General features: G+C 42.8%; 3 protein-coding genes across 4 annotated transcripts; all 3 read right to left on the bottom strand.

Moving 5' to 3' along the window:
* Positions 1–18,820: 18,820 nt before the first annotated feature.
* Positions 18,821–31,806, bottom strand: smek1 (SMEK homolog 1, suppressor of mek1 (Dictyostelium)). 2 transcript variants are annotated; one of them, XM_031875501.1, is made up of 15 exons: positions 30,449–31,806; positions 30,153–30,208; positions 29,958–30,056; positions 29,209–29,826; positions 28,176–28,253; positions 27,955–28,071; positions 26,961–27,077; positions 26,747–26,878; positions 25,678–25,780; positions 23,887–24,045; positions 23,618–23,787; positions 23,028–23,170; positions 22,309–22,499; positions 21,396–21,607; positions 18,821–20,021 (listed from the first exon to the last, which is right to left on the bottom strand). In XM_031875501.1, exons 1-15 carry the CDS (start codon positions 30,588–30,590, stop codon positions 19,893–19,895), a joined length of 2,466 nt encoding a protein of 821 aa, XP_031731361.1. In that variant the 5' UTR covers positions 30,591–31,806; the 3' UTR covers positions 18,821–19,892. The 2 variants fall into 2 exon arrangements, with proteins under 2 accessions (XP_031731361.1, XP_031731363.1); XM_031875503.1 differs by having other exon boundaries at positions 23,028–23,167.
* Positions 31,807–31,900: 94 nt separating this feature from the next.
* On the bottom strand, positions 31,901–33,918 carry erh (ERH mRNA splicing and mitosis factor). The gene is made up of 4 exons (XM_031875504.1): positions 33,801–33,918; positions 33,302–33,389; positions 32,678–32,798; positions 31,901–32,588 (listed from the first exon to the last, which is right to left on the bottom strand). The coding sequence occupies exons 1-4, from the start codon at positions 33,840–33,842 to the stop codon at positions 32,486–32,488; spliced, it is 354 nt and encodes a 117-aa protein (XP_031731364.1). The 5' UTR covers positions 33,843–33,918; the 3' UTR covers positions 31,901–32,485.
* Positions 33,919–34,810: 892 nt separating this feature from the next.
* On the bottom strand, positions 34,811–38,942 carry paplnb (papilin b, proteoglycan-like sulfated glycoprotein). The gene is made up of 12 exons (XM_031875471.1): positions 38,886–38,942; positions 38,422–38,531; positions 38,078–38,138; positions 37,870–37,972; positions 37,434–37,564; positions 36,948–37,265; positions 36,594–36,770; positions 36,328–36,478; positions 36,165–36,245; positions 35,734–35,881; positions 35,538–35,616; positions 34,811–35,098 (listed from the first exon to the last, which is right to left on the bottom strand). Exons 1-12 carry the CDS (start codon positions 38,940–38,942, stop codon positions 34,811–34,813), a joined length of 1,704 nt encoding a protein of 567 aa, XP_031731331.1.
* Positions 38,943–54,464: the final 15,522 nt, after the last annotated feature.

The following is a 54,464-nucleotide window of genomic DNA, read 5'->3' as shown; positions in this document are numbered from 1 at the left end:
CACACACACACACACACACACACACACACACACACACACACACACACCGAGTCAACTAGGGCAATGTGTCTGGGCTGTTGTGGGGAAAAAACGCATGGCTGCGCTGCCACCCTGAGGCGACTAGGGGTATAGCTGCAATAAGGGTCATCGAGGGGAGACACAGAGGATGATGAAATACTGGCAGCTTTTCAGTAACGGCTGAGCCCAGCCAGGGCTGGATGGGCGGGGTGAGCCGCTGTGAGCTCATTGCTGCCACTACTAGCTCACGGCCACAGCAGCTATTATGCAAGAGAAAGAAGGGATGGGAGGGAGAAAGGAGAGGGGAGCAATGTGAACAACAGTAGGTTCAGGGAGGATAATGCACTCGGTGAGATGATGTACAGAATGTCATCAGCGGCGGCGCCTTAAATCTCTCCGACACATACACACAGAGAGTTGTTTTTATCGCAGCTCCTTTGTCTCCATTCCTTTCTAGAGACGACATTCCAATGGAGAAGACCAAGCTTTTCCCTTTCTGCCCCGATCAGTAATCATCGCAAAGACGAATGGTGATGTCCTCGGGCACAGCGAGGACCTTTAGCAGATAAATGGCTTTAATTCATCTTGTTGAACATAGCTTCGAGATATGTTAAATGATGAAATATGATGAGTATATCCATAGTTAAATAGATATGCAAATAGTCAACTGCGAGGTAAATTCATTCAAATTTGCATTGTATCGCCGCATTGAGTGGGAGTTCAAAGGGGGACACTTTATCGCATGCAAAAGGGACTCTAAGGAAAAGCACAAGGTGACCCAGAAAGGCTCGCTCACATCATTTATAGGCTGTGCTGAAGTGGCAACATTAACATGTTTCCTCCGTTTGCGGCTTCCCACTCAATATCCATTGTTCAGGAGTGATGAAGATGATGAGAGTGACAGTCAAGGGCGCCCCAACGCCGTTGTCAGTGAGGTGTTACACAACTCTGAGGAAGACGCTGATCGAGGCTGAGCATTACACGCTGAAGGGTTCACGACAGACGGCAGCTCTTTGCTCCTGTTCCTCCGTGTTCTCACTCAGAGTCAGAGACGTTCTTCAAAATTCCAAAAGTGGACATCCAAGTGTTTTCATATCATGAGGAATAAAAAATACGAGGGGATTTCAATCTTGAATATGATGCATGGAAAATGTATTCATCCTGACAGCTCATGCACTCCCGTCTCAATTGCCTTCGTTTGTGCTTACTCTTCATTTCTATCTCACTCCACTTTGCTTCATACCAACCCCTCCCACACACACACCTGCTCTCAGTCTACACTGAATGCTGAGGTGACCTTCAGGATACAGATCTGTCTCTATTTACCTTTCTGTCGGAATGCTAAGAAATAAAACTGATTCTTTCCACCTTTTTGATTTACTTAATATAGAGTCATAGCTTTAAAAACACCAATTAAAAAAATACATTTTGCCCAGAGTGTGGATCTTAGATGGTCCTCTGGAATTTCAGCGTTTGTTTTCAGCTTTCAAATCTTGTTACTTCTCACACAGGTGTGGAGCCGGCTTTGTGTTTGTTTGTGTCAGCACCTTCCCAGAGCCCCGTCCATCCAATCAGCACACAGTCCATCAGGAGCATGGGAAAATCAGTGATGAATATGAGCCTGAAAGCACCATCAATTAGAAGACAATCAAGAACTGTGAGGACAAAAGGGTAAAGACAAAAAAAAAGGAGAAACATTTTCTTTTCACGGGCATCTACGAAGACGGTTTAGATGTGTAAAGTTTCGTGGAATTGAGGCCGACAGGCTCCTTCGAGCCCAGTGGGGTACTTATAATTTGTTGGGGGAGTAAGGGAGGGAGGGAGTTGGAGAACAATGGCATTGTCCCTGTTGCACTAGGAGCCTGGGCCGCCGCCGCCGCTGCCGGGCCTGTCCGCAGATTGTTAGTAGTAATTTGCTTTATGTTGAGTGGAAGCAGGATCAGGGATGAAGTGAGGCGTGTGTTAAATCCTCTGCAGGGATCACATGCCCTTATCAGTCCCCAATCACAACTCCATCAGCAGGGGTTACATAACCCTTGGTGCGCTGTCACGGCGACCACCCAGGGCTGGGTCTGCACCTCTGCCAACTCGGTGAGATTACAAGCAACTGGCATCTTACACGCTGATCTGCCAGAAGCGGCATTAATGCTCGATCGGCACGCAGGACCGATATGTATAGTGCAGGAGCAGACGGGGTCAGACTTCTTCTCGGACGGTTCTCCTGCGATGCTGAAATTACTTATTTGTCTTTCCCGCAGCAGCAGGGACAACAAGGATCGATTATGCCTGGTTTGCGATCAATAGCAGACAAACAAATGTCTCAGCGTGGCGTGAGCAAAGCAAAACCTTAATCCAACATCCAGTTGGGAAGAGCTCACATGGAATACAAAATGAATCACACGTGAGATCAATAATTGACAGTTTGCCCCCTTGTTTCCAGTGAACGGACATCCTCCAGCTTCATTCAGCATGACAGCAGTGATGACAGCAGCGAGGGAAGAAGAGACAGAGAGACTGAGAGATGGGGAGAGCAAGCAAAATAAATATTAGACACAGCTAATGCAGCAGGACAGTAGCTTTGTACTAGTCATTGTGCAGTCCACTGTGTGACTGCTTCCCTCAGGCCTCTGTGCTCTTCGTTGGCGGTAATTTGCTGTTGTCACATTTGGTTTGTATCAAGACTGTTCTACAGGCCACATCATACGAAAAGACGTCTACAGTTTCCCGATGCTTTCCCGTGGCTCCTGGTCAGAGGCCCAGCAGAGGGGCTCAATGGCTGAGGCAGCCCAGGGTGACAGCCCTCCGTTTTGGGGAGGGCGGCTTGGTGGGGTCCTGGAGCCTTCGAAGGTTCTCAGCTGTGAGGGGGCCCGAGGACAAGAGGCGGAGGGCCGGTGGAGAGGAAGCGCATTTTTCGTTGAAGGGTGCATTGTCACCACCCATCATCTCTCATTGCCCCGTTGAGAGTTTAGGGGCTCGACTCACATTCTTCTATTCAATTGCTTTCCTCCCTTCTCCAATATCGCAGGAAAACCTCACAGATGCATGAGAAACTGTGTTGTAGTCCTGAAAATACCAGAGGCACATGGCAACTCACACAGCGGCCACTCATACACTAATGCTCCCATCAACTGCGTCTATTAACTTCATATTTGAGGTAATCGGGGCCTCCCGGGATTTTCTTCTGTCTCTAAACACTTCAGGCTCATCATTGATATCGCAGGCCAGACACATTTAGAGACAGCAGTCCATTCCCCCGTATCCCGTCGGCTTTGATCTTCCATTTTCTCCTCTGCCACGATTGATATTTACATTACATTACCAGTGAAACACACACGCATGGGACACCATATGCACATATACACACACACACACCCCATCACAGAGTGGTACTGACACCTCCCAGTGGGGTCCTAGTGGCGGAAGACATCCTGCACATCAAGACCGCAGGGTCGTTATTAGTGCACTATATGGCGAAGAGCAGGCTCCATCAGTCAACTAACTGCCGTGAGAGACAGGAAGGGGAGAGAGATGTGTGTGTGCCAAGGCATAGAGGGATTAAGAGACCAAGATGGGGGGGGGGGGGGGGGGGGGGGTAGCAGAAGAAGTGTGAGAGTGAAAACAAAAGAAACAAAGACAAAGGCAGAAACTGGGCAACAAAGAAAGGTATGTTTGCAAGACAAAGACACAAAGAGAGTTGGGGATGAGACAGACAGAGAGAGACAGACAAAGGGAGATGAACCACTACCTATGCAGACTACAGCAGAAAAAATCTGTCTGGCCTCCCCTCCCCGAGCAGAGCGAGGCAGGCTATTACAGTAATGAGTGCAACCGCTAGGGTGACGTCATGTATCTATAGCATTACTGCATTCACCGATGTATGGGACAAAGAGGATGAAAAATGAAAGAGAGTGAGGGAGGCGGGGATAAAGAGATGGAGAAAGATTTGAGAGTGGAGGGATGCAGGCAGAGGAAGTGCGGTCAACATGAAGGAGAAATGGAAGGGTTTAAAGACAAAGAAAACAGCAATGGGAAATTAATTTGCGTAGCCCCCTCCATCATTTGATTTGCCTGGCTTTGATACATCTGCAGGTGGAAAAATCTGTTTATTAGATAACAGCCCGCACCCACCTCCCCCTCCTCCCCCTCCTCCCCCTCCTCCCCTCTCTCCCTCATCGCACACCCGCATTCAATTCCCCTCCACAGTCCAGTTCACAAAAACAATAAAACACTTATTGCACACACATGCATGTTGGTGGCTCCTCCACCCGACATGATTAGGATAATGAACCCGGGGACAAAAGGAGACCACCAATTATCTGGTTCTTTAATCCTAATTGGCTGGAGATTACTATCGCTCCCTAATCTGATGCACAATGCTTCCAAACCAGAGCACACAGTTAGAATGAAATCTTGTACTTGTGCTGAAATTATGTGACAATCAAGCTTATCCTGTATTCATATATGGAAAGTAATTGAGGCACGCTTGAGCACATTCCCACAGTTCCATGCATTGACAACTGGGAGCTGCCCCGTATACCCAGTCTTCATTTATTGGTCACTGAGCAACTCTGAGCAGCTGGTGGTTAAGTGCCTTGTTCAAGGGCAACTTCATGGTACACTGCAAAAAAAATCCACCCTCTAAAAGCAAACTAAATATCGGACAATGTAGAGAAAAGTACTGGTTTCAAACAAAAAAACATGCCAATGGAGAAAGAAAAAGCTGCTTGAGACTAAAATAAAAATCAATCCGATAGTAACACTGTCTGACCTTGAGCCTAATCTATAAAAACATATGAGCAGTAAAAATATTCAAGATTAAAGTTTTTTTCACCATGCGACTGTGGTATACAAAGTTTATTGCGTTTTCTCTTCATAGATGTAAAGATTAAGAGTAACAACCGTTCAACTTGTTTTTAGTCAGCTCAGCCTGAAAAACATGGAATATCTTACTATAAAAAACTAATTATTTTTTAAACAACTTCAATTGATCCTTCACCAAGTCCCGCCCCTCAAATGCGGAGTGGCCAATCATAGCGTAGATTCGACTCCAACCAGAGTCCGACAACTGGCTCTGCTCTCTATATGCGATCGTTCTGATTTTCTTAATTTTCAAGCTGGTTTTGTGGATTTGGAGCTAGTCACGTTTAAACGTTGCGTAATAGTGATACTCGATACCCGGAGAGGTTGGAGGGAACTCCGCGTTTCTAAATCTTAACGTTTCAATGTTAAAACCTGTGGAACTAACATTAGCAGAGTACATTAACACATCATTAACTAGTGTTAGCACTTCTATGCTACACTTGCTACTGAAGGTATGCTGAATGTCTACACATGCTACTTTAGCGTTTTAATGATTGTAGCATTGAATAAAGACCTACCCGGCTTTACAGGAACAGGGATGTTCCTTAATTTCACTGTCTCAATCACCAGGTGATGTGGTGGTTCACTTTTACGCTTTGATATGTAAGCTTTAGCTTCCACCTTTATCTTTTTAACCTGTTTTCACTCCTGACCCAGTTGGATAAGAACAAATGAGAATGCTAAAATGAGAAACAATTGCCCTTTTTTAAAACTAGACCCTAGAGCACATCCGTAATCTTTAGGCTACTGCAATGCAACGATATATACTTTTATTTAAGACTTACAGACAAACTGTATATGACTTTTAAAAAAAAACATCCGTCATTTTGCAACAGAGACGTGTCCACCATTAAGATTTATGATGAACGTCCACGTTGGCAGTTGAAACAGAAGCTACTTGGCTAAAGTAGTATATCACTGATGTTTCCAGAGCACAAAGACAGAGAGGCTCTTTATTTTCGGCAGGCATGGCAGGGGGCGACCTGAGTAGCTATGAAACAGGGGGCCTCTTGAGTGCGACCACCCCAAAGACAGCCCGCTGCCGGGGCTGACACTGTGAGAGCCGCACAGGAATTTACCGTGACAGCGGAAACAGCCTCTCCTCAGGTGGACGTTCATAAAGACAGAGCCAGGGCACTCACCCTCTCGCTCACACACACATACACAAACACACACACACATATATGTCCAGACCTTGGCAGTGAACCCTGCCAAAGCTCACCTCCCTGTAACCTTGGTGGTGGTTTTAGGAAAATGTAAGCCTTTCCTCACCTTTTGATCCTCAAAATGTTCTCAGCCTCCCTGCAACCCTGTCAACACAGTGTCAGATTAACACTTGTATTATCATATTTCTCAAAGAGCAAACACGTACACTAATTATTAAGTCTGAAGTCTGCCTTCCTGCAGCTTTCAGCATCTAAACAAGGCATTTCCAGTTGAGTTGAATGTTTATGTATGAGCGCAACTGGTTGGTTCCGAGAAGCTTGGTTTCCCGGGGGCATAATTAGTGGGGGATAAACACTTCCTGTTACAAGAACAAGTATTCCAAAAGAAGGGGTATTGGGGCCATGGTATGGCGAGACACAGCTTTTTACGTCATGATACTGTTACTTTGTTGAGAGTCCAAAAACTGAAACCAAGGGAGCCATTATAGCATCCAGTTGCTGTCGTCGAAGTAAAGACTAAAGGGGTGGAAGCCAGGACAGGCCTGTGCTTGATCAGCAGGGCCCCTTAAGCAGGCGTCCAACCACAGCCAACCTGGTTGTGCATTAGTTACCAACTCGACCTACGGTACCTAAGGGCAGAACCATTCCATTCCGATCCAGATCAATCGGAGAGGTATGCCTGTGAAGAAAGTCTGAACTCTGGTGACCTGGCAGCGCAGGATGAAACAACATGCATCCTGGCTCCTACTTCCAGGTATTTCCGGAGTGCACCGTGGGCCCATTTTACAGTGAACCCCCATATCGGCTTTCAGACTGAAAGTAAGTGAATTTGTGTGCATAAGCACACATGTATGTTGCCCACGTATGTACTATCTGCACATACGCACGTGTGTCGCCAACATGTGTTTCTGATGAGTCAATATAGATCTGCATTTCAAATAAAGGTAATGGAAAGCAGAGCACGAGGGAATGAAAGAGGGGGTGGAGTATGGTATCTATAGGTGGGGGTGTGGGGGACATTCCTGGGGGCTGATGTCTGAGGTAAATTAAAAATATCCCCGGTTACTTGGAGGGGGTCCAGGGCGGCTGACACACACCGCTCAGTCAGGGAGCTCGCTGCTGATCCAGTAAGCGCTCGCTCACAGCCAATTATGCTTCCTGTGATGTGTGTTCAACCCCCCGCCAACCCTGCCTCCCTGCCTTTGCCCCTCTAGCAACGCCAGCCAGAGAAGAAAAAGCCGTCAAAGAGCCGGGATCAAACCTCCAATCAAACACTGGCTGTCACACACCCAGGTGATGATTAATGGCTTGTATTCTCTGACCCAGAGAAAAAAGGAGAACAGAGAGCGAGCTGCAGATGGGAGTTTTCAACTCATTACAAAGCACAGTAACATGTGTGGAGGAGACCAGGCATCCTCCGTGTGTTCATGCAGCGCAGCAACTGGCACTAGTGGGCCATTACAGCGTTGAGAGATGAAAGCTTCGCAGCATTAAGAAAGCGAGACTGTCGAGGCTTTCTGCGCTTCCAGGCAAATTAACAAATTAGATACAAGGGGTATGCTATTCACCTGTGTCTCTCCCTTACTTTCTCACACACAGACACACGCAGTAAGGGTCTCGCCACTGGCGTCCAACCGTGTTCTGCGGTGGAAACCAAACACTGGCCTGTTTTGACTGGATGTGATCCTTGTTTCCGGGCGGAACGCTGCCAGAGGCGGATTGATGGCTCTCACCCAGAGGAGAGGACGTTTACAGGAAAATCCTCCTCCTTTTTTTTTTTTTTTTTTATATTGGACTCCAAACACAGGGTCGCAGTCATGGCTGCGCCGGGGCAAAGTGTTCCCCAAGTGATAATGAAGGGAATGTTGCTGTGCACAGTGCCACGCACACAAACACACGATTGTACTGTATTTCTGGGGGCTGTCACCGGCGTGATGCAGTGTCTAGCCCCTCTAACCGTAACAATCACAACTACATGCTTAACCCTAACCTTTAATCTAACCTGGAGCTGAACCTAATCTTAAAGGACACTTCTGGTTTATTGCAACTTGGGTCTCGTTTAATAGTTTTGGCCACCATATCGAATGATGACGACATGGTGTTCACCAAAGTAATTGCTTGAGCTCGAGTGGTCCGACGATCATGCAGGTTGTAAAGAAGCCAAGAGTTTGGTCATATAGTCTCTAAATTGTAATGGATGTTGATTGTTCCATCCGACTTCTTTTTAGCGGTGTCATTGAATTGCCAGAAATCGGCAATAAACTTGATGCTATCATAAAAATGAATGATGGTATGAACATGATGTGACACAAAGATGTGCAGCGCACACAAACATTTACACATAGACCTGCACACAAACAAGATTTACAGTAGCCTATGTGTTGCAGCATGCTTCCTCAGTAAACCTCTTGTGTACCAGTAATCATCACACACACACACACACACACACACACACACACACACTAGATGAAACCATATGAATAAAAAAAGCTTCCCTGCCACATTCTTCCTCAGCAGCAGGCAGACCAGTTGCTTCTGCAGTGGATCGATAGAAGAGAAAGACGAACACTGAGAGTAAAGTGTCTCAGGAAGAAATAGAGAAAGCCAAGTAGAAGAGAGAAGGAGGGGGAAAGGTTGGGTAGGATGCGGAAAGAGGAGAAAAGTACAGAATAAGGTTAAATGTGTGTGTGTGTGTGCGTGTGTGTGTGTATACAGATACTCATACACGCATCATTTCATGCATATAGATATACACACATTTTGATTAAAAGGGAGGGGCAGAATACAGACGAAAGAGAGTGAAGGAGACATGGAGACAGAGAGGGAGGAAGAGAGAGAGACGGGGAGTGGTGACAGTGATAGAGAGCGAGCGGACTCCTGGGACAGCAGTAGAGGCGAGTCCATCGATCCAGGACAGTGAGCTGGCTCACATTTCACCTCCTCAGCAGTAACACCGGTGCTTTGCCATGGAACTAAGCCCTATATCCCGTCTGGACAGGGTCACCTCCACTCTATATGTACGTGTGTGTGTGTGTGTGTGTGTGTGTGTGTGTGTGTGTGAGAGAGAGAGGGAGAGAGACCGACAGACATAGGAAAAAAGATCTGTGATTTATTTTAGTCTTGAATATTTTATCATATTTTTCTTATCAAAAGAGACGTAGAAATAATTCCACTTGCTTCCATTGTACATCAAATTCTTTTGAAATCTCTTAAAGGATCTTTTTTTTTTTTAGAAATCAACAAACAGGAAGAGGAAAAACAAACCTTAAAACAGCAAAATACTAGAGTAAACTATTTTTTCGATAACCAATGAGCACTATTCACAACTTATATACGATGAGGGTATCCCAGATCACCACATGGCATCCAGACACTTTGTCCAATTTGGATTGCTCAACAAGTCACATGTCGTCCTCATCAGGGGGAACTGATAGCCTGAATGAATTGCATCCATCCGTAAGTGGAGGGCCGTAGAGGGGACGGGGCTCAGCTCTCAAAGCCGTCCACTGTCATCTGAGACGGGCCGAGCCGTGCGACAGACGACCGAGCATGTGGCATCTCGCTGACCCCTGACTCAGGAAAACCTTTCCCCTATCTGCCCCTGCTGTGGCTAACGGATGGCCCAGAACCTCGGCGAACACAGGCCACTGGGGCTCTTTTGTGCAAGTGGTCAATCGCATCAGTAAAGGTCACGCGGGGGTCAGATCTAAAACAGGTGACCTTTGACCCCGCCGTGCAGGCCGTATAGGTTGTGGTATTCGGGACGGTTGTGTAGAAGCATTGATAGAATTGAGACTTATAGAGAGACGACATGAGATTGTTAGCAGTGACGAGATATATGTATGAAAACAGACCACACAAACAAGATCAAACGTATATTAGTATATATTTCTTATGGCTATCATGCTAGCAAACACTAACAAGCAGAAACAGGACAACATGGGCATTCGACTGAAGCCCTTTTTTTCTTTCTACATCTTACATTCAAGTTTAGATTCAGTTGCATTTCAGCCCTAGTTTGGTGCAGCAAGTCCAGGCTCCTTTTTCCAGGCTAGATGTTTGACTTTATTCATCAACCACATGGTTATGTTGGCTCTCTGCCACTAACAACTGGGCAGTTACTTTAATTTTTTTTCCGCATTGGGCTGCTAGGAGTTAGTTTTGGATTCTCACTGTGACCTGCAGTACGAAAAAAAGTATTTTCAAGGGTTTCTGCAGGGTTAAGACTTTTAAAGACATTTTTATTACCATAGAATGCAATTTGTGTCACGGTCATAACGTCCAAAGTATGGGAGACATCGATGAAGACCAGTAAGGATGATGAACGTGCATGGATGCATGGAATTACTGGCATTTATATCACATTTTTGTCAAGTGCTTCTAAGTAATATAATTAATTAAAAAAAAAAGAAAAATCACACATAAAATATTATAACACATAACATTATAACATTACTGTCAACAGCAGGCAAAAAAAAGGATTTAACAAAATATATAATATTTAATTAAGTAAATTAAATGTTTGACTCTTTAATACCTTTGAAGGCCTTTTTTGCGGAAGCTGAAGTCAGTGCTTTAAGACCTGCAGATATCCGGTCTTTCACATGTTTGAGAGATATTTGATAAAAAATATTTTAAATACTGCTTAATTGAGCTTTAATGCAGGTTTACACTCTACTGAATGTATGACTAGTTAAGAAAACTGCATTCAAATGACGAAAAAACTGACATTGCAAGAGGGGTAAACACTATAAACTCTGCCTTTACCAAAAGTGCCAATTATTGAGGCGAGTTGAATATAAGCGATCGTTAGCAAGTTACCCAAATAAACTCTCCACCGAGTCCAAGTGAGAGAAAATCTTCAATTTCCATTGCAAATCTTTTCATATCTTTCCAGGAGCCGCCTGAGGGCCAGCTAAGGACTTCTTTTCTGGATCCGGCCCAAAACCTTTTCAGCACCAGTTGGCTTTATAACCCCCACCTGACAAACATGACCACCCAGCAGGCCAGCGACATTCACAGTGAGCCGTTTCAGCCCATTAGCCAGCATCAGATGCTTATGCCGCGGCACCTTGTGAGCGGCATGACCAGCGGGTCCAGGATTTAACTGAACCCCAACACCACCATCACCACCTCCTCTGCTTCTGCTGCAACAATAAAAGCTTGGTACTGTAACAGGAAGAGAAAATATGGGTCCCAACGGATTCTTCAGCAGAAATCAAGGCTGATGAATTGACAAAAGGGAAACCGTGGCTTACAGCTCACATCCTCTTTATGAGAGAGCATGTGTGTGCGTATGCGTGCATGTGTGTGCGTGTGCGTGTGTGTGTGTGTGTGTGTGACCCTTCAAGAATTTCAAAGACATCATAATAAAAAAAATGTATTTTAATCCTCACAAAGTTTCTCAGACAGCACTGTGGACAGTTTCATAGAGTTCACTCCACAGCCTCAACTTCTGAACTTACTCTGATCCAAGGTCAGAGTTAAAAACCACAGAGGACCCGTCACACAAAAACGGATCCCAAAACTCACAGTTGGCTTCAGAGCTCGGGGGACACATCCAACTCAATGCTAAACTAACATCGCGCTGGTCTCAGGTCGGAAATTAAACACAAGGGAAAAGAGGGGCTGCGGGTATGATTTCGGCGCTTTTCACTGGAAATTTATTTTTGTTCAGAGCCGTACGACTCGTGTGCAATCAAAACATCCACGTACATAACTGCAAATGCACACTCTCAAACCTAAACAAATACGCATTAGTGATTAGCAAGAAAAATCCTCTGACCCGTACAATCCATGAATGTTTATTTACACTTTCTTTCCCCTCGGCAGCAAACAAAAGACCTTTCACTACGATATGTACGCGATGTACATCAGATCCCTCCCTGTAGCCTCCACAACATTTCTACTGTTCTCTTAATAAGTGGAATATCTTTTAAAGAACATGTTGTTGCTCTCTGTGACCATCTGGCTGGTCAAATGGGTAGTAGCCTCAAAAGGTCAAGGCAGTTATGGTGCATCGTGACCCTGTCAATATCACTGCTGCACTTATCTGTAATGGAAGACAACTTGTGTAGCCGATAGTCAGGCTGGGAGGGAGGGGGGAGGGGGGGGGGGGGGGGGAATGCATTTGTCGCTGCACGTGGGAGCGGTGACTGTGTTCGAATGACTGAAGTGTGACATGCGAGGATCAGAGCCCAGGACTGTGCCCTTGGAATACTTGAAAGACTAGTAAGTGTGTCGCCTGGCTCTGGGAACTATTACCCCCCCCCCCCCCCCCATCCACCACGAGTCCTTGACACACGGACTATGTAACACAATGTATGCAGGAGTAATGGAGCCTATAAAAAGCCTTGTTGGAATGAAAGCGGGGCTATCCTCCCCGTAGCAAGCTGCGATAGCGTAGCCCTTCCTGCGCTGGAGCCAGATAGTAATGAAACGCTGGTGTCAGACAGGAGACAGAGGGAAAGAATCAGGCCTGTGGAACAGAGCTAATAATAGAAGCTGAAACTGTGTTATTCCCACCACTGGCTGAGGAACCATCATCATACTTCTACACACTCATACAGAGGCTCACACACACACACACACACACACACACACACACACACACAGGCTTGGCACATAGTTTGAACAGTAACCTGATCAAGTCACCGCAGAAAGCAAAGCAATCAAGAATCAAAGCAAATCCAGCATGTGTACAGTATGTGCATGAGCGTGCATGTGCCGCACAAATGTGAACGGATGTGTGTGTGCGTGTGTGTGTGTGTGTGTGTGTGTGTGCGCACAGGGAGTAGGGCGAGCAAGCCGGAGATAAATGGAAGCAGAGTTTGGTGGAAACCACTTTACCCTCCATAAAAGCGAGGAGCGCATGCCTCTGATGTGCCCTACCAGAGAGGAAAGAGGGCCTTTCATTCAGCAGGAGGAGATCTGTCTCTTCTCCCAGAGCCCCTCATTTCCCCCCTCGTCATCGCTCCTAGAGAGCATCTGAAGCCCATTCTCTCCATCACCCGCAAATATAACAACGTCTCTCTCTCTCTCTCCGCGACAAGACTGAAGGATTTTTGCTCCTAATCGTACCCAGACGTCACAGAGACGAAAGAGGTGAGCGGATCGCGGCAGAGGAGAGGAGGGAAGGAAAAGGAAAGGGCGAGGAGAGGAGAGGAGAGGAGAGGAGAGGAGAAAGGAGTGAGGCAGGGAGGAGGAGTCAAAGGAAGAGAGAAGAAAAGGGGGAAATGAAAGATGTGTTTGTTCGGTACCACAGGCTGACACGTCTCTCTTATCTCTTGCCCAGCCAAACCATATGCCCCTAGGCCGCAAAGGGGGGGAGGGGGGGTGGGGAGAAAGATGAGGTGTAAGAGTGTGAGAGGGGGGAAATGTGTCTTAGCAGGATGCAGAAACTCATGAAAGAGGCACATGCCAACGCGTACAGTAGGTAAGAAACATGAAGATGAATAGAAATGAAAGCGCGAAGAGTGGACACTGAACAGATACACGGCGAGCCACTGACTTGGACCGATGGGGGCTTCTGCCTCGACCCCCCGCAGCCCTCTCGCTCTCCCAGCCGCCTGTTGACCACACACGCCGCCTTGGCAGAGCGCGGACGCCAACGCCACACGACACAGAGCCTCCGTCAAAAGGCCTCAGACACTCCAGCAGCAGGCGCCATCAGGCACGGCTGCGCGGGAGAAGAAAATCAAAGAGTTTATAAACGGGCACTCAACTCTCCGGGAAAAACAAAAAGTGGACACAAATTGTGAACGTCAAACACCATTTTTGACTGCTACTGTATTTGGGGAAAGTTCTGTTTGGTTAGTTTTGTGTTACCGGCAAGAACCCGCAGCCTGCCAAGACATTAACATATAGCTGGAGCTGGAGGTTTGATTTGTGAAGTCGCACGTACACAGTAGTATCCTGACTGGGGCGCTGCATGAGTGTGTGTGAGTGTGTGTGTGTGTGTGTGACTGGTCCCACATGTTCAACTCCTGCTGAACCATGCGTACAATTCCCCTGTTTATTGACTGCAAGCCGATACCTTTAAGGGCTTCATTCATGCTACATGACGAGAGGTAAATTCAATAGCCCAGGCATCATGGTTTTGGTCATTCACCTTCTGGCCCTGGGTGATTTTCACATGTTGGATGTCGGCCTCTCTCCGCGTTCTCCTTCACAGAAGCCATTCAGTCTCCTACAGCGCTCCGCTGCACAGCCCCATTTCAAATAACAGCTCACGCTCAGGCCGCTGTACGCGCCCAGAGGGCTGGTGAAGTTGGTTTTATTTTATTCGGTGAGAGCTTTATGCGCTTCTAACAAGCGCAGAAATTTATATGATTGGGGATTTTATCTGCCGGATCCCAAGGCACCACTCCACACTAGCGCGCCACTGTTAGATGTGAATTCCTGGAAAGTACGCTGCTTCTAGGAATAGATCCAAGTGTGCATGTGTGTGTAAGTCAAGTGTGTGACCAGCTATCTGCAGCTCATGGTGAGGATTTATAGCATGCCTCCAGAGTATACTACAGACCCATCACACACACGACACACACACACTCACGCACGCCTGGGTGCGGAAGGTGCGCTCTTTATCACTGTGACATTTCCATTTAACACACAGCCCAAGAGCTCTTACATTCACATCCATGTTTCCTGTGCCCCATGCTGAGGCACAATACCAACCACTTAACATTTAGCAATGGCAGACCAGCCCCAACGCGTCCATGGGAAAGCTCATTATTTGTCTTTGATTTAGAGCGACGAGAGTTATGAAGGAACCACGGCCTGCTACCGAGAAACAAAGGCAGCACGGGCTTTACTGATGGTTTATGGGGCACATTTAGGAACAGTTGTATGCGCTCTGAGCTTAAAGTGTTGAGCTGCAGCCAAAAGACGTGTGTGCAGGGATGCCTCAAAATATTTCACATCAGTTTTGCCGAGAAATTCAAGTTAGTGTGCGCTTGTTTTACAATGTATACAACGCGATTGTGTTTCGCGATATCTTGGTATAATGTCCGAGCAACACTTCCAAATCCAAAGATGTTCGATTTACTATCATGTAAGACAGATTAAATTAGCACATGTTTACATTTTAGGGGTATTTTTGTTTAGGGATGCACGGAGACGACTTTTTCCGTCAGAATAACTGGACTTTGGGTATCGGCCGATACTGAGTAATGATCGGATACCTGTGTTTGATTAGAAGTCAGGACTTAAACATCGCTTACCATCACTTTGTAAAGCAAAATGAAACAAATAAATGCATAGATAGAAATGTTTTGAATTGTTATTTACTCAAATAATGGCCTTCAGTACCAGGTCGGCCCATTGTCACAGATCAAGCTGTTTGAGTCAGTAAGGTGCATCCCTATTTTAAGTTTGATGAATAACTTAAATATCCAAGTTGTTACAATTTTAATTTGTTTGTTAATTGACAAATCAACTCATTGCATTTAGGAGTGCACTGGACAACAGTTTCCAATGAATTTAAGGAGGCAAACTCTGCAGAGAGCAGCAGCAGCCATGTTCAGAAAAGCTTTACTGTCAACTGAGCGCCTACACGCTAACCTCGCGACTTCATTAACGTGTCAGACATCAGTTCACTCATGAGAGAAGTCTGTCGGACTTCACTGTATCTCACCTCTGCCTTAATGTGAACCACATGTGACGGGCGATGACTGTTCTCCTCTCTTTCATTTTGCTACCGGCGGACGCTGACCCGCGGTCCTGCCCCCCCGCGGGGACTCTCCGCTGCTGCGTTTTTTTTTTTTAACGCGGTGATTAATCACACGCAGCGGCGGACGTGCTGCGCTGAACACGGCCAACCCCACCACCCCCATACCCTCCCATTAAAGCAAGGGGAGCTCCTGCGGACACAGAGGGCACTTTGTGCCGGGGAAACACAGGTCATTGTCCGCCGCGACGCCAGGCCCGGTGGGCAGACATGAGTGCGGACTTTGTTGCGGGTGTTTTGACAACCTCAGCTCGGCTTCCGAAAAAACCGCATGTGTGCGACACATTTCCTATTTCATATCCCGGGTTGGTTACCAGGATTACATGGGATCAAGGTAATGGATCACTGTTTCGTCGTTGCACTGCTCCTTTGATCAGTTAAGGTCACTCCACAAACAGAAAGTAGCAAAAAGTTTGCTTGCAAACTAACTGGCAGGTAATTCCTTCCATGATGGCCTGCAAGTTAATTAGGAAAGGTCTAATGAGTTATTTCTTCCTCCATTGATCCGCTGCAGTTTATCCACACAAGTGGTCTCTACTGCTCCCTACAGGTTGTCCTTTCGTGCTGTTGCCAGTTGCGTGTGTGACCCACTGTACATTGCAAATATACAAGGTTCTTATCAAGAACCAACTAAGTCACTGTTTCTTACACTAAATGTAAGAAACATTCAAAGACTCGGTTTATTTTAAAACAGCACAAAGTCAAAAATAGATTACTAACTTCGCTGGAAGAGTCCAACAAGTTGTTACAATGGAAGAAAGACTGGTTGAAGTAATATGATCAGCTAGAATCGTAAATAGAAACGCATCCCCTTGTGACTGATGAATACAATGATTAATACACAAGGTGGAATTACTTTTAAATACTTTACAGTTGGGTTGTTAAATCCAGTGGTTACCTGTGGGTCTGGGCCCCTGGCAAAGGGGCAGAAGACAGATTTTGGGGGTCATGAGATGATTAATGGGCTAGGACAGAAGGAAAAAACACAGCTCTGCTACATACATTTTTATTTATTTTTCAGACTTTTCTCATTTTTTTAGCTTTTCTGTGAGTTTTACCTTCAGACCTCAAACATTTATTTGAATGAAACAATGTGAGACGTTTAGAGGGAGAATCTGAAACATGACACCAACACACTGCTCTTTTTTGTATGGGGCCAAAGGTATGAATGTTATTTGAGACCAAATGGGATACAGTATAATATAATGAAGTTATTGATTTTGCAGTAGAATGTATTTCTTATGCAACATAAAAATAGATGTCCTTCCTAGAAACACCTTGAACAAGTGACTGCTGCTTAAAACCCCTCAATGTTGTCGGTGTCTATGAAATATTGTGCATTATAGGTTTGTTTGAGTCAACTCAAAGCATTTAGGAGGATAATTCCTACTTTCTCCCTAGATTGCGTTATGCAATTATGGTAACATGCATACAACTTACCCTCACACACATTGCAATATTGTTTTGCAGTGCACGATTATACGCTGCTGTGCGAGTGCCATCATTTGCATACATATCTACCGATGTGATCAATCAGAGACGGTTGATAAGTGGCAGCCTGGATGCTCGGGGAGCCGAGCCAATGGAGAGAGCTGTCAAAGAGGCTTTTCATGGGCCCAGCAGGAAGCCGGACAGCAGTGTCACCGATGGGGGACTCTTCAGTCTGGCAGACATACAGGCGGGCAGAGCCGGGTGAGCGCCTTGGCACTGGAAGTGGAGCCGGCATTCTGGTGCAGCAGTGGCTGGCACCAGCAGCAAGCTGGCCTCTCCAGTGGCAAAGAGGGAGATCACACACACACACTCTGCCACACTCCTGCTGAGGAGCAAACGGAGGCTGGCAGGGAGGGCTGCTCCTGAAAAGCCGCCGTTGTCTGCCGATGGCTTTCATGTGAATGGGAGCCTTAACAGGCGTTGTGCGACGGCTCTCGCTGCACGCTGAGTACCGGGCGATCCTCTTCTGTTGGCTTCTATAATTAATAAGCAATGTTCGAGGGCCACAATGCACTTGGAGGGACAACACAGTGACTCCTCGGTGGCCTCGGTGCTGTTTGTTTTTTGAGTCGTGCTCAAACTCCCACTGAGGTGACCACATAAGCTGGGAGGTGCTGACATTTTTCAAAAAGTGTTTTCACTCATTATAAAAAAACGACACTTGAAGGTCTACCAGTGTGCTGTGGCTTTAGTTTATGATACTAAAGGAGCAATTCAGCTCTACCTTTCCTCAAACTGAATAACACTTATGACCAAAACAGTGATAGTCGGTAAAATGAACATACACACGTAGAAAACTGTCACCAATCATCTACATAAAAGAGCACAATCTTGTTTTTAACCTCCAGGATGTGAAGTGACTGAGTTAGTTATTAAATATTCACTCTGAATATCATATGGAGTACCTTTTTTGAACTCGTTATCGTCCTGAAAGCGGCACTTAAAATGAAGATACCCTTCCATCTTTGCTCAAGTAATATACCAAGAATACGTAGTACCTTAAGGATAACACCAAACCAGTGCTATGGGCAGTAGAAGCATCAACATATTTTCAGAGTGTTAACCTAGTGACAGCATCCTAAACATATTCACTGTAAGAGTTACACAGGGACGGCAACGCGCCTCCTGAAACTTCTTTTATGGACTTAGGGCGCCACCTGGTGGAAAATAACAACATCAGCAGGTACAGCCCAAAAATAAAATAAAAGAACTAAAGTTTGAAAAAGAATCTTGAAAGTTGAGTCAAATCAACAAAATGAGTTTGTCCTACCGCAACAAGATTTGACCATATATTTTTTCATGTACATGGTTTCACAACATCCATTTGTTTTGGTAATAACACACGTTTCAAAGTATGAAAATGTACACTGAAATATTACATTTTTACAGCATTCGGTTGGGATTGGAGGTCTTTCTTTAATCTTCAGAGTGGGGTTGAGTTGCCGGATAGTAGTTTGTGGAACCATGTTGAACCCAACAGCACCTTCTGTGCTGCAGTTATAGGGTCAACCCAGGCCGATCAGTAACGGTACGATGCAGCAAGGAAACACTGGAGTTATTCAGGACATCTTACAGCAAAGATCATTTTAATGGTCCCAAATATTCTCAACAACTAAGTGTACACTCATGTAAAAGGAAAAAAAAATGAAAAGATATGACAAAATTCATCACATCTAGAATTCCACTCAATCTTTAATCAAGACGGGATTACAAATTCTCCAAAAAATCTGCAGTTTCAAAGGGCAAAAAGGGTAAAACTAGCTCACCTACTGAGGTCTTTAAAAACCTGTTCAAGTGTGACTGAAAACGTCCTGAACATTTAAAGGCAGGTCTTCTTTTTGTCATCATTTACAAAAAACAGGAGAACGATTGAGAGACAAATAGAGAACGTAAAGAAAATCATGAAGAAACTGCTGGCTTTTTGTTTCTCTTCAGAGAGAGAACGTCCGCTGAGGAACGACAACACTGATGACATCTTCAAACGACAACAGGGACAGCTCTCTGCCGCATGCTGCCTCCCGTCTGCTCCTATATACTAACTTAAAATAAAAATAAAAAAGGGTTGAAAAGCAACAAAGAGAGGAGGAAAAGAAGTAGGTGGGAAACAAGGAGGAAGGTGAATTCTGAGGAGGGGGGGTGAGAGTGGTGGTTCTGGGTTTGAACTGGCCGACACGTTTGGGCCGCTGCGATGTCCTTCCCTGAGTGGGGGGGGTGGGCAGTGGGTTATGGTCCGAGCCATGCGAGCTCTCTGGGATTTCAGTCTGTGTGTACATGTGTTATTTGTGGTCATTTCCTCCAGTTGCTAAATAACCAAACTCCAAACCGGCCTGGTGCTGTCCCGAGTCTGCGGACGATGCACTGAGTGAGATTCTCCCCCCGACATTCACACGCCCGATGCACTTTTCAGACGTGTTTTCACTCCTGGTTTCCTGATTGGCACTTTGTATGAAGTGGGCTAGTCTGAGGAGGCTTGGTATCCGTTCACAGTCTGCTCCTTGTTTTGGCCACCCGCTGACAGCGAGGGGGTGGCTCGGATTCATTCAATCTGTTTACAAGTTTCATCATTCCCGTGAGAAGTCTGTGAGCCGAGACCGTCCGAGCGGAGCACGCGCTGGGACGGTGAAGCTTCTTTAGGAACTCAGTTTGGACTTCTTCGAAGGTGGCAGAGGGTCTTCTTTACTCTCCCCATCCTCCTCCTCCTCCTCCTCTTCATCCTCGTCGTCGTCATCGGGATAGTCCACCAGTCCCACTAAACCTCCCTGAAGACAAAATGCACATCACAAATCAGACCTTTGAACTCTGCAGAAATGGTCAACAATAGCCCACGTTGGAATTATTGCATATTTTGATGCAATTTATCTTCATATTCCTGACATGTGTACAACATAAGCTAAAAGGTTACGAAGTCGACAAACATAATAATTAGTAGTGAAATTGTGTCATAAATAAAACAGAAAATACAAAAATTAGACATGTTTTCATCAACTTTGAAGTAATTTGAATAAATAAACAAACATCGATCCAAAATACATTTTTTTTTTTTAGACAAATGCTTATTTTTGTGTGCAGACTGCAAAGCAATGTAATGACATGATCACGAGCATACAACGCGATGGCTCCAAAGACAGAAGCATAGTTACCGTGTTATGTACCAAGTTAATGTAACGCAATGACATCACGTTGTACGCGGAAGACAAACCCTGTAGCTTTCAAAATGAATGAATGTCATTATGTTTTTTAATTTAGATTAATTTAAAACATGATCATACAAACAACAATCTCTTGCGGGCAATAGTCTGGCACCATTATTATTATTATTATACTCTAAGTTCACCAATAAACGAAGACTTTCTAAAAATTACATGTTTTGCTTGTTGTCTCATATATTGTATTATTTGGCAAATAAATCAGCAAATCATGCACAATGTAACCTCGTCTGTTATGTCAAAAAGTAATTATAAAGTGTCAACATGTTACAGTGTCCTTAAAGTTAGGATCTCTGTACTGGAATGATCAAAGTCCCCGTTCCCATCACAGACCAGAGTTCTCTTCAATCATAAAAAGACAATAAGAGAAGAGAAGTGGACAAATCAGTCTCTTATCTTTCAAGAGAGATGAATCCTTTAGGATCATTAGGAGACAATGCTGTGATGTTTTTCGTGTGCATAGATTGGTCTCTCTCTCCATCAGGCTACACCAATGAGCATGACTCCATGAGATACACACACACACGCTTCTCTAATGCACTGACTGCAGATCAGCATTCACAACCGGCACCTGTTGACAAGTACAATGTACTTAAAGGTTACTATAGTGATGGTATCACGTTACTACCCACTTCTGTAAACCTATTGAATGTTCATGTGCCATTCTTAGTCTCTCTCCCTCCATTTCCCTCCTGTCTAAACGCTCAACAAGTAACATTTGTACAGCCCAGTGGCACACTGGTGGTGATGACTATTCTTTGTAAGACACAACAGGGATGGTGGGAGTTGTGTGAAAATTAACAGTCTAAGTGTGAAGGCTCATAGTTAAAGCTCAGTGTTCACCAAATCCTTCCTTCCTTTCAGTTACTGAACAGAATCTCTCAGTAGCACTGAATACAAGCGGACCAATAAAATGCTGACGGGAACCTTTGTGGTTACAGTTGTGGTGGAGGGTGAGCTCCGTGCCCCTGAGCCTGGAGAACCCGGTGATCCTGGAGAGCCTGGGTTCAGTGAGGCAGATGATGGAGGGCTGGACAGGCTGGTCTTAGTGGAGCCGGAGAAGGAGAGCTTGAAGCTCGGGTTCTGCCTGCCGGATAAGCTCGACTTCCCCAGCACGTCTTTGTCGTCCGTGTCTTTCACTGGGAGGGAGAGGCGGACAACAAACGCTCTTTATCTCCATTTTTTACGTTGTTTTTCACCACTTCACGGGTGAACAAATGCATCTTCTATAACCACATGCTTTTACAAGACGCATTTCCTTTTTAATGTTTGTGTTTGAGCCAACAACAAGGGACTGTTACCCAGCACCACAAACAACCTACAGTAAAAAGTATTGTTTCTGAGTGAGCTTAGGTACAGCCATGTTGAATCAAGCCAATACCTCCAACTACAGTTTTCTGTACATTATACTCTAAAACGCAGACTAATGTCTTAAGTACCTGGACTTATTCATGCACCAGGTAGATGTACCATCCACAATGAATGCACCCAAAACAGCACTACAACAAAATCAGACAGTATATGACAAATACCTCGTAAAAGGTTTCTATCATATGGCTATGACTACAATGGGCCGGTACATAAAACTCCTTTCCTGGTAGTATTCCCTCCTCAGTACTTGTTAATGATCTCACACTGATATAACCATCATAAAAGTGCAGCCTCGTGAAATTGCATAACAGTTTAGACACCACACGTACCAGATATATAGTTCTCACTCTCAAAACAATCAGCCATTAACCACTAACATTACGACAAATATTCTGTCCTGCAATAACAACAAAATGTGATTCTCTCCAAACCCTAAAGTATCTACTAAACGATGCGTTGCCATACGTACATTTCTTTCTCTCCATGAACTTGCTTATAGGTTCCATGAGGTCTTCCTCGCTCTTCATCTTGTCGGAGGGAGGAACCACGGCCTCGCCATCCTCGAGGTCGTCCTCGTCCGTGTTGAACCACATCTCCTCTTCGTCCTCCAGTGTCCGTGCGTCGCGGCGGAAGCGGTGGTTCCTCAGGATGGAGCGCATGCTGGAGGGGATGAAGCAGCACATGGAGGTCATTCTGCATTTAACGCGACCGACTCTGAACTCACACTACGGACGAGCATTTCAAGCAAAAGGGCTATTCGGTAGTCACTGGGAACTACTCCACCAGTCTTCACTCTCACATTGTGTGTGTGGCGGTTTTTAGGCTTAGTTTGTTTTCAGGAAGAAAAAAACAATTAAAATTGTAAATCATATGTGATGTGAAATATTAGATTGTACATTGCACAATCACAGCAAGTCACAACACTCACTGTGTTTATTTGAGAAACCTGCAGCACAACAAGTGCACAAGCAACATTTCAAAAGGTGATATAAAATAATAATAATAGACACTGCCCAAAACGTAATACCCACTGGAAACAATATAATGGTATTTTTATAGTTTATCAACATCTGTTATCTGATTGGAACGTCTGACATTGTTTGTTCCACTTATTGTGAGACACCGTCACAGACAAAGGGACTCACACTCACTAAATCCTTAGTGGTTGTGCAGCTTTGGTTTACTCACCTATCCAGTTTGGGGTTGTCTTGTCTCTCTCGCTGCTGTTCATACCGCAACTTTAGGCCCTTGAACGTTTGGACGTAGTCGACGTCTTCCAGAGCTTTCCAGTAGTTCTCTACTATATGAGCTGTAAGAGACTTCACGTCCTCCTGGGGGCAATGGGAGGAGAGAGGAGGAGGAGTGTACAGACACAGTGGGAGGGCAGAATGAGGGGGGAAAGTGTGAAAAGGTAAAATAAATAGTTTACAGTTCAGGAGACAGAGAGAGAGAGAGAGACAGAGCAGAAGAAGGAAGTGTGGATACAAAGAGCCGGGGAGAGAAAGAGGGGAGAACACACCAAACAAGTTAAAATTAATCGATAAAATGTTACATGCAACATTTCAGCAGCTCTAAGAATGGATAGTGCTTTGAAAACCTAATTGAGTCAATAAAGCGCAGGACTAACAATTAACGTTAATTAACGTCATTTTGTGCGTAGGTTATTTTTGTAATTAACCTGTTAGTTGCCTCTTAATAGGTATAAAATGACCTAATCACTTGCCCAAAACAGAAAACAATGGGCAGAATATCCATGTTAACTGTAAGAAAACACTCACCACACGGACGTACTCGAACATCTCAATAATGGCCGAGTTCATGAGGTTGTAGCGCGAGCCGTTGTTGAGGAAGGCCTTGATGACGGGCTCGAAGAGAAAGTTTCTCATGATGTAGCGGTTGTAGAATTCATCCTTCAGACCAATGATCCTCCGCATGAAGCGTAGGGCACCTGGACACAGACGGAGGAATGTTGAGCTCAAAACAAACTCATTCATGATCAATGTCAGAATGTTGTCCCGAGTTAACAGGTAAAGTGTGTGTGACTCACATAGTGCCAGGAAGGCGTGCTGAGAGGCCGTGAGCACCAGCACCCTCCTGAGAATGTCCTTGTTGATGATGTAGTTCTTTATGTGGTAGGTGTGGTGCTCAACACAGAACGTCAGCAGCTCCAAAATCAAGGCCAGCAGCTGGGATGTTTGAAAATCATCTGAGAAAAGAAGGAAGGCAGAAGGCAACATGAAATACTTGTGCATTAAAGTCCAGGGTTCATACACATTTTGACCAATGGGTTTCCATGACTTTCAACCAAATTTCCATGACCAAACATTTTGTGAAATCTCGGTGTATACATGAAAATGTAGTATTTAAACTAACAATGAGAATTCCAAAGCATACAGTATACCTTAAATGACACAAACGAATGAGAGACAATAGTTTGATTAAAAGAATAAACATTTATAAATATACTCTGGTTGACAGGCATTCATAACACTGACGCATCAATAAGAGCTTTAGTAGGTAGTAGCATCCAGCTAGTGCACATATTGCTTTCCCTTTTGTAGTGCAAAGTTTTCATTGAACCCTGTTACTGTAGGGCTTAATATTAACTTCCACTGTTACTGCAAAGCTGTTGGAATTGTGGCCTATCTTCTATTTGCAATTAATATGCATTCAATCCAGTTCAATTATTTAAATGAAAATGATAATCTACTCTGGCTAAGGTAGCTTATCAAGAGTAAAATAATATCTGTGATCTATACACACCTCTGCATTAGCAACCTGCTGAAATGAAGATACAGGCACCTTAACCCTCTCATTACTTCAGGGTTCTTGAGAGCAACTGCATGTGGGACTGTTGGGACTGTTAGTACACTGGCTGTGGTCATCACAGTGAACAGTGTGTACAGTGTGATGAGAGGGCACGTGAGCCCTTGTTGCTGTACTTTATCTCCTTGGAGCAAAGGCTGCATTTAGCATACCCTGCCTTATCAATGTATTTAAAACACTGTGACAGCGGGAAGCTGTACTCACATCTGTTTAGACCTCCACCTTTATCCGGGCCCAGCTCCACTCACATCTCAGCCCTGCGTCAAGCTGCGCTACAGACAGCCTCCTCTTCCTGGAGCTCTTTGACCTCATCATCTCATCAGTATCTGGGCCTCATGTTTCGTGGTCATGAAAGTTATTCTGACCACGAAATCATCCTCATCCTACTTTGAGTTAAAACAAACAACCTGCAACCAGATGCGGCGGTGTTCCGGTTTAACGTTAATGAGTGACCGCGTGAACTGAACCGGAACACGGGGGGGCTGCATGTTTCATCACGTTACGTTTTTTCCTTCTAAATCGTGATAATGACGAACGTTAACAGTCGACAAAGTTCCGCATGCAGTGGACGTTAACTTAACCCAGCAAGTATGAACGGTAACGGACATAACGTAACTTAAACTTTAACGGAGGGAAAGACGCTGTAGACATCTTAACGCTGATTGGCCAAGACTCGTCACATCAAAGATGTTCTATTGCGAAGATCACAACATCACATTTTCTCCTTGTCTCACTCCAATGTGAGAAACGCTGGCTGGCAACTCAGCGCAAATGAACAACATGAAAATATGAATATAACAAATTTACATGACTTTTCCAAAACTTTTGGGATTTTATTTTTTCCATGACTTTTCCAGGCCTGGAAATAACCATTTTAAAATTCCATGACTTTTCCAGGTTTTCCATGACCGTACGAACCCTGAAAGTCAAAGTTGGATTTACAAAGCCAGCACAAACACACACACACACACACACACACACACACACACACACACACACACACACACAATACCTTTGCTCGGTTTGTCGTCTGTGGTGTTGGCCAGCAGTGGAGCTGAGAGGACGTGCATACAATGCTTGTAGAAGAAGCTCAGGAACTCCGTCTTTTCGGTTTTCTGGAGGAGAAATAAGAGCACATTTTCTACTCAGTAACAAGAATTTGTTACTTGGAAACACAACTCGGATATGGATGATAATGTAAATATTTACAGAACGCTATACATAGAGACAACGGTGACGGTGCAGGGCTCTGGACAAACCTGCCACCAACTTTTTCCACTACTGGAGAGTGACTTGATGAGCAGGACAGTCCAGCTATTCGGTAAGAATGTTTCATTTTTTGTTTTAACAGCCAATATCTACATTTAGATATACATTTTTGCATGTATAGAAGTGAATGTGGCACTTCCATGTTAACAACTCCACCTTCCTTTCCTCCCTGTAATAACCTGTCCTTTCCATTGCTGCCAAACTATTGGCTACAGAATGGTGAACTCAGTTTCTGTGTAATGGACTGTCAGACGGACGCCTGGAGAAAGTACAACACAGTTGGCTATAGAGTATATAAGGTAGGGGTCACTAATATTTAGTAGCTGGACCCTGGACCTACAACTAATTGGGAATTATTCAATTAGGATGGACGCTTTTATTTTAACCGGCGCAGCTCGTCTAGCCTTTACGCCACTCGTTCAGCGGTCCAGGAAACACAGCGACCAATTACATGCTCGTAAATCATCTCACATGATGATACTCAGCCAATTAAATATGTGTATTCCGATAAGCATCGCGGCTTGAGTGAGATGCATACAGACTGGGACTGGACAAGAGGCCGAACAATCGGAATAGTACTCGAGTCAGAGAAGTTATTTCACATGGCGTTCTCCAAAAAGAGAAAGGTAGACAGCGAGACCAGACTCTTATATGGTGATTCTTCCCATGTCACTTAAAACCAGTGTGTCTCATATGTTCAGAGAACGTGGCGATTATTAAAAGCGGTAATGTAAAGCGCCACTATGAGACGAAGCACAACTCTTTAAGTCACTGACCGTATAAACGTGTTTAGGAGTAGCACGCAAACTTACATTTGCAGTCGCCAGCATGTTCTCAGGGTCCACCAGAGTCCGTAGCAGACCCATCAGCTGCACTGCTCCCCCCAGCTCTGGGTCTGTATCACAGATCATGTGTTCTATGATCAGGTTGATCAGGAGGATGTCCTGGAGGGCCAATAATTACGTATTAGTAATCATAAAAAAATCCTTCTCCGATATCTCTGACTGACTTTGTTCATATACTCACATCATCATTCTGCTGAGACTCCTGCATGACGAACTCTCGTACCATGGAGGGGTTGTACTCCACCAGATAAGAGAAGATATCTGTGGCTGCCCCACGCACCTGAACGTCATCCATTCCCTGTTTCATCAACATCAAATAGATTAATCAGTGGACTGTCAATCTCCCATCAGAGATCATTTAAATCTTGTATTATGTTAACAACAAAACAGAAACAAAAGTGATCATCAAAAACAGACTCAACAGCATTTCATTTCACCAACATGTATTGTTTTATTTCTTCTTAGTTTACTTCAGAAGGGTGTAAGTGGACAAGGAGGGAGGAAGCGGGTATTACTCTAACAAACGGTTTAGGTCTACATGTGTTACATGCAACAAGAAAACATATCTCAACATATGAGCTACTGTTTCAATCTGTTGTATGTATTTGTTTAGATATTTTTCCCTGACCTCCAATGTCCGAGGATCATTCTTTCACACATTTGTATTGCTGGATAATGAGTTGTTCTGTGAACTAGGCCCGAACACAAGAAACAACCCAATGCATGCTCAGAGGCTGCTGGGTAGATGCAGGCGGTGTACTCCCCACCACATACACACACACTGCAGCTTCCATCTTTTATTCTTATTTTTTGCATCTGTAAGGCTAAGGATTTTGGCAAAATCAACATTCTCATCGCATTTACATCGACACATAACTGATCCTTTTTCAAACATTTCAAACAGGATCTCAGTGTGGCCCAGAGTCAGCGTAAGAGTGGATTCTCCTGACAGATAACTCGACCTGGTATGATTAGATGCACCGGTCAATGAGAGTCTAACAAAGCTTGTGAGAGTTTAGCTGTAATACAACTCAAGATGTCCTTGCGGTGTGTGCACAATATCTGGTAGCAAAATAGCATCGTATAGAGCAGATGCACAGTTGCACATCATGCCGACACTCGTAACATCTTCACTGATGACACCGACTGATTTGTGTTAAGCTTGCTGCACTCACCAGTATGACCTCTAGTGCCGGTAGAATGCCCATGTTTGACAATGTCTTGAAGAAGGCGTCTCTGTTTTGAGGTTGTAACGTTTGTGAGAATGCGCAAAATTCCTTTAGGAAGTTCACCTGTAAGGAAGAAACAAACCACCGCTCAGTGAAACAAGGGAAAAGGATAAAAAAAAAAATAGAACAGTAATTTATGAATAATTACTGATGAAGGTCTGGCATACCAGTTCGTGTCTTTTGTCATCATCTGTAGCTTCATCTGTTAGCTGTGCAAAGAGGTCTGTCAGGAACTTCTCGTCATCCTGACGTCGAAAAAGGGATAAGAAGTGGTGAGTATCACAGAGTGTGTCAACAAATCACAATATGGAAACATCACCCTTTACCCTCACACTCATCCTGGGCCAATTGTGCACTCTGTTAAATCTGTCATTACAAAGTTGTTGTTAATGTACAATGGTATGTGTCAGATACAAATTACCAGGAAATAACATCAACCATATTTAATGTGACTGACTTTGAAGTTATAGTGCAGTATAAGTTGTCTTTATAACCATCATAGTAGAGACATGTATATTCTGTTCACTGTTATTTATAACTATTAGTTTACATTGAAGGAAATCTGCTGCATATAAAAAGTTTTCAGAACTACCACATAACATTTGTGTGGACTTCCTGAAGGGTTTTGTACTTTAGATGTCTCACACCGACTACTCAGTTCTGCAATAATATCTGCAATCCAGAATATCAAGTGCTTGTTGAAATAAATTAAACACCTGGTCTGTTCATGTTACAAGACAGGAAGAAGAAAAGCTCCGTATCAGTAGTGTTTGACCTCAAAACTTCACAAAGCACCGTGTACCAGAGTCAACAGCGTGGCAGTTTGTTTTCCTCTAGTGCAGGATAACTGATTTACACAACACTTCCCCATCTCTATGGAGACAGCCATACACAAACACTGCTGAGTTGACACAGTACAAAAACACAAAGGTCACATGACCATAAAAGACTAGCAGACAAACTCACACTGGTGGGTGAAGCTAAATCAGCCTAAATTAAAACCTTTGAACGATCCTACAATTACTGTAATTTCCAGTCCTCGGGCATAAACGCTATTTAAAAAAAATATTCTTTCATTTTTGCCTTTTGATGTTTTGCAGGATTGTCATTCTGTAAAGGTCGTACAGTAAATGCTTTTGTATCATTTGCTTTTGCAGTGAAAGCATTTTAAAGGGAACATGTTGTGCACACGCATCTCACCTGTAGCATGCCCACAATCTCCACCTTGTTGAAGAAGATGAAGGAGTGCAGGGTGGACAGCATGTTTTCCTCAAAAACAGAGGGCGTGGGCAGCACCATGTCCTGAATATACTGCACCCGATACGTCTGGTGTATTTTCTGACGCAGTTCAGGATCAGAGATGGGGATCACCTCCTTAAAGCGGGCCGTCTTAGTTAGAAACTCCCGATGCCGCCGTGGCTGCGCAAGTGCCGGATCAAACTCCAGACAACCAATGACGTCCATGATGCACTCCTCAGAGAACATAACCTCAAAGAGTGCCGTACGATTCAGCAGGAAGATGCCTTTAATGATTTCGTACAGGTGATGCAGTCCCTCTCTGTTCTCCAAATCCTCACACACACGGAACATTTCCAGGAGCTTGCGAATGTAGCCCTCGTTCTCCACAGCTAGTGCCAGTTTTTCGCGCCGCAGTGGTGATGGGAGTGAGGAGGCCACCAGCTCAGCCAGGTCCTCCAAGCGGTTCAGTTCACATGGCGGTAACTCCAGACCCGGCGAGGACATGTCATCAAAGCGTTCCTCCTCAGACTCGTCGACCACATCCTGGGTTATGTCCACTGATGGGTCCTTTCCCTGAACCTTAACCATGAGACAAACATACGATTAAATAGGATGCGACTAGTTACAGAAACCAAAACACACTTGAATTCAAACGCATACACAGACGGAGCAGACAAACACACACCCACACACAAAGAAAGTGCAGCTACCTGGCATATTTTCTCCCAGATTTCATCACAGCCAGCCTTCTCCTGGAAGCTGAGTGCCAGATCATAATTCTCTGCCTCTGACCATACTATCAAAGTATCCTTTCCAAAAAGAAAAACAAAGCCAATTTAGAATCGTTACACAGAGAAAGAAATCCATATTCTAGATGAGCATACTGCACCATGCTATGTACTGACCTGTTGTTTCTGGTAGGCTGTGTTTGGATTGATTTTGGACTCCAGCAGTAGAGAACCTGTCAGGTGAAAAACAAAGGTGTTGTCAAAAAGACATGAGGGTAGGTTAGGATCTTATTAAGTTATATATCATAAAGGAGGTTTACATGCATGGTTCCAGCTGATCAAAATAAGTGTGTGTAAGGTATTGTTTACATATAATAAGTATGGAGCTACTATACAATTGTCCAATACACAGCAAGTGATCTGTAACTTGCCATACGCCATTCATCTTGCCTTAGATCGTTGCTTCGCCTTACCATCACTCTCTGCTCGCACCAGTAGAGACGTGCCTTTCAAACGCTCCACATAGCCCGAGGAGACGTGGCCGGTTCCACGGTCGTCCCACTGTCTGTCCTCATTGAGGGTATAGACTTTGACTCGTCGACGAGTGTCCGTCATCCTGGCAGGTAGTTGTGACCGGTTTCCCCTTTCCGGACCTTCTTGACTCTTACAGGGCGTCTGCTTCACCTCGTAACTCCACAACTTCAATTCACTTCTCTACACCTGATCACTTGTAACTACTAACACTACTAACGTTAACTCAGCTAACTTAACGTTAAGTGTCAGATGTCAACCAAGCAATCAGTTATTTGAAGGAGCTTAAAAGCAGAACACCCAGGCTAGTATACAGGTAGATTCCCTGATCGATTCTGCATCAACCACAATATCGGTTTATTTTCACGAGCAGCCTCTAAACTTATCTCGCCAGTGTTGAAGACAACGTCTCGCGGACCATTGTAACAAGCTAACGACAGTTTACAGTGCGGAGGGCATTGACGTTAGCTAACGTGTTAGTCGACTAAACGAGGGCAGACAGACATTGGAAAGTCCTAGCACACAGTTGAAAGAAGAGTATTTACATCAAGCCCCACCGTTACGATATGTTGCCCCCAAAACAAACTACCTGCTTATTAGTACAGTTTCTACGCTTGCGGGCAACGTTAGCCAGTTACGTTAGCTAGAAAACCTAACGAGTTAACTAGCTAGCAGTACGCTATGTACCTACCCTCCATATATTCAATGTTAAACAACTATTGAAAGCAAAATGTCCAGTGCTGTGCACCGATAGCATTATTTCGCACTTGCGGACCGAAGATACCGTGTTTACCCCACACCAATGTTTCTAATTATGTCTGAGTAATACGCCAGCTAGCTAGTGTTAGCTGCTATTTCTTCCCCAAGTGTTCCGCCATGTTCTGGCTCGGGGCCGCGGAGAGACCACTATCTCCTCAGTGGTATTCATGCATCCCAAAAAGTATGCAAACCAACAAACGGTAGTCGTATAATTATTTGAGGGTAACGCTTTACATTATAATGCTATATGCCATTCATTTCCGACGTCTTGCTCAGATAATTGCTAACTGCCCCCCCCGTGAGTATTCAGCCATCTTGGGTCCCTTCAGAGTCAGTACGGGGTTTCCAGCACAGCAACAACGGGGCAGTCCGCCACATTTAAAGAGACAGTAACTCAATTCCATTTCTAATGACTCGAAAGGCTCCAAGAATATCCAACACGATCTGCTCTTTACCTTTCATATAATTTACCATGCAGCCACTCATCATATTCAATCAGTAGTGGAGCCATTTGACATATAAATTGATCCACATGTAGATCCTTCTCAACCTGTAATTTCTATACTGAGACTCTGAATAAACAATGTATTCCTCACTGTGCGAACGGTTGTATTGAAATTCCAGAGGGCAGACAATTCAGAAAACAATAGTTTATTTTGTTGAAATCAAAGAATACAGAAAGTGGAGAGTTGAAATCAGATACTACGCAAAACAAAATGTAAAAAACATTTTACATTATGATGGTAGGATATAGTGGCAACAGAATAGATAAAATATGGAAAATAAATCTTCTGGGATCGGTTAGTCAGTCTGCAGGCATTTAGGTCATTCAAAAATTAAGCATCTGCATTCAAAATCCACAGCATGTTCAAATCCAACTGCAAAGTAAATGTAAAAAAAGCCACATAACTTTTAGGAAAACTGAAAGCACACTACTGAACATTTAACAAAAAAACATTTTTACCAAGCCCGTGGAGCATTTCGCCAAGCACGAATCCCTCTCAGTCAATGTGTTATGTCTTGCAGCTATGCATGCTGCAGATCACGACTCTATTTCCACATAAAGCCTCACATTTCTTTTCCCATGTACAGTATATGTAAACCCTCCCCATGTCAAACTGACAACGGTGTCCGTATACAAAGATCTTCCAGATGCTGTGGCAAAACGGTGCAGTATAAACTCCTTCCAAGTGTAGCCGGACAACTCCACACTGATGCCTTTACTTTGCTGCCTGCTGAGCCTGACGTCGCAGAAGGACATATATCTTCTCCTTGATCCAGTCTTTGTTGTACGGTTGGTATGTTTGAGTGTCAGCTCTGTACCTGTACACAAATAATGATATTTTTACTTGAAGTAATCAATATACACTCAATGGCTTTCATTCAAATTGATAAGCTAAAATCATACTTACACAAGACAGCTCAGATCTGCCAAGTCGTCAATAAAGTCAAACAACTGACTGATGTCATAAGTGATGGAGGGACTGTTTGGATTCATCCTCTTAAGATGCTCTTCATACATTTTGCAAACACCTAGAAGAAAGGTGCAAGGCATGCTGAATGGAAGCAAAGCTATTTCCAAAAGTGTGCATCAAAAGAAAAAAAAAGGCTAAAATGCTACACGTAATAATAAACTTCATTTAACAATGTCAAATTGTTCATTCAAGAGACTGAAAAGCAGAAAAAATATTTTAAAACTATTAATGAAATATAGGTTCAACTCCAGTGTATTGTTAATTAAAACATGTACAGTACACTTACCATTCAATAACCAAGAAATGACAATAAATGTAAAAACATATGAACTTTTACTATTTTAATACAGATTTTAATACCGATTAAATGCATTCACGCTGCATCCAACAGATCCTAAACTATAATGATGAAAGGGAGCCAAATTAAATTATTTAATTGGCCTCAATGAGGAATATTATTTAAATGTAATGTTCCTAATGGTGCTAACAGAATATGGGTTTAGACTACAATGAATGAACCAAAGGTAAAGACAGCACCGTGTTTTGTTAGTGAACACTTACCTTCCATACATTCATTCACTGACTCATAGTCAGCATAAGTGCGGCCCTCGGGTCTCTTGGTGGGTTGGACAAGCAAAATTGTGTGCGACTGTAAAGATGATTAATAACATTAAATACACAATAATGTCAGCTCATTATATTTCTCCACACCACCTAAATTATTGAGGCGCAGCTATATATTTTGCTCTGATTCAACACGAGGAACCTTCTCAAACAGGAGAGGGACGTTGTCTGTCTGACTGCAACTTCGACGCAATAACTGACGGTCATCTTTGACTAAATACCCCGCACACATTACTTCATCCACATTCAGGTTAACAAACGGAAATTACTAAATTAAATTAAGCATTAAAATACGTGTTAACAGCAACAGAAGAAATTCGACAAGAGTTAACGTTACCCATGTAGCGTTAGCTTAGCTAGCTATGATGGATTAACAGTTAATAGAAATACTACCGCGTATTTTCACCTCTTAAAGCGTAAAACAGAATACTCTTACCATGTTCAGGCTGACTGCAGACCCTGTCTGTATAAAGGACATGCAAAACTGAAAAAACACAGTGTTTAATGCTTCTCAATTCTCCGTGTAATCTAGCTAAACTAGCTGTTTGGGGGAAAATATTCAGAGGAAATGAATTAAGATATTTCCGGTCGAGAACTGAGGTGCGTTCAAGATAAAGTTTTAGTTTCAAAATAAAAGTCTGACTTTAAAAATACAGAATCAATGTGACTTTTCATAATGATTATTAATGTATTTGGTGGGAAAAGCATATATATCTTTTACTAGGTAAAAGTTTCAATTCCATAAAGGGAAATACTCAATTACAAGTAAAAGTCTTTCATTAAAATCTTATTTAGGCCTTCTTAATGATTGGCAAAAGTATTCCATATATTATATTGGATATTTTATTAGTGGATTATTATTATTGATGCATCAAGGTGTAGTATTTCAGTATTGTAGCTGGCCGATGCTGTTGTTTAGTAGTGTTAAGCAGAAGTATAAAAGAAAGGAAAAAACGACTGTATTTAACCACAGTGCTTGAGTAAATGTAGCATGTTATATGATCACACCATTGTATTTTGCTTTGTAAAAACTGACAGTTTATTAAAAAGATGGTCAATTTAAAGTGCATTTTTAGAGACATTTCAAGAGGTGGAGACAAGAGAAAACCAATTTGTTTTTTATGGTTTATGATTTGATTTATAATCACAATGACATTATTTTATTGTAGTCCTCATCTAAACGGCAAAATATACCAAGCATCACAAACAAAATACAAAGCTTAAAACGATAACAAAATCAGAACCATGTCCTGGGTTCATGTTAGTTATAATGTGAGACAATCTAGATAATTTAATGTAACATCTGATGTTTAAATGAAAGGTAGGATGTGGTAAGTTTTAGAATACATGTTTGTGAATGTCATACATGTAAATATCCAGTGATTAGCTTCATAGAGGCGGGACTCTGGTTAACCCATGATTTGGAGGTATTATTGGTGAGCATGGTCATGCCCTTGCCTTCAAAGCACCGCTTTGTGCCCCTCTCCTTGGGGTCCCTCTGCGAGATGCAGGTGGGGGCTCCGTCATCACCACATCCCCACACTCTCTCTGGCATGCTTCCAGGGTCACAAAGTTATTAGCATTGCCCTGGCAGCTTCCATACCAGAACGCAGTACATTTGCCTGTGCCAGAGTCAAAGTAGAAGCGGACCTCCCAAGTATCGCAGGGGCCCTCATCACGAGGCATGGAGCACACATTACCAGAGGGTTGAGGGGCAGAAGGTGGTGTGTGTTGCTTAGGGAAAAGGGCAGAGAGAGAGAGATAAATTGTACTGTATAGCCAGTAAATTTACATATATACTGTATGTGTGTGTTGGTGTGAGTAGCAGGGACTATATAGGGTCAGTTCTTGTTTAAAAATGATGTACAGTGATATGATTAAAATCATGAATTTCAAAACTTGCAACAGATGCCAACATATTCAGATCCATATCACTAGACCCTCCCTGCCTAGTGAACGCCTACATGTTTCAAACTCAAAACTCTCTATTTGAAGCTCAGGCGTTCTGTCATGAATGTATAATGGCTTTCTCAGACTTGCCAAAGCCTCTCCAGAGCCAAAGAATACCCTACTGATAATGAGTAGGACTTTCCATAAAGAGTAAACTTTTAATTTGTAAAATCATTGAGGTGTCCCTTTAATAGATCTACATTATCACAGATGTGATTCCTACCACAGCTGTCAGATACTCGGGACATCCAGCCCTTCCAAATCCTTGTGCTGGAGTCACCCCATCCAAACAACAGCCGTACCTGGGAAGAGAGGTTTTTTTATGTTGGACACATTTTCTATTGAGCCACCATGCCATTCATCATTTTCATTTATGTCATATATTGTTTTAAAGAGTCGGATGCAGGAAGCAGTGATACCTAGTGCGAATACAGTCGTCTTGGGAGCAGCCCACGTTCCTTGGCCCCGTGGCAGAGGTGTGCCCATCGGGACAGCAGCCATATAACGACTGTGCACAGTAAGGACCAATCACAGGAGGGTAGGCAATGTTTGTCTGTGGCCTGGAAGCTAAAGTAAGCAAACACATATGCAGAAATGGTCAAACAAGCTTACTGCACATGCCATAGACCTGTGAAAAAACTTAGTTTTTTTTGAAGGTTTAGGATTAAATTTGTCAGTACTTAATTTAACAGGGGTATTTTTTTAGAATGTACTTGAATGCATTCATTTAAAATATTCTCTGTGCATCTTTTTTACTGCGCTACACATATAAAATAATTGCATGTAATTAAAACATGCACAGAAAAGAGAATAGCCTTCAAACAAAATGTCCTCCACATGCTCTACATACCTGAAGGGTCTTCTGGAACATGGGGAACAAATCCTCTCATGGTGCTCTCATGTGCCCTTGGGTCCTGTAAACTTGGGACCACTAAATGTAAAGTACATTGGTTAAACACAAACAAGCACAGATAATCAAACCAAAGGAGTTGATTGGCTCAGATTTGGCTCACTTTGTGCCCTGGGACAGGGCTGTGAGTTGCATGTTTCCACAGAGAGAGGTTTGGTAGCTGTTCCACACTGGGCCTCTGGGTAGGGGTTCAAATCCGTAGCAAAACAGCCCACTCTCCTCTCCCTCACACCACCACTGCAGCTCCTGGTGCACTGCAGAGACAAGACATAAGAGGGTAAATAATGTGGAGAGAAAGGAAAGACAAAAGCTTTCTTCCCAGTCCACCTACTCCAACACTTTTCTTTTGTTTTGTTCAATTCCACCTACCAGTCCGTAGTCAGTCACATGCCAGGTGATGTGTGTGTAACAGGCAGGTCTGCGGCAGGCCTGGACAGAAGGGGGTCTTGCCAGTCCACTACAGGCATGGTCAGCCACACGTTCACCTCTCGACCCCACACAGTTCACCTCCCTCGTCTGCTGGCCTTCCCCACAAGTCACCGAGCACTGACCAGCAAAAGTGAACATTGAGTTATACACTTATGTTGTATTTTCCCTTGTGGTTTAAAGGATACATTTTTGCTGAGTCTATTTCTGTTAGGTCTTTAACTTCTTCCTATTCTGTAGCCAGAAACAGTATGTCATTGCCTGTCTGTGTGATGGTCAAACATGTGAGATACATACCACACTGAAGCTGGAGACACTGTACTCAGCAGCACATGGATTCATGTTGCAGGCCTGCTGGCTGTGTGGCCTCTGCAGGCGCTGGGTGATGCAGTGAGACTCTTCCACCACATGGGGGTTCGCTGGGTCCTGAACCCAACACTCCAAGCTGCGATACTGCATGCCTCCATCGCAGGAGGCAGAGCACTGGCCATAGACACCGGTTTTGTAGATGTATGTGAGTGTCTCCCGTGGATAAGGAGCAACAGCAACGACAGCAGCAGAGTGTATGGAATTAGCGTCTTCATCCAAGCCCATAAAATCTCCATGGACCAGTATCTGGAGAGAGAGAGATAGAAATTATTGTCGATTACACTACTGCAACTATGAATATAAATAATAGCTACTAATTTGGAAAAATAGACAATGATATTTTACAGATAAAAAAGTACGAATAAGAGTTCTGAAAGTTTTTCATAATATTATGGATCCCAGTTTTGTTCCCACCCTGCAGATGCCGTCCACACAGATGTCAGTGCGGCCCACATAGCATGGTGTCCCATCCACCACTGCAGGTCTGTGTCTGTAGAAGAAGTTCTCTCCTCTTGGGACACAGCTCAATTCACATGTATTGGATGCTACAGAAACAAATAACATATAGATCAAGAGATCAAAATATCTCCACTATCCTGTAGTATGGTTTGACTGCGATGAACCAGGGTTTTTTCTATACACTGTAACGCAATACAGAGAGTTAGAGAAAGAAGACAATCAAAGTAACGTTACTTACTGTAATGCGCCTCACTATTTATGTATATTGTGTAAAGGTAATTCTTATAATTAACAACTTGTAAACCCATGTCTGGTTATCTTAGCAGGTTACATATAACACCAATCATTTTTTTAAAGTATCATTTCATAGACTCAGGTGGATGTTTGATACCTCCATAAAAAGGCACCCATGTGCGACTTTTGCTCTGAAAGTCCGTTCTGTCAAACTGGGAGCACTGCTCCTCCCTGAAGTCCCGGGATCCAACTGGACATTCCTGCCATTAAAACAAAATGATGGACTGTTGGCATATTTTAGGAAACATTAGTGTCGGTTATGGATGGGTGGAATTTATTAAGAGGCCAAAAAATAGGATGATTACTTGTGTATTACAGGTCCGGAAGGACTTAGAGGAGCCGATGCAGTTATGTCCTCCATCTGTCCTGTAAGGGAGAGGAAAGAATGTTATTCACTTGCATCTCTCTTTCTTGTTGAATGCATTTGGCTTTATTTATGCAGATCATACTTTATAAATGATGATGTTATTATGATGTTTAATAAAGAATAAATATGAAAATATAAAGGCAATGCAAAATAAAGAAAAGCGATAGCACAAATAAAACATATAAGTATTGTGCTACTTTTTTTACAAATCAAAATCGGGCCTCTCGTTGCAAAATATTCAATAGATGAGACATCCCATCACCCTATGTCTCTATGTCCCACCTCGAAGTGATACATTTCCTGGTTCTCATTGCCACTCCCGTGCCACAGGTGCGGCTGCAGGGCCCACAGGCTCCAAACTCTCCCCAGTTGTCATGGGTTGGCCGTGTCAGCTGAAAAAGAAAACAACTCAGCCTCTGGAACACATAGTGCTCTCTCACACGCCATATCATAGCCCACCACGAACCACTAACACACACTAACAGCACACTGGAGACACCGAAATAGAAACTGGGACATTTAGCCACAAACCTTCCCCTCGACGTTACATAAACCCTCTTTATGGCACACAAACAGCATCAATGCTGACACATGTGTCAGAGAGTATACATTTCTGGAGAGGGGGTTGTTGAGATTTTGGACAAACTGCTAAGAGTTCTTTGCAATTTCCATCTGTACCAAAGTACTTATTCATGACATTAGCATTCAAATGGTATAACATTAATATTGTTAAAGCTGGTACTCACAGTGAAAGCAGGTACAGCCAGCAGCTGCAGGAGACCCAGGACTTGCAAGATGTTCATTTTCTAAAGAAGCTACTGCACAACTACTGACGAGGATGGCAAAAAAAACAACCTAAATTGTAATTGCAAGTACTTCTCACCATAAAGGACATTCCATATGTATATCAGATGCACATATCAATTTCTTGATATGCTTGGTGATTTGTTTCGCATGCATTCAATGTCCTATTTTGTCTTACCTTCTTGAAGTGATTTCCCAGCCGTCCAGAGGCATGTGCTCCTCAGTAGTGAAGGTAGGCACTGACGCCCAGCTTTTTATCTCCTCACCCTCTCGACTCACTCACACCACAGCCCACAAAGTGTCAGGTTTCAGTGATATCTTTAATTTGGAACGGAGGTTTTCCAGTCAAGACCCTCAGGCCGTGAGACAACTTGTGTTGTAGTTTTATATCAAATATTTTCACCATGTGTTTTAGTTAAAGAAATAATGGTTTGTAAATGAATCACTTAGACAACTAATAAGTTACTTCAATGAGGAAGAAGTTCATAATTATGATCAAATATTTGTTAACATCTCCACTATTAACAGTAAAACATCTTAGGAGGAAGATGTTGGTGTATCTTGATGCTCACATGTGATGAAACATTTTATTGAATGCAAAGAAAATTGTATGTTCTTACAAATCCTATGAGACCCAATACAAGATCACAGCCTACTCCCAGCTAGTTGATCTAAATATGACCCTAAGTGCTCTCCATTGTGTCTGAAATGTCAAAATAGCCGTGGTTCATATAACATATTATGTGGTCATGCCCTAAAACTGTAACTTTTTTGCCATCAGTCCAAAGAGAGATTAAGAAAGTGTTTAGGATAGATATACCTCTAAATCCACATTATTCTGTTCTGGGATTAGACTCTAATAATGAACGTAGCCACAGACACATTCTTAGAAACGCTTTGTGTGCTGGACGCTCAATGTTACAAAAATGGTGAGATGAAGAGCCACCTGAAATTTTAGCGGGGTATGAAAAACACCACATGTGTCCAGAGGTACTCATTGTTTGTCCCAATACAAAAGAAGAAGATAATCTTATGGTACACATTTAATGTGCACCATAAACCCACCAAAGTGAGATTGAGGGTAAAAGAGATCTTGAAGTTACCAGTGTTGATTGATTTTTTTTTTTCAAAATTGTTGGCCACTGATTGTCCCTTTCACACATGCCATAACCACTAAATACAGACCAGTAAGTCACAGCAAAGGAGCTAGTTGGAGGTAAAAATTGCTCTTAGGCTCTATTTAGATGTGCTTTAGTGAGCCTGGATGGGAATAGAATATGGAAGATATACCAAAAGACCATGAAAAGCAACGTTCATGTGCCGCAATTGCTGTAGGAGCCATCCAGGCTGACGGGAGTAAGAACATATATACTTTAGTCAAGACCCATGGTGGTGGGAAATGATAGATGTGATGTGTGTGCGTGTGTGTGTGTGCGTTCTTTAGTGGGTGGGCAGGAAAAAAAGAAAGACTGCAGAAGTCATAGTAAATAGTTTGTTGACATGCACAGGCCTGTCATAACTTGTGTTAATGACAGAAGCTTGATTATATAGTGTGAAAGCGATGCACCAAATTGTACCCTTGTTAAGCTTATAATGTTCAAGCTTCATTAAAACTACGACAGAAAGGTTTTAATTAAACTTTATGAGTATTATTGAGGCTGTATGCATTTGAACATATTTACTACACCAATAGTAACGATACATAGCCATGCATTTTACAAACTACCTTTCAGTGAATGTGGTTGTCAAATATAGACCTAAAAAGTATCCCTTGCACAACAGAAATGTTATATGTCATTTAAGAATCTCGTTAAAGCCCAGCATCTCACCCCACCTCCATGCCCATCCAAACCAACTTTTGACTCACATCCAAATTCAAAACCACACACTCTAGATTTTTGGCTCCCTCCTCGAGGAGAAACAAAGTCTGTCAGTCACTTTCTTTGCCTCAGAGCTGCCGGTTCAGTTTCTGTGCTTGCATCTCTTTGGCTTCGAAGGCACTCTTGGTGCTGAAGAGGTCTTCCACTGAATCCATGATCTCCTGCATCTCTCTGGACAACTCAGAGTAAACCCCCTTTAGCTCCTCTTGCTGCTGCTTCAGGTCCACCGCCGCATGCATCAGCTCAGTAGCGTGGTGGCTGCAGTGGCCCCGCAGCTGCTCCACGTCCAACAACAGCACCTCCATGCTCTTCATTAGCTGCTCGAGCCGGTCGGCGGTTACCTCGAACTCGGATGAGTCCGGAGTACAGACCTGGGGGTTGTCTGGAGCCTCAGCCTGGGCCTCAGACTCGGTGTCTTCCTTTGACGCCATCCTCCTGTTGTAGCAGCTCTCAGACACTTGATACTCCAGTCAGACTTCAGAGAAACAGATATCTGGAAGAAAAGGGAATAATTTAGCTGGTAGGCAATGACTGTAAAAGGTCAAAAGGTAGAAAGTATTCAAATATTGAGAGAAAAGGCAGAGAAATGTCAAAAATGCAGAGCTGCTCCAACACCTCTTGTTGCTCTTAGCTGACTTTAAGCTCCTTGCAGGGGGTGAAAAACGCACTTCTAACTAATCTCTGGTTGTGCACCTGCTCGTACTGTGTGTGTGTGTGTGTGTGTGTGTGTGTGTGTGTGTGTGTGTGTGTGTATGTGTGTTTGTCTGTCCAGGTGCCCTTTCACTGACATATGCTGTCCTGTAATCCATTTAGGGAAGTTATCCCGAGCAACACACACTACCCAGTCCAGACCATTGCTGGCTGGAGTTGAGCGGCAGGCGGGACATCAGATTACGTGATTCTTCCTCCTATAGCCTATTTACTGCCATGGCTGTCTGAGTAGCGAGATTAACCCTCGTCTTCGTAAACTCATCTGCGGGTGGCCGTGACACGCACACGCACACACACTCATACGCACATTATAATCTCTTTTCTATTCTCTCTTACCCCTCTGTCTTTCTGTCTCCCTTCCCCTCGGGCATTGCTCTAATAATGAACTTGTGTGTTTGGGCCAAACTCTTAAAAATGTGTTGATTAATTACAATAACATCAGTTGGATTAAGTCATGGTTATTTTAAGGACACAAAGCTGATGCCCAGCAGCAGTAAAACAGATTGCTCTAGAATGGCTATTCCACAGTGCTGCTATGTATACAACTCCACGCCTAAAAGATTTCAGTCATGCTCGACACACACACGTTCTTTCTGCTATTTTCTATCAATAGCTGACACATGTTGTTTGAAGGTAAATCAAATGGTCCACTAAATCAAATAAAGTGCAGACTAAGGTTCCGTACAAATATTTACTCTGGATTTACAAGTTTCAGAAAGAAGATTGTGAGATGACGCCCTCTGATGGATTACTGGGTAAAGGACGCTCCATTTAGAAAAAAGAAGAAAAAGAAAGAGGTACAGAATTATCACTGGATAATGAAGTAGTAGTAGTTTAGCCAATGTGGATGTTTAGGAAATATGTGGAATGTGTTATCTAACTTTAAGTAATTTACAGTGAAATTGGTTCAAATTAGTTAAAGTTTGAAAGTTCACCAGCAATTAAACACAAGTTATAAATTACATGAGAGAAATTAGTATTTTTACATTTCAAGTGTCTGTAAATAAAGTGTTTACCGGTTACTGTTATTCACTTAGAAATAGTATGCCGAGGGTGCTTCAAACAATGTTATCGAGGCTCATCTGCCTGAAATTTGAGTAAACTGTACATATGCTCAAAAAATACCACCATAAATAACTGTTTTTTACTTTTTGCAGAAGATATAATTCAAAATATTGAATACAAAGACAGAGTATTAATGAGCATGTTCTCTAACATGTCAAACAGCATATTGCAAAAATACTTCATCAGGCACCTCGAAGAATTAAACAGTGAAATGAGAAAGCGATGACGAAAATCCATGTCTTGCTCTGTTCATTTAACAGAGCAAGTTAAATGAAAAGCTGCAAATACTTGGATTTAGTAAAGTTGTAGACCTACTATTGAACAGAAATACATTTTTTTGCAGGTATAATAAGCATAAAATGAGAAAATAAACTCTTACTTGGTCCTGTGGTTATTTACTGTCAGCATCCAAGATGTTTCAACACCCAGCATGAAGATCAGATAGCGTGTGTGAAGAACGGATCCTGTCGAGAACACAGCGGCTCTGCCCTCCTTACAGCAACTATATTCAATTACTGACCACGATCATGATGTTGCTATTTTAGGCAGACTGCTGCTTATCAGCAGTTCACTCCGAACATTTAGTCGGGTGAGAGGAAGCACCTCTATAATACCTGCGTCCCAAAGGCTTCTTCAGACTTTCTATGATGAACTATTAATCCAATAATGCTTTTTATTTCATATTTCTGACAGGAATTTGCATAATTATTTTAATTGAATTAACAGAGAGAGAGCGAGAGAGAGAGAGAGAGAGAGAGAGAGAGAGAGAGAGAGAGAGAGAGAGAAAACTTTCAGCCTCAAACCAGCATTTCTTTTTCTTTTGATAAAGCTAGGAAATTGGATCCTCTTCCAACTCATAGTTGAGCTTATATCATGTCGTAGCTAAATGTTTAAAATATAAAAGGTCCACTGAGGGGAACATGCTCCAGAAAAAAGGAATATAATCTGTATTGTTTAATTACACATTGAATATGATGGTTTGGAATTTAAATTGATCCCCAATGTAATAGCATTTCAACTCTTTATTCTCTTTGCTCAGTATGTTTTCAAATTCAGTTGTCTGAGACACATCTGCAGACAGGACGTCTGACAGCCCTCATCTCTGATCCTCCATGATGAGAAGTGCTTTAAAGAGATAACTTCAGTATTCATCAAGTATGTCGGAGAACTGAAATGGAATGGGATACAATACGTGCACGCTCACTTCAGCATTTCGAGTCAGCCAGCCCGGTCACTTCGCGCACTCGTAATGCCTGCAGAGAGCTTTGCCACACCATAACCAGCTGAACTATTAATGTGATGCATACACGAGTGTATTTTTCTTGAAATGGTCATGGGAAATTGTGGCAAATGTTAAATTCGTGGAATTGAATCGAGTATAGGTTGTTATACTACTGCGTTACATAAACATCTATTGAAGCAAAATGGACTGTAAAGTAATTATATGAATTAAAAGTATGGATAACTGTAAGTTCAAATTCACATACATGTAAATATAAGTCAGTATTGTGTAGACTGCCATTCTGTTAAGATGAGCACCGCAATAAGAGTCAGTTTACAGTTTAATACAGTGGACAAGTTGCCACATTAATGAGGATTAAATTGTTTTCATTTGTCTTCAGTTTGCAGAATGTCCTCATGTGACACTGATAAATTCAAAAGTGGACTCCGTTTTTGGTACTAATTTGAACTAATCGTCAGGAAGAAATGAAGCAAAGCCCTCTTGTATTTCTTCATGATCTCCACATGAGGGCAGTGTTGTGATTCTGATTCTGATTTGAGCTCTTGTAGATGTTTAGGCTTCAATGTTCTTAAGTGTATCATCATGTGTATTGTCTGCCTGTTTAATGTGTGTGTTTATATGTAGGTGTTTGTCTAAGCTTAGTTTTTCATGTGTGTGCTTGTGAATTCAACGAGAAGTGAGGCTGTCCTGTCAGTGAGCCCCAACACGTGCGACCATTTAAGTGCCAACATGTGTATTCATGTGTGTGTTTCTGTGTATGTGAGTGCTGTGTGGGGGTTCAGGGGTATGGATTATTTCGCCCTGGGTCGTATTCAGAGAAGCCAGCCAAGCGTGAGGCGGAGAGGAGAAAGGGGGCATTGTTGTGGTCCAGATGAGTGTCATAGGTGCCTCAGAAAATAGATTCAGTCATGGGGGTTTAACAGAAACACACTCGCAACAACCGCCTCACCCCTCAGTCTATGATGTTCAAACTCCTTTTACAATAGTGAAGGAATTAAAGGTATCAATTCTCATGGTCTGGCATCTGTATGTGGTATATGTTGACTGTAACGGATGGTTGTTGATGACCAAGGAAGTGTTGGATGAGAATAGACTATGAAACGTTTTTAAAAGTGTATTTTGTCTTGGCTGAAATAAAGCTTTATGAGGTTGTTGTTGTTTACTTGAAGCATCAGGTGGTTGAGGTTTTCAAATCAAGGTAGCAAAGATAGTACCAGGTCAGTCATCAGCTCAGGTCTCTGAAACCTTTCCATCACTTATTCCATCCTACTGTGTGAAAACAAACCTCAACAAAATAATCCTGTGAATTATATGAAAATGATTTGTCTCCACTGCCCTGTCTTTTTCCTTATCTCTGTCTTTCTTTGTCTCGCACAATCTCCACCCAGACATCTGGTTTGCCTCTGGTTTCCAGACAACCACCACTGGTCGTAGCTGAAGAATAAGTGCATGGCAGTGTTGCCCCTCTATGATTTACTCACAAGTTAATGAGAGCAAAGGCTCTCTGTCACTGAAAGAATCGGGGAGTTATGGGCCAGCGTCTCCTCGGCCCTCTGGACCCTTGGGGGATCAGGGGCTCGCCACGATGTCTTTACCCTCAGAACTGTTACACTATTTATGGACTCTATTGGGTGCACATGGGCCTGTTATTTATGGTTCTCCATCTGGTGCTGTGGGGGCATTGTTGTCGATATTTAGGACATGGAGTTAAAGACGGAGTCTCTCTGCTGGGAGGTTCATCAGTGGAAACAGCGTGTGGTTAAACAAGGAAAGTTAGGTGGTACGACTGGGTGTAGGATAATAACATGTGCATTTATTGATGTAAAGTGCTTGAAACTGTTAAAGGTAATACCTGAAGATACGGGAAAGCTTGAAAAAATATATGAAAGAACCCATACACAAGACACCTCTGATGACATGAAGAGAAATTTGTGATTCTGGGATATATAAATAAATCTGACGTGACTTGACATGAAGGACACGGACATCATCGACTGCACCTGTATCCATCTGTATCCATCTTTATCCACATGATCATTTTTCTGATGAACATAAGACACCACCACGACAGGCTGTATTTATACACTGTCTCATGTTTGGGATCAAGTACATCGTGGTATTTCCTATCTATCTATAGAATGATGAATATGCTGTGGGAAGCAATTTGAGAAATGCTTTGTCAATGAAAGTGATGGAACAAGACAAGCTGACCTTCAGAAGGGGGACAGATTTACCTTGAAGATTTGAGAGGAATTTCTATTTAAATTGTCCTTTACACTCTGGATAAGAGTGACAGTTGAATCCCCTCAAGAGAAAGAGTTAATGCCTTTTGAGATAATGTTGAAAAAGCATGCAAGATTTAGTTTTTTAGTTTTTTAAGTGAAAGAAAAACAGCTAAGCCGTGCTGCACCCAAAGCAATCAGATCTGGATCAGTTTCCTTGATACGCAGCCTTTTTCTCGTAAATGGGTGGGATTCATGGTCCCGTCCCTCCAGGGGAGTACAAGTGTATGACTAGCTAATGTTGCAATGAGACCTTTCATTCAGTGCCAGAGAATTTCTTCTCCACTGTCACACAAACAACAACGTAAAATCTACGTTGCTTGTTGGTCAGACAGTGGAAAGTGTTTGATTTATGTTATTGGCTGGTTATCTGTTGAAAGAAACTAAAGATGACTCATCTTACTGGTACGGTATTGGTTCTATTGTTTGGATGCTTTTTAACATACAGTTAGTTAAGCCTATAAAACTGTGTCACCTGACCAGTGGACACAAATCTGTGTGATCGAAGACCTTTGGAAGATAAGCAGTATCCTTTCCAAATTACAGGGATGTCATTTAAGGCGGTATGCATCCATTTGTCCATCTCGTGATTCATGTGCACTCCATTGTTGAGTTGTCCGTTGCACCTGATGTGCGATGCCGGCCAGCGCTGCACTCCCTTAACAGAGCTTTAATTGTTTTATACCCCCTCCACATTCTTGGGCTTGCAGTTTCACCTCAGCCCACACTCACACACACATGTGTCCATATACACACAGATTGAAGCAACACTCATCAGACGTTGTTTTTTTCTTTCCAATAAATTTCTACGCTTGGCTAGCAGCACTAATAAATACTTGTGGCCTTCTTAGGAATTGCTGGTCCTAAAGTGAAACCACATTTTGTCCAAGCAGAGTTGCGTAAACAGGGTAGTTTGAGAAACATTTCAGGGAAATCAATGAATCATAGGTCTACAGTGCAATATAAAGTTTATTTTAGGTTGCTATTGTTACTTAAAAAAGATTTAACACATTTTGAAATGACCCGTTTGCTCTCCAATAACAGAGGTTTCCAGTATTGTTGTCTTGTGATCCCTTAAAGGGGAACTCCATCCATTTTAAACATCATAGTTTGTTGACATGGATGTGACAAAAAGCTGTCTAAAGACACATGATGAAAGTGACGTCTCTCAAGTCAGCGTTGGTTGAGGCTGACAACTACAATTTAGGAATGAAAAAAAATCGCTAGTTGTTCAAAAAGAACTTCCGACCTCTTGTGGTCGGGAACCACTGTTCTATAACATGGAGAAAGTTGTTTAAGTAAACATTGATCAGGCACAAAGAAGAATAAAAAATTCCATTCCCATTTCCCATAACTATACCACACTTAATCAACCATTTGTTAAACCTCTATGTATCGTAGGATCTGCCTTTGTTTTTCTTTTTGGATATTTCCTGCTGCAGCTGCCAGGACCTCATTTACTCTTATTCAGGGCTGGGAAACAGGTTTTAGACACCAGGGAAATCTGGTGTGCCTCTGCTTCTCTCACAGCTAATTAGTGTGTGAACTAATTGCATTGCTAACTTTAGCAAAGCGACAGCCTAGTTCCATCTGTCCGCTATCTATAAAGTAGGGAGGGAGATGGAGTAGAGTGCTGGTGACATCCAAGATCCTTTTAGAATATTCTAGTGAGAACTTTTATCTCGGGAACCTGTAAGTTGCTCCGGCCTGGTTCAAATGATCTTTCGGCCATTTGGCAGAACATTAAAGGAGACTGAGACCTTTTGCAACTTACCACAGTCATGCATCTGGTTTACTGAGACTCAACATCAAGTTTCCAAATATAGTGTTGTGTCTTGGAACATGGAGACAAACTAAATTCTTTGACAAACAAGCTGCTCCGAGCATCCATCAGACCTCTAATGTATTAAAGGAATAGTCGTTTTGCTAAACATGAAGCTGGCCACTAACTAGCTATCTGAGCTCATCATAAAAGACTGGAAGCAGGGGGAAAAGGATGGTTCAGTCCTGTCATCCTCAAGGTGGTGGTAATACTCAGAAGGTCACTGTTCCCCTTCTAGATAGCCCACCATTTTCATATCAGTCTTCATGCTAAGCTAAGCTAAGCTAATTGCTTCCTTCCTCTAGTTTCATATTGATTATACAGACATGAGAGTGGATTCCTCTGAACCATTACTTGGTGTAACAGTTGCTTATTGTGACGACTGAAAGGTTCGGTTTGCCCAAATGACTTAACCTTCAGCGGCATTTAGCCATGCAGGTAGTTTTGGTTTTATGTGCCCAAGTCCATCTCTGAGATATCTGCCTCCACTCCAATTCAATACATTATAATAAAATGTATTACATTAAACTCTGCGTATCGATTTACCTCAATATACACTTTTTTCATTCATATTTCTTTGGAAAAAATAGTCCCTTTGCAGGTGACAGATGTTGTCATTGCTCTGAGGGAGGCAGAAACATCTGTGATTTTGGTGCTTTTAAGGTCTGCTCCTAAAATTACGTCTTTGCTATGTTCTGTTATGATGTTTTGTAGATTTTCCTAACTGTGCAGACTTACAGCAGCTGCTGCTCAAAAGATTGCATACTCCTATAGGCAAGCAAATCAGGGAAACATTGCTCTGTCACCAAGTGAGATTGAAAGATTTCACACACATTCTCACTTTCGCCAGCTTGATAATAATGCCCCTTGTTTAAAGCTTGAAACCATGCTCTCTTTGTGGCTGTCAGACGAAAGTAAAGTTTGTGTGAGGTGAGCCAGAGGCTCTTGTGGTTTGGTGACCTAGACTTCCACTGATGAGGAAAACAGACACCCACTTCCAACAGACCCCCCCACCTGCCACACGCCTTCCTGCGGTTGAGGTTCGGCAGCAGGATGACACTCAAATATGATATGCAACGCAACTAAGACGTAACAAACGACCGGAGAGAGAAAACTGAAGATTATGAGGGATGGATTTAAAGGCAAGGTTTGTGGATAGCAGTGGATCAGGTTTCTGGGAAACTGAGATCAGGGTTATACGGGGGGTGACTACAGAGAAGATGGGCCACAGTGGAACATGTAAACGTATCAGTCAGTCCGTGGCACCTGGTCTAGAAATGTCCATACGAGGCGCAAAGTGAGATCAGAGGTCAGGGAGTGGGTTGCTGCTGCTGTACAGTGATCCACAGAGAAAAAGGGAGAGAAATGTTAACCTTAATGTCCAGTTTGTTATATATATTGGGTTGCATTCGGTTGCAATTATTATTATCACATATCCAGCAGTTAGAATCTGAAAGGAAACTCATCATGTCCCAAAATGTTGTAATGAAATCTGAGATAAAATGAGTTTGGTTTTGGGTTCCTCCACTGTTTCTGTGATATATTTACAGCTAAAACTTGTCTCAAATATGAACTCCTCATTCATTATAATTTTAGGTATAGTGCCTATTCAGCTTTTCATAATTTCATTGGAATCATTGAACTGATTGAACAACATTGAGTTGTGTGAAGGAGTCCCCATGACTATCCAGATTACATCATCATTTCTGGACAACTTGACACCAGGTAGTGATGTAAAAAAAACAATCTCTTAAAAATAGGAAAAAAGGGCCGGGACACAATGACATAATGAAGAGAGATGTTCTTTGAAGAAGGTCAAACAGTAATAGATTGTGAGCCTCCAGGTGTGTCTGTGCTTCTCTTACACTCGTTCCGTTTACATAACACCTCACGTCATGTTTAACATCTTCACAGGGATGTTAAATTTATCATCCGATCTTGTGCCATTGTTGGATATATAACCTACAAAACAGGAGAGACTGTACAAAGTGGATTTATGAAACATGCCCTCAACATAATCGTATCGTCCTCCTGATGAATAACACTCATTTTGTCATCAGATGCAGTTCATGCTGGCGCCTGTCACCCGGCTGCTTGAATGTCCGCCTTCATTATTTTGATTCTTTCAGCTGAGCCGAAAAAGAAAAGAGTTTCATTGTTAATCAGTGAACTCAGTAGAATAACAAAGTGTGAACTTGTGTTTTCTGAGGATTATATATGAGCCTGTGACTGTGATGACAGACGCACGGTAGTTTCTTCCAGTGCAGATTAGATTACCAACACGATGCCTCTCTGTCCCACTGAGTGTGAAATACACACAGGATGTGAGACTGGTTCGAGCTTCACACACAGAATTAATATAATTAGCTGATTTTTGTCTAAATTAAAATGTTTCTATCCCTGAGGCTCTAGTTTAGACAAAAGGACAAAGAGCTCGTTTAACAAGACGTGTTGAGGAGACAAGCTAAAAGCAAAATCACTGTACAAAAATTGTGTTCGAAAAAGATAAAGTAACATGAAGCTGTAACTGCCGTATGAGATTGGTGCAGAGTGGCGGCCTGAGCTAGCCAGTGGGGCACGCTCACATGCACTAACATGCACGAACATGCACTAAAAGCACACGTGGCTGGCCCGGCTATGTCAGCAAAGCAAGGAGAAGCTTTAGTTACAACGCACACAAAGGGAGAGCGACTTCATTCTCTGCTCAGGAAGACATTCGTCTACATACATCATGCTGCTATATATATATATGCTCTGAATGTCGTATATTCGTCCTTTAAATTGTATGATTTCGGACCGAAACATAAACAGTTACACATTCTTGCATAATGAAGGTTGACTTTGCTATATTTTGAGGAAATGCCTCTGATTTACATATTTCTGCTGAAAGCAACATGTATTGTAAAAACAAACATTTCTAATAAATAAGTAAATAAAATAGGGTATGCACTTTTTAAAAATCACTAGAATACTTGGTGTCTCATAACAGCAACAATACAATAACTATTTCTAAAATATCTCAGTATATTTAACATCTCACTTGTGTGCTAAACGCACAAAAGGCCCCACTATTTTCCCACCACATCAGCAGACACAAAGCGGGTGCCACATGGGCAGTGATCAGAGATAGCATTACACACCCTCTGAGGCATTTCCTGTGGCGTTTCCTGCTTTCTACACGACTTCATGCGAATGTCCATTAATCCTGGCAAACTCTCGGCAGCTCTTTCTGTCTCAGGGTCTGATATCACAAAGGCTCTCTCTCACAGTCGTCGCTCTCAACTGAAAGCAGCAGACCGGGGCTCCCAGATTTTCACAGCCGATGGTGGAGATAAGCTTTCTAATGAGTGTAGGTGTACAGATGCGTGTGTGTGCATGTTTGAGAGGTAAAACATATACCTGCCATGTCTACAGCTCAGCCCGAGGGGAAAATCTGTCTCGGAAAACTGTAAAACTGATGCAGTGACAAAAACATTTGTAAGCGAGTGCCAATCCAAACGGATGCATTGAGGTTAAAGACATGGGGGCATGAGCTATAAGCATAGCGTTTGAACCCGCATTGCATTTTTCTCCTGTATTGTTGTGCCTGCAAGGCTGTGTTAAGAGGTTTTTTTTTTCCAAACTGACATTGTGTGTCATCTACTCATCTTTAGCGTGCCCAGTTTCAGTCAAGGCAATTATGATTTTTTTTATTGTGGCTGCCCTCATCTTTTTCTCAGTTACAGCCTTTGTTTGTCGTAGCGCAAAATCTCTATTCCTATTTTTGGCTCGTCATCTGTCATCATAAACACCAGACATTGTTTGTCTCTGGCGTGACTCAACCCATCGGCAGTCCTCCATATCTCCTCTTCAGTCTGCAACAGATAAGTTCACCATACAGTATTACACAAGCCAGCGGAGTCACACACCAATAAAGTGATTGAAACTACAAAACCAGGCCCACACACCTCTCTCTCTCTCTTTCTTTCAGCAGTAATCGATGATGGGTATGAACTGCTGGGATTTACCATATAACTTGTGTTTCTGCTTCCTCTTTCTCACAACTGTTAAGTGTTCCTGTGCTGTTGTCCCTCTCCCTCTCCAGTAGCTGTGCCCAGGTGCGCTGCATTGCTCAGCGAGGTGCACCTGGACCGGGAAAGAAGAGCTTTAAAGCTCCTGTGTCAGCAGCAGAAGGGAGAGGCCTCTGGTGTGGGGACTGCTGGTCTTTCTGCCTCTCAGTTTAGGATTTTGTATTGTCTTGTACGCATGTCTTTATGTTAATAAATCCCATGGATTTGATTGTTTTAAAGGAGTCTTTTGTGGTTGATTCGGGTCCTCTGTGGAGTGTTGTGTGCTCCAGGGCTGACCAAGGGTGAAGACGTAACACTTGGTGTTATAATAATACTTGCACATTCCTGTGTTGGTATATTAAAACAAGGGCTCCTGTTGTAAATGTTTTATTTTGTAAATGCAGGGACTTAAAAGCATATTACTAGCACATGAAATAGTTTTTTCTTTGGGTGGTAAGTAACCCACTACTTCATTGCCCAACTTGCTAATTTCACACCAGTTTAGGTATGATGTAATGTGTGCTATCATTTTACTTCCTGTTAGACAACTTGAAAATGTAAGTGATTTTCTTCTGGCCTTATGAATGGAGCTATTCAGCAAGCTAAGAACACTTCAAATAAAAGTTTCCAACAACATTTGATGCCAAAAAAGCTTGTTGGACTAAAGACCGGCCTAATTGTTAGAATAGATTTGTATAGTAACAAAGAAACTGGATTCAAAAAGAGTTCACAAGAAATGAAAAGTTAGCCCGACAGTAAATTACTCAGAATGCAGTAATGGCAGCATATTAGCCTTGGACAGCTCAAATGGCTAGCTTGGTAAGCGGGTACAGATAGCAGACAAACTACATTAACAAATCACAAATCATCTTTTGCAAAACAACTTTAAAAAAAAAAAAGAGTTCCTACAGATAATGCCAACAAAAGCATTTGAGAAGGTGAAGAAACAGTGGATGAAACTATAGATATAAATGTGTATCTGTAGAATTCACAATGTCAGTTAAATTGTAATTGCTGTGGACCTGTACCAGTATGTGCACAAATGTTAACATCCATTTTTCTACAGAAGATATGGCAGCAAGTGCTGCAAACGCTATTTTTCTAAAAGGCAGCGAGTATAACTAGACGATTCTGGCTGGAAATGGGACAACAAGTCACGTGCGCACGTTATCAGACATGCATAAACATCGTTAACTGCAGGAAATATCTTTTTTGAGGTCAGGAAGTCATTTTGTGTGTCTCACAGCCCAAGTCATCTGAGATAAATGCCTGTTTTGAACAGCACACTATTTCCTGATGTTACAAAGTGCTGCTTAGAACAGGGGGCGTGAAACAAATTGAATGAGAATCTCCTTTATTTAGGAAAACTACACAGAATAGCAGGATGCTCAAAAGTGGAATTAATCATCAAATGGTTAAAGTTGCACCAGAGTTTAGGCCATACACTTTATTAACTTATTACAATATAGTTCAGTTAAGTGCAGCTCCAGTATAGCAGTTTGTTTTCAGGCTATCTAAGGTTCATGGCCGCAACCTTCTCACTTCAACTCAAAACTATTTGGGCTATGGGACTTCCACTTAACTGAAAAAGGTCAGGCATGCCTATACACGTACGGGAAAAAACAGTTATTATCCAACTATAATTTCTGTCAGTGGAGGACTAGACACTGACATGTTAAGAGGACAGCACTGCTAACAGACAGCTTTGGCATTGTTTGTCTGTTCAGCTGTTACCTGAGGGGAAATCCTTACCACTTTCGGGATTTTAGCGGTTTCAGTTGACAATGAAGTCATCTTGCTGTGAGAAAGATGATATTGTGTGGCAAGGCTGCAGGGCCAAGCCGATCCCCTGTGGGAAAATAATTTAGGCCGCAACCTCACCCGTGCCAAAGAACACCACAATATTACTCACCAGCCGGCAGACCGATGAGTCACAATGTGAAGGAAGAGTCATTTTTTTATTGTCAATACTTTCCAAACAAAGAAATATGGTTCCCCACTTAACACAAACTTTAAACGCTGTTGACATCCACTTTATTTTAGTATTTCTCAAGAAAATAAGATTACAGTGAAGTATGGAGTCCATAGGAAGGAGAGGCGAGATATGAGGAATAGGTACAGGACTTTCTCACTCCTCACGGGTTCCTCATAATGACCCAGTTTCAATTCAGTGATCACAGACACGATCTGCCCCTACACTGCGTTTCTGTGCCCGAACAAACCTATAAATAAGGACGAAAGGACTTTTGGGTTTCCTTTACATTCTGTCTGCATGCAGGGAGGTTACTGGAACCCAGTTACTGTCTGCGTGACAAAAACTGTTGTCCAAGGTTTTACATCTAAAGCAACATGATCCCTGCAGAGAGGTGTCTGATATGTTAGTAAAGACAACTTGTTTGTACTGTATTTTATTATCCAAGGGAGAGTATTAGCAAGCACACTATTTCCATGCAGTATATAGATATACTG

Source organism: Anarrhichthys ocellatus, unplaced genomic scaffold, assembly GCF_004355925.1.
Source record: "Anarrhichthys ocellatus isolate YVR2014 unplaced genomic scaffold, GSC_Weel_1.0 scaffold91, whole genome shotgun sequence".
Lineage (NCBI taxonomy): Eukaryota > Metazoa > Chordata > Actinopteri > Perciformes > Anarhichadidae > Anarrhichthys > Anarrhichthys ocellatus.
This window is presented reverse-complemented; position numbering and strand designations above follow the sequence as displayed.

Excerpts from the sequence above, each read along its gene's own strand:
- smek1 (XM_031875501.1), bottom strand. The coding sequence starts at position 30,590 with ATGACGGACACTCGTCGACGAGTCAAAGTCTATACCCTCAATGAGGAC. Across the intron at positions 30,057-30,152 it reads CAGCCTACCAGAAACAACAG|GATACTTTGATAGTATGGTC; the intron begins GTCAGTACATAG and ends CTTTTTGGAAAG. Across the intron at positions 28,254-29,208 it reads AGATTGTGGGCATGCTACAG|GATGACGAGAAGTTCCTGAC; the intron begins GTGAGATGCGTG and ends TTTCGACGTCAG.
- erh (XM_031875504.1), bottom strand. The coding sequence starts at position 33,842 with ATGTCCTTTATACAGACAGGGTCTGCAGTCAGCCTGAACATG. Across the intron at positions 32,799-33,301 it reads AGTGAATGAATGTATGGAAG|GTGTTTGCAAAATGTATGAA; the intron begins GTAAGTGTTCAC and ends CCTTTCTTCTAG. Across the intron at positions 32,589-32,677 it reads GCAGATCTGAGCTGTCTTGT|GTACAGAGCTGACACTCAAA; the intron begins GTAAGTATGATT and ends ATTTGTGTACAG.
- paplnb (XM_031875471.1), bottom strand. The coding sequence starts at position 38,942 with ATGAACATCTTGCAAGTCCTGGGTCTCCTGCAGCTGCTGGCTGTACCT. Across the intron at positions 35,882-36,164 it reads TGTTCCAGAAGACCCTTCAG|CTTCCAGGCCACAGACAAAC; the intron begins GTATGTAGAGCA and ends TGCTTACTTTAG. Across the intron at positions 35,099-35,537 it reads CCGAGTATCTGACAGCTGTG|CAACACACACCACCTTCTGC; the intron begins GTAGGAATCACA and ends CTTTTCCCTAAG.